General features: G+C 46.2%; 2 protein-coding genes across 2 annotated transcripts; both read left to right on the top strand.

Moving 5' to 3' along the window:
• Positions 1-46,840: 46,840 nt before the first annotated feature.
• LOC103652725 (uncharacterized) lies at positions 46,841-50,294 on the top strand. Its single transcript, XM_008679685.3, has 2 exons — positions 46,841-47,504; positions 47,849-50,294. The coding sequence occupies exon 2, from the start codon at positions 49,372-49,374 to the stop codon at positions 50,290-50,292; it is 921 nt and encodes a 306-aa protein (XP_008677907.1). The 5' UTR covers positions 46,841-47,504; positions 47,849-49,371; the 3' UTR covers positions 50,293-50,294.
• Positions 50,295-50,927: 633 nt separating this feature from the next.
• On the top strand, positions 50,928-52,925 carry LOC100382554 (Cytochrome P450 71C1). Its single transcript, NM_001294304.1, has 2 exons — positions 50,928-52,071; positions 52,149-52,925. Exons 1-2 carry the CDS (start codon positions 51,106-51,108, stop codon positions 52,773-52,775), a joined length of 1,593 nt encoding a protein of 530 aa, NP_001281233.1. The 5' UTR covers positions 50,928-51,105; the 3' UTR covers positions 52,776-52,925.
• The last annotated feature ends 19,164 nt before the right edge of the window (positions 52,926-72,089 follow it).

Raw genomic sequence — 72,089 nt, 5'->3', positions numbered from 1 at the left:
AATTTCTTTCAAATCTTAAATTCCCATTTGGGTATTAATATATTGCTTTTTCACATTATTATATGTTGTCACAAAATGCACACAGAATAAAATCGAGCATGATGCATAATTTGGTAGTATATATTTTTATTAATTGTTTTTGGGCATGATGTTCACATAAGATGATGCATAAAGATCAAACTCACATAAAGAGAAATTGTTTATCTATTGGTATTATTTCTAGCAAATTACAAAGTGGGTGTTACAGGGCGACCAGGTCCCCCACCGAGTAACTCCATGAGGCGGAGCGGACGACCACGTTTGCCACTGAGCAACTCCGTGAAGCGGGGTGGGCGATTAATTCGCGTGTAAATCGTGTCGACGTAGGGGGAAGGGCCAATCCAATGATGTTACCCCACGTCAGTAGGACAAGACACGTCATCACCAAGCCATGTCTTAGCCTCGGGTACGATGAAGAAAGGTCCCTATCAAGCGCCAATGACACATCATCACACACTATCTTAGGCAAGCACTTGCCGACGTGTGGGACCAGTCTACCCACATACCCGTAGGGATGCGATAGATACACCATACCAGGTGTATGCCTACTCACACCGGCGGGTGACGCTGGCTCGTGACGAGAAGAGCCACATCACGCACGACCGCACCGTGGGTCTGACCCACAGGACCCACCATGCACTGTTACAGAGACATCAGGAATGGACTAGCTACATGAGACCGTGGGCCAAGCGGGTAAGACGGTACGCCATACCAAGGTTACAGCTACGCACGATCCTATGGGGGACTACACGACGATCGTGTGTAGTTGATCTCTCTCTTTGGTAGGAAACCAATCACCACTGTAAGGTTTAGCCCTTGAACTATAAAAGGGCATGCCCTCTTTCTTCTCAACACACAAGCACACCAGTTGTAACACTTCTCATCACAATACTATGATCAGCACTACACTGGACTAGGGCTCTGGCCAGAACTAGTACAAACATCGTTTCTCTAGTTTACCGTTTAAGTCCCCGCGATTCACCATTCGAAGTGAGTCCGCGCTAGCCTCACCCACCGAACACAAATCTTGATGCCCCTGATTTCCGGAACCACAGCACCAGTCTTCCAAAATGTGCCACAAAATCCCACCGCCTGGGGTAGAGCGCCGAGGGGACGCGCCACAAAATGTGCGCAAATAACGGGCAGGGCATTTGGCCAGTGTCACACCCGGATTTAAAGGGTAAAGTCGGGTGTGTCTCATATGTGCGCCAAAGTATAACACCACATATAATGACAAAGTGAATAGAGATAAATGTCACAAATATTAAAATGCCATTATTACATAGCGGAAGTCTTACAAAAATAAATGATAATAATAAAGCAACTAAGTATTATTCCTTGGCGCCATCAAGCTGACTAGGAGACGCCACCTAGATCAACTCAAATTCTTCATTGTAGGGCATCTCCTCTTGGACCACCTGCTCATCACCTGTGGGGGGTTATATATCGCAAGAGTGAGCTCATAAAAGATCATAGCTCAACAAGTTGTGGGGAATAATGTGCATGAACTCACCAAAGGTGGGAGTTCATGTGAAGTGTAAGGCTGATCAACAATAGTGGTTAAAGCTAAGCATTGCTTTTAATAAGTTGGTCAAATTTTATTAGCAGTTACTAAATGTAAGTAAATATCAAACCAGAGTAATAGTAGATCAAAAATAATAATAAATCTCAATGCGATGCAAATGACAATTTGAATTTAATTCCATAAATTAATCATGTGAGTGTCTGAGCCGCTCAAGACCGTGAGCACGGCTAGTATACCAGTTTTACACTCTGCAGAGGTTGCACATCTTTACCCACAAGTCATGTTACCCATCTGCTAAGGGATCATGACTCCCATACACCTCTACCAAGGAAGCGAGGCAGGGTAACACTACGAGGCCTTTACAAAGTTTCACTAGCTTCAGAAAACCCGCTACAGTTTCTAGGAAGCTCCAATGCAGGGATCCCTCGTCTGACCACCATCACAGCAAAATCAACCCAAGGACCTCCCCGCACTGACCACTCCCCTACTGCCCTTGCCCCTATCGGGTAAGGTAGTCCTCCACTAGCTTTCCTAGTTAGTCAGCCAAGGGCGTCCCATACCACCCTTGTGGTAGCACTGTTTTCCCGAGTGGTTCTCCATGTTCCAATTAACATAATGATCTTATCATGAACAATAAATAACAAACTGATAATAAAAGTGTGATCATGAATAAAGTATATCTCCATACCCAAAACCACATAAAGCAATAGCATGTACTACCCAAAAATTCAGTGGTAAACAAGTTATAAAGATATTCAAACTAGGGTAACCTATTGGGTCCTATCAAAATTAACATATGCAGATCATTATGATTAATAAGAACATGATTGAGTAAAAATAAGTGATCAAGGACATAACTTGCCTTCAACGAGGTCCTGCTCAGCAGTCTCCACCCTGCTGAACCCCTGGTTCCTCTGTGGCTTGGTCGTCTACTCGCATCAATACAAACAAACATGGTATAGCAGAAATTAACATCACACCAAACAACGGATCATAATGCATGATAATATTCTACGCGTTGTAACGAGATCGTAGGAAGAAGAATCACTAAATTCTGAGTTACCCTTATTTAGTTATGAATTTCTGAAGTTATTTAGTGCTTAGTGTGCAATAACTCAAGTGACCATTTTTAATCTAAGTTTCATGGATAAATAGAGTTACTAAGTGATAGACATTATTAAAACGAAATTAATGCCACTGGAATCAATCAGTTTGGAGCTAGAATGAATTAAATATGAATTTCACAAGTTTCTAGAATTATTTGTGTACTAAAAATCAATTTCTATATTTAAATATCAGATTTATCTATTCCCTGGTTGCGTGCATCAATACTAGAAAGACTAGGGGCTAACTCGAAAGATTCTACAGACTGTAGCTACACCCGCACTAGATGGTGGGTTGGTTTCTGGAAAGTGTAAGGGTTCTTTTGCAATTTTCCAAACCGAAACGGTATGGGGCGAGATCGACCATGGAATCAAAGATGCACATCTCATATTAGAACATAGCCTGCCCGATTCTCAATCGCACGATCCAGAACATGCGGTTCAGATTTAAAATCGTCGAGATTCGTCTGATCTGACCGATTAAGATCCGAGGGTTGGGATCTAAATGGGTCGACATGTCCTAATCTCACCCGTCCCGTGGCCATCTAACGGCTGAGCGGACGCCATCCCAATCCAGCGCTCGACCAAGCCCGGCGGTCGTCCGCCCGCGGCGGCGACCACGCCGGAGAATCCCATCCCGACGCATAAATCACTACTCCATAGTCGTGTGGCGTTGAAGTGATGCGGAATCGAGGGTTATACATGGCAGAGAGCCTTACCCGCAGTGTTTTGGTAGAAGTCGCCGACCCTTGCCCAGATTGCACCGCGGCAGCGCAAGGAGTGCAGCAAGCAATTCCTACCGCACCAAGCGTCCGCAACCCAATTACTCCCGATTTACACCTCCGTCAACTCGCCGGAGGACACCCCGTGGCACTCGGGCTATGCGGCTACAAGGATTCACGACGGCGCGCGGCGGGCAGCGGAGCGAGAGCTAGGTGAGGGCTGCGCGATGGGGAAACTAAGGGCAGGGCGGCCACGAAGTCTGTCTTTATGCCCCACCCCCTTTCTTGCGACCCACAACAACTTCCCCGTGAATCGCCCATCATTATCGCGCGCACAACTGTGCGGTACCAGGGAGAAGGTGGCGCGCCCGACGGCGAAGCTCCCCCGCACCTCACGGTTGAGACTGGCACCATTGACCCACGCACCAGCGGCAAGGGGCAAGCGGTCCACACGCTAGTGACTTGCGGTGCGGAGAGTGACGCGAACAAGCGGTCGCCGACACTGTGGTCCCACCAGTCGCATAGTGTTTCGATGGCTACAGTGTAACACCCGGTTTTAAGGAACAAAGCCGGGTGCATCTCATACATGCGCCAAGAAGACAACATATACAATAACAGAGTGTATAGAGATAAATGTCATAAAACATCAGAGTACTTATTACATAGCGGAAGACTTAATACAAAGTAAAAGAATAAATATAAAACGAACTAAGGATCGTTGGCGCCAATGTCAACTGAGAAACGCCACCTAGATCAGATCGAACTCCTCAGTGTTAGGCGGCTCCTCTTCGACCACCTGTTCTTCTCCTGTGGGGGGTGTGAGACAGCAAGAGTGAGCTCACATACGTTCATCGCTCAACAAGTCATGGGGAATAATGTGGCATGAACTCACCAAAGGTGGGAGTTCATGTAGTGTAAGGCTGATCAATGAAATAAAGGCTGAAGCTGAGCATTGCTTTTATAAGTTGGTCAAAATTTTATTAGCAGTTACTAAGTGAAAGTAAATACCGAACCTTAGAAATAATAAATAAAAGTAATAGTAAAATAATCCCAAATGTGACGCAAATGTCCAATTAAATTTAAGTTCCATAAATTAATCATGTGAGGGTCCGAGCCGCTCATGACCGTGAGCACGGCTAGTATACCAGTTTTACACTCTGCAGAGGTTGCGCATCTTTACCCACAAGTCATGTTACCCATCTACCAAGAGATGGCCAATCCCATACACCTCTACCGAGGAGGCGAGGCAGGGTAACACTACGAGGTCTTTACAAAGTTCCACTAGCTTCAGAAATCCCGCTACAGTTTATAGGAAGCTCCAATGCAGGGTTCTTGCCTGACCGCCATCGCAGCAAAATCAACCCAAGGACCTCCCTACACTGACCACTCCCCTACTGCCCTTGCCCCTTTCGGGTAAGGAAGACCTCCACTAGCTTTCCTAGTTAATCAGCCAAGGGCGTCCCATTATACCCTTGTGGTAGCACTGTTTTCCCGGGTGGTCGCTCCATGTTCCCATTAACATAATGATCTTAACATGAACAGTAATAATAAAAGAGAATAAAAGAGTAATTATGAATAAAGTATCTTCATAACCAAATCCACATAAAGCAATAGCAGGTACTACCCAAAGAAATATTTCAGTGGTGAACAAGGTATAAAGATAGCCAAAACTAGGGTAACCTATTGGGTCCCATCAAAATTATCCTATGCAGATCATTATAATTAATAAGAACATGGCTGGGAAAAGTAAGTGATCAAGGGCACAACTTGCCTTCAATGAGCTCCTGCTCAGCTATCTCTACTTGTTGAACCTCAGTTTCCACAGTGGCTTGCTCGTCTATTCGCATCAACACAATACATACATAGTATAGCCAAAATCAACATCACACCAAACATGTAAATAAAATATACAGTAAAAATCTACACAATAAAATGAAATCATCGGAACTGGAATCACTAAATTTGGAGTTATAGTATTCAAGTTATGAATTTCCTAAGGTTTAATGTGATTAAAATAGGATTAAATGATAAATAAATTTTCTAACAGAGTTCATGTCAAAACAGTGACTCTAAGTGTTAGAGAATAATATTACAAAATTTTAGAAACTGGAATGGCTCAATTTGGAATAAAAATGGATTTTCTATGAATTTTACAAGTTTCTAGATTTGTTTTTGTATTAAAATGAATTTCTAATATTATTTCTCTGTTTTTAAACATGTCTGGACTGGGCCTCAATTTCTGGAGAAGTCAGGGGCTAAACTAAAAAGATCCCCGAGACTCAGAGGGTTGTAGCATGGGACGGCGAGTTGATTCTTAAGTCTTCTAGGGTCTCTTCTGCAAAATCGCCACAGCGAAAGGGTATCCATGAATTCTGGCCGTTGGATTAGATCCAAACGGTCCAGATTTAATGCACCGAAGCGGTACACCGCTTCTAATCCTAGCCATCCATCTCCGCATCAACGGCCCAGGATTTTATACGGGCGCGGTCGATCGGATCCGCTCGATCAACATCCAACGGCCACGAGTAACTCCGCGAAGCGGTACGCGAAGATCTAATCAGGGCCGTTCCTTGGACATCGGACGGTCGCGCGCCTTCTTCCCAAATGCTACCGACGGCGGCGGCGCAGAACCCACGCACGGCGGCGAGCACATCGGCGAGCTCTGACCGCCGATTCATAGGCCCGCAAGCCAACCCGAGACCACCAGCCCAACCCAAACGACATAGCGAACACCGGGGTCGGGATCATACCGTGATTCGCGGCGCGGAAGACCCTGGCCACGGCAGAGGGGTGGCTTGGCGGCGGGGAAGCGCTCCGGTGAGCAATTAAGGAACGCCCGGTCGACGATTCCACCCGCAACCACCACGGACAGCTTCGCAGACGCACAGCGCAGCTCCCCGAGCCTTCAAACAACACCAGGCGGCGATTGAATGGATAGTTGGGCGCGGCAGTGGAGTTTTCCCCCGACGAGATTTGGTAGGCTATGGAGGCACACGGCTTGGGTTCGTGTGATGGGTCAAGGCCCCGAGCGGCGCGCTACTTATGCACCCAATCCCATCCGCGAAGGTCGGCGCACGCTGCAACCACCCCAACGGCGGCGCCCGCCATGACCGAGCACGCGCGATTCGCGCGGCGAAGGAAGGGGAAGGTGGTTCCGCGGCTGACCAAGGGGTCCCACGCGTCAGCGGAGGGGAAGAGAGCGAGCGCGAGCGGCGACTGGCCGGTGGGGCCCGCAGACTGATTCCTGGTTCCCGTGCGCGCGCATGCGTGTGACTTCCAGGTGGGCCCGCATGGTCGGCACCGATTTGGTGGTTTGGGCCGCGCGCGTGGTTTCTGGCTGCTGGGCCGAAAGTGGGGCAGTCGGCCCAAGTACTCTTTTATTCTTTTTCTTTTATTTTTCTTTCCTCTCCTTTTTCAAATTCAATTTGAATTCCAATTTTAAGTTCAAAGTGTGTGGTGAATTCATCTTCACATTTTTTTTGTTCAATTACACATAGTATGGTAACTATTATTTATGTATAATTTTTATTTTGTTTTGTATAGTATTTCCCTCTTTCTATACTATTTCCAATATTCCCTAATTTGCACTTTTGGGGTTAAATCCAAATTCTCAACTCATTATTGTCTTATTTTTATTCGTATTATTATTGTTTTAAATGCACAAACAAAAATCCAATATGATGCATTTTCTCTTTATTTTAATATCATTGGTTTTAAATAAATCAATCTCAATTATATGTGTGCTCTTTTTATGATGCAAATATGGCACATGACATGAGGAGACCTCTCCATATCCTTTGTTTACAAAATTGAGTATTACAAATCCTACCCCCCTTAAAAATAATCTCGTCCTCGAGATTTAGGAAGGTCTAGGGAAAAGATGGGGAAAATCTATGCGAAGTTCTTCTTCTCTTTCCCAAGTTGCTTCATCTTCACCGTGGTGGCTCCATTGAACTTTGCACATCTTTATAACCTTATTTCTCGTAACTCGAGTCAAAGTGTCCAAAATCTTGATAGGGTACTCAGTATAAGTTAGATCCTCTTGAACACTAAGGTCCTCCATTGGTAACTGTTCTTCGGGTACCCTGAGACATTTCTTCAGCTGAGATACATGAAAAACATTATGAACATCCGCAAGATGATCCGGTAACTCCAATTGATATGCAACTTCTCCCACTCGCTTTAAGATTAAGAAGGGTCCAATAAAGCGAGGGGACAACTTTCCTTTGACTTTGAATCTTCTCATACCCCGGAGTGGTGACACCTTCAAATAGACATAATCTCCCTCCTTAAACTCAAGCAGTCTTCTCCGGTATCAGCATAGCTTTTCTGCCTGGACTGTGCAGTTCTCAAATTCTCTCTTATTTGCTGAACTTGTTCCTCTGCTTCCTGTATAATCTCAGGCCCAAACAACTGCCTTTCACCAGTTTGATCCCAATACAATGGAGTCCTGCACTTTCTACCATACAAAGCCTCAAACGGTGACATCTTCAAACTGGCCTGATAGCTATTATTATAAGAGAACTCCGCATACGGCAAACTCTTATCCCAACTTCCACCATGTTTAAGGGCACAAGCTCTTAACATATCTTCTAGCACCTGGTTAGTCCTCTCAATCTGCCCATCAGTCTGGGGATGATAAGCCGAACTAAAATTCAATCTTGTATCCAAGGACTCGTGCAACTTCTTCCAATATCGAGAGGTAAACTGTGATCCTCGATCAGACACGATCTTCTTTGGCACACCATGTAGGCAGACAATCCGTGCCATGTACAACTCTGCTAACTTGGCTTCTGAATACGTGGTCTTCACTGGAATAAAGTGGGCTACTTTAGTTAGCCTATCCACAATCACCCATATAGAATCATATCCAGCAGACGTGTGGGGTAATCCAACAATGAAGTCCATTCCAATCTCTTCCCATTTCCACTCAGGTATCTTCAGTGGATGCAGTAGTCCGGCTGGCCTCTGGTGTTCAGCCTTAACTCTTTGGCACACATCGCACATAGCCACATGTGCAGCCACATCTCTCTTCAATCCATACCACCAATATTTTTGCTTCAAATCCTGATACATCTTAGTACTCCCAAGATGAATAGAATAAACTGAATCATGAGCCTCCTTCAGTATGGTTTTCCGAAGACTATCAATATCAGGAACACAAATTCGATTCTTGAACCATATCGTGCCTTGTTCATCCCCCGTGAACTCTGGGCCTCTACCCTCTGTTATCAGATCCTTGATCTCCTGGATTTTAGCATCACCAACCTGACCTTTACGAATTTCTTGCTCCAAGGTAGGTTCCAATTCAATAGTAACTCCTTCCGTATGTGTAACAATTCCCAGGTTGAGCCTCTCAAAATCTTTTGCTAATTCATCAGGTAGCTGGACAACGAAAGCAAAGTGAACATGTTCCTTCCGACTCAAGGCATCTGCAACCAAATTTGCCTTGCCTGGGTGATAGTGAATCTCCAAATCATAATCCTTAATAAGCTCCAACCAACGGCGTTGCCTAAGGTTGAGATCCTTCTGAGTAAATATGTACTTCAAGCTCTTATGGTCCGTGTATACTTGGCACTTAGTTCCCATGATGTAGTGCCTCCAAATCTTAAGTGCATGCACAACGACAGCCAGTTCCAAGTCATGAGTGGGGTAGTTCAGTTCATGCTTCCGCAACTGACGAGATGCATAGGCAATCACATGTCCTTCTTGCATGAGCACACATCCAAGTCCTTGGCCACATGCATCACAATAAATGTCAAATCCCTTCTGTAGGTCTGGCATAATCAATACTGGTGGCGACATTAGTCTCTCCTTCAATTGATCAAAGCTTTCTTGGCACTTCTCATCCCACTTGAATTCTCTTCCTTTTTCCAAAAGCGATGTCATAGGCTTAGCAATCTTAGAAAATCCTTCAATAAACCTCCGATAATATCCAGCAAGTCCCAAGAAACTCCGAATCTCAGTAACTGTAGTGGGCACTCTCCACTCCATTATCTCCTTCACTTTAGCAGGATCCACTGCTATTCCTCCATTAGAAATAATATGACCAAGGAATGGTACCTTGTCAATCCAAAACTCACACTTGCTAAACTTGGCATAAAGTTGATTATCTCGTAGCTTCTGTAGCACCAACCTTAGATGTTGTTCATGGTCACTTTCATTCCTAGAATAGATCAGAATATCGTCGATAAACACCACGACGAATCTGTCCAAATACTCCATAAACACTTTGTTCATCAAATTCATGAAATAAGTCGGTGCATTGGTTAATCCAAATGACATAACAGTAAACTCGTATAATCCATATCGGGTTGAGAAAGCCGTATTAGAAATATCTGATGGTCTAATCTTCATCTGATGGTATCCCGATCGGAGATCAATCTTCGAGAATACCCTGGCTCCTCTCATCTGATCAAACAAATCCTCAATACGGGGTAATGGATATTTGTTCTTCACAGTGACATCATTAAGTGATCTATAGTCCACGCACATTCGTTGGGATCCATCCTTCTTCTGTACGAATAACACCGGTGCTCCCTAAGGTGAGGAACTCGGACGAATATACCCTGCTTCTTGTAACTCCTTCAGTTCTTATACAGCCATCCTGTATGGTCGCTTAGAAATAGGGGCGGTTCCAGGTAAGAGATCAATAACAAACTCAATTCTCTATCCGGTGGCATCCCTGGTAACTCCTCTGGAAAGACATCCGGAAAATCTCTAACCACCCGGATGTTGTCACCAACAAACTCCTCAGGCATAAAGAACATTGCACGCATGGATGAGGAGGTTACTGCAATTTCAACTTCAAATCTTTCTTCTTTGGAACTGGTGAGTTCTACGGTTCCCTTAGCACGGTGTATAAACTGTCTTTGCCTTTCTTAACCATGACATACCAAGGGTCACGTCTATAGTGCTCTCTTCTAACACTATAGGGGTAGCAAATTTGGGTTAGGAATATCTCTACTACCTATTAAGACGGTAAGGGGTAGGCTGCCCCATTCCGTGTTCTGCCATTCCCATTCCGTCCTCACTGCAAAGCTCATTCCCATTCCTAGCTGTCTGAGAACCTAGCTGTCTGTCTTTCTCATTCCCCCGCCTAGCTAAAATTAAATTAAAAAACAGGCTCCAAGGGGATTCGAACCCGTGACCTCTCAAGTAAATGTGTTTGTAGCTACCACTACAACACATGTGTGTTTATGTCTATATCTATTATAGTAAAAACATATACTACATCTCTCCCGAAGCCCACCTGCTACCCTTGCACAATGTGTAGTAGTAGATAAGTATCACCGAGATTATTAAATTATATTTTTGGATTGAGGGAGTAGTATTTAAAGAAGAGCCTTGCATGCAATTTCTTTTGTTTGAATAATGTTTTCAACTTAAATACTTTTTTTTGCATGTGTAACATTTATTCTCCGTAATATTTTTTCATGGATCTAACTTATAAATCATTTTCATAAACCAATGCCAAAGATAAATCCATGTTTCTTACTTGGAAACCCCGAACAAACATCACTAGCACGAGGCGCTCGCGTTGGCGTTGCTCACCGACGACAAGAAGAAACTTGGCGACTGCCAGTTCGACCTCTGGAAGCAGCCCCCATGGCCCATGCGCCGCTGTGTACGGCAAGCTCCGGCGCAGCCGCCGCTTGGACGCGGTCCAGAGTGGCTGCACCGCGCTGTCCATCGTCAAACATGAGGACCTCATGTGTGTTTATGTCTACATCTATTATAGTAAAAACATATACTACATTTCTCCCGAAGCCCAACTGCTACCCTTGCACAATGTGTAGTAGTAGATAAGTATCACCGAGATTATTAAATTATATTTTTGGATTGAGTGAGTAGTATTTAAAGAAGAGCCTTGCATGCAATTTCTTTTGTTTGAATAATGTTTTCAACTTAAATACTTTTTTTGCATGTGTAACATTTATTCTCCGTAATATTTTTCCATGGATCTAACTTATAAATCATTTTCATAAACCAATGCCAAAGATGAATCCATGTTTCTTACTTGGAAACCCCGAACAAACACCACTAGCACGAGGCGCTCGCGTTGGCGTCGCTCACCGACAACGAGAAGAAACTTGGCGACTGCCAGTTCGACCTCTGGAAGCAGTCATACATGGCCCATGCGCCGCTGTGTACGGCAAGCTCCGGCGCAGCCACCGCTTGGACGCGGTCCAGAGTGGCTGCACCGCGCTGTCCATCATCAAACATGGGGACCTCATGGTCGTCGCCAATGTCGACGACTCTCGGGTTGTTCTGGGCACCGCAACCTACGACGACGCCATCACGCCGTCTAGCTCATCATCCACCTGAAGCTTAACCTGCCACGTAAGTCGCTACTGACCGGTCATGAATTCTTGTGCGCTGGAATGACGACTATTGTTGTTGTTGTGTGAGTGTCCTTGAACAAGATGTATGTAGAGGAGTAGCACATCCGGTGGTGCAACGACCAGGTGTACTACCTCACTGATGAGCTCGGGGTGCACTTCATTTGGCAGCCTAGCCAAGAGTGATCGGTACTCACCATATCGCGCGCGTTCGACGACTATTATATCAAGGATTGTGGCGTCATCTCGACACCGGAGGTGAGCAGAGGTGGTCCGACAACAATGACCACTCGCCATCGTCGGGGTAGCTTTTGTGCCGGTCTGCCTTTAATTCTCTTCGCAAACACACACTTACATTTTTTGTTTAAGCAAGCGTGTATGGTGGTGCGTGCCTGATGACTAACGATGTACGACGGAACTTCTACCGGCAGGTGTGGCACGTGCTTTCCAATGATGAGACCATGCAAATCATGACATATATCGAAGTCTGCATGATACTGATGGTTGCAATGTAGTAGTGAAACAACTAAATTAAAATAACAAAATTTATGTATGGCTAAGATCACAAATGAATTATAAAATATTTTCTTATAACAATATAAGACACATTTTGTATATAAGTTATCATGGTATTATATGTTCCCGTTGCAACGCACGGGTACTGACCTAGTAGGGTAAGAAGGAAGAATTGTAGACAAGACAGTGATTACGAGGAATGTTACTACGGGGGATTTATTAGCTAAGCAGATTAATATTTTACCCACCATAGCTAATTTATTACCTTATGCTGGCACATGCTAAGATGTCCATATGTAATATTTCAATCAATCAAAGAAGCAAATCAGACATTTTTCATCAGAACAATCAAACAACATTTTTAAATATAAAAAATAGTTTTAATTTTGTCTTAGGTGCCCTATATCTTAAAAGTTCATAAGTGTAGGATTCCAAGGTGTGAAATCCATCTTGTCTTAGAGTAGAAAAGATAAGAGTAATCAGAGTAGAAAAGCAGAAGGTGAGACGAGACCAAGATGAGATAAGTATAGAATGAATCGGAATAAGGTAAGTAGTGAAGGGTTTGTCCATTTCCATCTAGGTTTCGTCCTACAGTCAACATTTCCTCTGATACCACTTCTGTAACACCCGGTTTTAAGGGACAAAGCCGGGTGCATCTCATACATGCGCCAAGAAGACAACATATACAATAACAGAGTGTATAGAGATAAATGTCATAAAACATCAGAGTACTTATTACATAGCGGAAGACTTAATACAAAGTAAAAGAATAAATATAAAACGAACTAAGGATCGTTGGCGCCAATGTCAACTGAGAAACGCCACCTAGATCAGATCGAACTCCTCAGTGTTAGGCGGCTCCTCTTCGACCACCTGTTCTTCTCCTGTGGGGGGGGTGTGAGACAGCAAGAGTGAGCTCACATACGTTCATCGCTCAACAAGTCGTGGGGAATAATGTGGCATGAACTCACCAAAGGTGGGAGTTCATGTAGTGTAAGGCTGATCAATGAAATAAAGGCTGAAGCTGAGCATTGCTTTTATAAGTTGGTCAAAATTTTATTAGCAGTTACTAAGTGAAAGTAAATACCGAACCTTAGAAATAATAAATAAAAGTAATAGTAAAATAATCCCAAATGCGATGCAAATGTCCAATTAAATTTAAGTTCCATAAATTAATCATGTGAGGGTCCGAGCCGCTCATGACCGTGAGCACGGCTAGTATACCAGTTTTACACTCTGCAGAGGTTGCGCATCTTTACCCACAAGTCATGTTACCCATCTGCCAAGAGATGGCCAATCCCATACACCTCTACCGAGGAGGCGAGGCAGGGTAACACTACGAGGTCTTTACAAAGTTCCACTAGCTTCAGAAATCCCGCTACAGTTTATAGGAAGCTCCAATGCAGGGTTCTTGCCTGACCGCCATCGCAGCAAAATCAACCCAAGGACCTCCCTACACTGACCACTCCCCTACTGCCCTTGCCCCTTTCGGGTAAGGAAGACCTCCACTAGCTTTCCTAGTTAATCAGCCAAGGGCGTCCCATTATACCCTTGTGGTAGCACTGTTTTCCCTGGTGGTCCCTCCATGTTCCCATTAACATAATGATCTTAACATGAACAGTAATAATAAAAGAGAATAAAAGAGTAATTATGAATAAAGTATCTTCATACCCAAATCCACATAAAGCAATAGCAGGTACTACCCAAAGAAATATTTCAGTGGTGAACAAGGTATAAAGATAGCCAAAACTAGGGTAACCTATTGGGTCCCATCAAAATTATCCTATGCAGATCATTATAATTAATAAGAACATGGCTGGGAAAAGTAAGTGATCAAGGGCACAACTTGCCTTCAATGAGCTCCTATTCAGCTATCTCTACTTGTTGAACCTCAGTTTCCACAGTGGCTTGCTCGTCTATTCGCATCAACACAATACATACATAGTATAGCCAAAATCAACATCACACCAAACATGTAAATAAAATATACAGTAAAAATCTACACAATAAAATGAAATCATCGGAACTGGAATCACTAAATTTGGAGTTATAGTATTCAAGTTATGAATTTCCTAAGGTTTAATGTGATTAAAATAGGATTAAATGATAAATAAATTTTCTAACAGAGTTCATGTCAAAACAGTGACTCTAAGTGTTAGAGAATAATATTACAAAATTTTAGAAACTGGAATGGCTCAATTTGGAATAAAAATGGATTTTCTATGAATTTTACAAGTTTCTAGATTTGTTTTTGTATTAAAAATGAATTTCTAATATTATTTCTCTGTTTTTAAACATGTCTGGACTGGGCCTCAATTTCTGGAGAAGTCAGGGGCTAAACTAAAAAGATCCCCGAGACTCAGAGGGCTGTAGCATGGGACGGCGGGTTGATTCTTAAGTCTTCTAGGGTCTCTTCTGCAAAATCGCCACAGCGAAAGGGTATCCATGAATTCTGGCCGTTGGATTAGATCCGAACGGTCCAGATTTAATGCACCGAAGCGGTACACCGCTTCTAATCCTAGCCATCCATCTCCGCATCAACGGCCCAGGATTTTATACGGGCGCGGTCAATCGGATCCGCTCGATCAACATCCAACGGCCACGAGTAACTCCGCGAAGCGGTACGCGAAGATCTAATCAGGGCCGTTCCTTGGACATCGGACGGTCGCGCGCCTTCTTCCCAAATGCTACCGACGGCGGCGGCGCAGAACCCACGCACGGCGGCGAGCACATCGGCGAGCTCTGACCGCCGATTCATAGGCCCGCAAGCCAACCCGAGACCACCAGCCCAACCCAAACGACATAGCGAACACCGGGGTCGGGATCATACCGTGATTCGCGGCGCGGAAGACCCTGGCCACGGCAGAGGGGTGGCTTGGCGGCGGGGAAGCGCTCCGGTGAGCAATTAAGGAACGCCCGGTCGACGATTCCGCCCGCAACCACCACGGACAGCTTCGCAGACGCACAGCGCAGCTCCCCGAGCCTTCAAACAACACCAGGCGGCGATTGAATGGATAGTTGGGCGCGGCAGTGGAGTTTTCTCCCGACGAGATTTGGTAGGCTATGGAGGCACACGGCTTGGGTTCGTGTGATGGGTCAAGGCCCCAAGCGGCGCGCTACTTATGCACCCAATCCCATCCGCGAAGGTCGGCGCACGCTGCAACCACCCCAACGGCGGCGCCCGCCATGACCGAGCACGCGCGATTCGCGCGGCGAAGGAAGGGGAAGGTGGTTCCGCGGCTGACCAAGGGGTCCCACGCGTCAGCGGAGGGGAAGAGAGCGAGCGCGAGCGGCGACTGGCCGGTGGGGCCCGCAGACTGATTCCTGGTTCCCGTGCGCGCGCATGCGTGTGACTTCCAGGTGGGCCCGCATGGTCGGCGCCGGTTTGGTGGTTTGGGCCGCGCGCGTGGTTTCTGGCTGCTGGGCCGAAAGTGGGGCAGTCGGCCCAAGTACTCTTTTATTCTTTTTCTTTTATTTTTCTTTCCTCTCCTTTTTCAAATTCAATTTGAATTCCAATTTTAAGTTCAAAGTGTGTGGTGAATTCATCTTCACATTTTTTTGTTCAATTACACATAGTATGGTAACTATTATTTATGTATAATTTTTATTTTGTTTTGTATAGTATTTCCCTCTTTCTATACTATTTCCAATATTCCCTAATTTGCACTTTTGGGGTTAAATCCAAATTCTCAACTCATTATTGTCTTATTTTTATTCGTATTATTATTGCTTTAAATGCACAAACAAAAATCCAATATGATGCATTTTCTCTTTATTTTAATATCATTGGTTTTAAATAAATCAATCTCAATTATATGTGTGCTCTTTTTATGATGCAAATATGGCACATGACATGAGGAGACCTCTCCATATCCTTTGTTTACAAAATTGAGTATTACATACAGCGTACACGAGTTGGGCTGGCAGCAGTGAAGATGGGTATGGGCCGGCCGAGGGAATCAAGAACGGCCCATGTGCGTTGTAGAATTTTTCTCTTTTTCTTTTTTTCTGTCCATTTCTGTTTTCTTTTCTTCTATTTCCAGTTTTCAATTCCAATCTCAAATATAGGTTTTAATTCATATTCTCAATATATTATTATATCTCTACTGATATTATTGTTATCATTATTTAAATACACAAGCAATCAAAAACTCCAAAATGATGCATAGCTTATTGATGTGCCTTATTTAATCCTTTAAATGTGGTTATTCCCATGAAATGATGAGTGTTTGGCAAAAACATGTAATGAGATCTACTCTCTTCAGATTTTTTACAAACTGGGTATTACGGCCAGAACGACATGCCACCAGGGCACGATATGGCAAACAGATTGTTTCACGTCCCGTCGGGCCGTCCACGTCGAGAGAAGTCATGATGGTCGCCCCGCCTTACCACAATGCTATAGTAATTGCCAAGCACTGATCAGGTAAAAATCGAAAAGCAATTCGGCTCAAAGTGCAGAGTGAGGGGTGGACCGAGCAAGCTCCCAGCGAGTCGCATGCTAGGTGGTCGACTCATTGGTCATTTGCTCAGCACCACATCCAAGGTCGCATCTCAAACTCTCCCGTGGAACCCGGTTGATGAGGTGGCCACGGGGCCCCCTTTGATTTGCCACGCCGACCAAAGGGCCAAAACAGGATCGATAAGGAAGGACTCAATGAGATGCCCCAGCGGGTCGAGCACCCCTAGTGGGATCGCTCGCCGAGACCAAACCCTACCGGAGGGTGGTCAGATCTCACTTGGACAACCCGCTTGTAGCTCGATGGCCTCCTTCCCCACGCCGACTAGGTCGGAGAAGGGAGGCCCTCTCCGAGAGGTAAGGCTTCGGAGAGAAGCGCCTATGGGGGAGAGGCACGTACAAAACAAAATCAAGTAGCGCGTGGAACACCCAGCATGACGACCACCACAGAAAGGGTCAGCTCCTACATCTACAGAACCAACCCAGTAAACCCCTGAGCAATTCGTACAAATTACTCGGCGGCTACATCTAGTAGATGCCCGTGTGCGCATCAGGAAAAACCATTTTCAGGAAAAAGCCTCTACGCACTCTAAGGAGTCGCGCAAAGGCTCGGGGCTGCTATTGGGTATCTAAGAACAGGGTACCTACAGCAAGGCCATAAACCCCTTCTTTCGTCCTTTGTCGTGCAACTCCACGAGGTGGAGTGGGCGACCAAGTCCCCCATCGAGCAACTCCGTGGGGCGGAGCGGGCGACCAAGTCCTCCGCCGAGCAACCCCTTAAGGCGGAGCAGGCAATCAAGTCCCTCGCCGAGCAACTCCACAGGGTGGAGGGGGCAACCAAAGCCTCCCACCGAGCAAGTTTCCGAGGTAGAGCGGGCGACCAAGTCCCCCGTGAGCAACTCCGCGAGGCGGACGACTAGGTACGATCCACCATCGAGCAACTCTATGAAGCGGGGCAGATGACTAATTCACGCGTCAATCGTGCTGGTGCAGGGGAAGGGCCAATCCAATGATGTTACCCCATGTCAGCAGGACAAGACTCGTCATCATCAAGCCACGTTTGGGCCTCGGGTACGATGATGAAAGGTCCCCATCAAGCGCCAATGACACATCATCACACACTACCTAAGGCAAGCACCTGTCGGCATGTGGGACCAGTCAACCCCGGTTTTGGGGGCACCGACGTCGGAGTCTCAGTAGTGACCCACATACTCGAAGGGATACAACAGATATGCCATATCTGGTGTATGCCTACGCACACCGGTGGGTGATGCAGTCTCGTGACTAGAAGCGAAGCCACGCCACACACGACCGCATCGTGGGGCTAACCCACGGGACCCACCACACACTGTTTCCAAGGAATCGACGATGGACTACTAAAGACCGTGGGACGAGCAGGTAAGACAGTATGCCATACCAAGGGTACATCTATGTACGATCCTACGAAAGGACTACACGATGACCGAGAGTAGTTGATCTCTCTCACTCTCTTTGGTAGGAAACCAATCACCACTGTAAGGTTTAGCCCTTGATCTATAAAAGGGCATGCTCTCTTTTTTCTCAACACATAAGCGCACCAGTTGTAAAACTTCTCATCACAATACTATGATCAACACTACACTGGACTAGGGCTCCGATTTGAACCAGTATAAACCCTTTGTCTCTAGTTCGCCGTTCGAGTCCACCGCGATTTATCATTCGAAGCGAGTCCGCGCTAGCGTCCCCACCGAACACAAATCTTACGTCCCCTGGTTTCCGGAACCATGACACTAGTCTTCCAGGGGAATGCAAACCAGGTTTCTCTCATGCATGTAGCATTGCATATTTCAGGCTGGATTGGTTCGATGACTCTAAAGAAGTAGTTTGATTCCAGAGACGCCAGTAGTTAGGAGGTTTCGTAAAAAAAAGGGAGAAGTGGTCTAACCAAACTCACATCCTAAATGTATAGTACTACAAAATACACCATTGAAATCGAACATGCCCTGGATTGAATCCAGGCCACAACTAAACAAGCCTAAGGCCCCGTTCGGCTGTCTGGGGTATTCCACGCCGGAAACAGTTCTAGACCAGGAAACAGTGGCCCACTCATTCCAGCCTAGGAACCAATCCGGAGGACACGAGACTGGGTTTCGTACCGGGCCGTGAACAACGGACAATCTCCAAACCTGGTGGCTTCTGTTTTTGATCCAAGTTCAAACGAACGGTTGCTTCAATCCGGGCTGAATTCCAATCCAGATTATTTCTTTCCACCTGGAAGGAGGCTAACCAGCCGAAACGAACGGAGCCTAAGGTGTTTTGTAGCCTAAATTAGGTCCCTATGTGATACCATATCATCTACTCTAGGAATGGTCCAAGGCCGCACCCCCAGTGTCTCTTACTGTAGCAGCAATGAGGAGCATGCTGCCTTGCATAGGAAAAGAGTTCGATGGTGGTACAAGCAGATAGATTTACACAAAAGTTGGAGCGTCATAATACCCCGCGTACTATGCATGTTGGTGGATTTTATGTCCACTTTGCCAAGAAGGACAAGGTTGATGAGCTATTGCATTTTCTTTGATATGGGATCGATAATGGAAGGATTCCTTCCCATGCAATTCTGCTGGTGGGTGAGATTTAGCCTTATATATTATATATATTACTCGATCGACCTCATCGTCTCAGATCTGCAGGGAGTGGAAGGAATTTGCCGCGCGCCTTACCATTGGCTGAGCCTGGATTTGACACACGCTCATCTTATCTGAGAATAATCACTAGCTAGATTCCAGGCATGTATGGGAACGATAAACAAATCCAGCTTTCATTGCCATGCGAATGCAGTGCCAAAATTATGCCATCACTCATCATGGAACGGTTATACGCATATCATACTGCTCTGCCCTATCTTTCAATAATAATAATTATTATTATTATATATACATACCATGTGCCACGCTGTAATACTAATCAAAGTTTGGGGACCCGAGTCCGAGTGATACAGCATATCAAGTTCATGCACTTTACTCATATTAAATCACTAGCCAGTTATCCTTGCTTTGCTACGATTGTTACAGTATATATCATATAAATATATATTAAGATATTTATTTAAATATAATGATTGTTTATTTCTAAACACTAAGATACATATGGTCTGGTGGTTAGCCCCAAATTTCTAAAGCAGGGGGAGTGGGCTTTAGTGCTTGATCTGCAATATTTTTTTTACGCGGTGTGGTAGCTGCGCGGGTGGTGTCGGGTTCTAGGCAGACACAACAACGGGCTGCACGGTTGCTAGGGGTTCACAGGACAGTAATTGAGAGAGCGTTGCACGGATGCTGGGCGTGGGACCCTAGGGCATGGCGCCGAGGCGGGACACGTGAGGCGGGAGAACCAGTTAGGACGCGTGGTGCGGATCGGACCCAGAGTGTCCACATGGAGGGTAAAGTCATGGTAGCAGCAAGTGTCCACATTTGGTTCTTAATAGAGTAGTATAGATATATGTAGATGCAGTGGTGAACGAAATACTTGTTTAATGGATCGATCTAGTTTTTTTGTTTAGCAGAAGTGGCTGTTTCACGGAACAGTTCTTTCTCTTCTATCACAGCTTTCGTATCTTCAAAACTGTCGTAGGCATATGAGACGGATTTTGAGAGCAAATAATTACACGGTGGACGCTAGCTCAAGCGCACTAATATATACAGTATGAGCTTTTTATCGTTGCTCCCAGAGATGAGAGATCGCACTGTTGTTCTCAAAAGGTGCACGTCTTGTGGCTCTAAAACAAAGGCGACGTCTCTCTCTCTCTTTCTACCCGCATGATGTCATCTTCGAATCTCGTCTCTGTTGCACCCTTAGTGTCTGATGCTTGCGTGCTGCTCATCCAGAACCACACGTCGTCTGGGACCGCGCGCGTCGTCGTCGTCGAGTGCACCACCGCTGCCCTGCGCGTCATGCACATAGATTTTTTTATCAACCAGACAGCAGACACTACTTACCAGTATAACGATGCTTAGCACATTAGTAATGAGGTAAAACTTTCAGTAATTTTTTTTGAATTTGGTAATTTTTGGATCATCGACACTATTCATTATTTCATTAATTGCAGTGCTACTTCCTCCCTTCTAGTCTATGTGGTCCAGGTGCCGTAGCTGACAGTGAAGTTTCCTGTGTCTAGCATTAAGGCTTTGTTCGGTTATTCCTATTATACATGGATTGGATGAGATTATAAAAAATTTAAAAGAACTTTGACTTGCTTCGGATTTAAACATACCAATCCCACTCAATCCACATAGATTGAGAGCTGACCGAGCCCTAATAGTTATGGATAGTTGTTGGCTTTCCGATCCTTTTTGTGGTGATTGTTAATTCATGTATCGAACTCGTTTGTCTACTTTTTAATAAAATACAGGGCTATGTCCCTTCGTCATAAAAAAAACTTTCTTCTAAATTGTAAGACGTTCGCTATGTTTTAAAGATATATGCTTCCTACATATGTACATAATATATATATCCATATAAATAGCAAAAAGATATTGATATATCTAGAAAAAGTTAAAACGTCTTATAATTTATAATTAAGAAACAATATATTCTCAATGTGGCAAGGAGAGATGCTAAAAGATTGATCGTTATGCTCCTATCTTACCTAACCCTAAATAGGTTGTCTACTACCAATCATTTATACCTTTTACATGAATCAAGCTAAAGGGTCAACTTCATATCAAAATGGTGGAGTTCTGCAGTGATATGATAACTTATGTCCATCATCATGCATGCTGTTGAATTATTTTCGTTTGTTTGCTTCGCTAGTCTCCGTCCAAGTTAATTAGTTTGCTGTGTATGCTGACGGGTGCACTAGTTTGTGCACTGAGGCAGACGGCCGCCGTGATGCTTGTCACCGGTAGCCCGTCGCCATGAGTGCATGGTGTATGAAGGTGAACTAAGGTGTTGTTTAGTTCACAAAATATAACGTAAATGCTAATATAATGGTAATGATTCACACTCGATTACCATATACCCGTGATAATAATTTTGAATAGGACGATATCAAATTCTAGTGTGATATCCAATTACGGTTGGACTTAATTAACCAAACATGTTGTTTAACGTTATCGGTTATCATTCACGTTACAAATATGTCAACCAAACAACACCTAAGCATATATAGTTCAACTAGTTAGCTTCCTTATAGTTGAACCCGCCCACCTAAGTTTTAAGTTCTCGACTTGATGCAGGTTCTTATATTGTGGTAGTGGTAGATTTATTCTAGGATTTAATCCAAATACTCTCATCTCTGAATAAATTAATTCCTAGTGTTAACTTAAGTCGATTTTTTTAATCTCACTAAATATGTAGATACATATTGTCGGGAACCATAATTAGGGGTACCCTCAAGACTCCTAAATCTCAGCTGGTAACCCCCATCAGCACAAAACTGCAAAGGCCTGATGGGTGCGACTAAGTCAGGGATCGGTCCATTCGAGGGACGCGATCACGCCTCGCCCGAGCCCAGCCTCGGGCAAGGGCAGCCGACCCCGGAGGATCTACGTCTCGCCCGAGGACCCCCTCCAGCAACGGACACACCTTCGGCTCGCCCGAGGCCCAGTCTTCACCAAGAAGCAACCTTGGCCAAATCGCCACGCCAACCGACCAAATCGCAGGGGCATTTAATGCAAAGGTGGCCTGACACCTTTATCCTGACGCGCGCCCTCCAGTTGATATAGAGCCGAAGTGACCGTAGTCACTTCGCCGCTGCACTGACCGGCCTGACAAGAGGACAGCGCCGCCTACGCCGCTCTGACTGCTGTGCCACTCGACAGAGTGAGGTTAACAGCAGCCAAGTCCGGCCCTAGGCGCCATGGAAAACTCCGCTTCGCCCGACACCAGGGCTCGGACTCGGGCTCAGCCCCGGAAGACGACGAACTCCGCTTCGCCCGACCCCAGGGCTCGGACTCGGGCTCAGCCCCGGAAGACGACGAACTCCGCTTCGCCCGACCCCAGGGCTCGGACTCGGGCTCGGCCCCGGAAGACGACGAACTCCGCTTCGCCCGACCCCAGGGCTCGGACTCGGGCTCGGCCCCGGAAGACGACGAACTCCGCTTCGCCCGACCCCAGGGCTCGGACTCGGGCTCGGCCCTGGAAGACGACGAACTCCGCTTCGCCCGACCCCAGGGCTCGGACTTGGGCTCGGCCCTGGAAGACGACGAACTCCGCTTCGCCCGACCCCAGGGCTCGGACTTGGGCTCGGCCCCGGAAGACGACGAACTCCGCTTCGCCCGACCCCAGGGCTCGGACTCGGGCTCAGCCCCGGAAGACGACGAACTCCGCTTCGCCCGACCCTAGGGCTCGGACTCAGCCCTGGCATCAGCCGACGGTCTCCGCCTCGCCCGACCCAGGGCCTCGGATTCGACCTCGGCCTTGGAAGACAGACTCGACCTCGACCTCGGAGGAGCCTCCACCTCGCCCAACCCAGGGCACGGACTGACCACGTCAACAGCAGGCGCCATCATTACCCTGCCCCAAGCTGACTCAGGCTACGAGGAACAAGACCGACGTCCCATCTGGCTCGCTCCACTATACGAGTAATGATGGTGCCCCGCACGCTCTATGACGACGGCGGCTCTCAGCCCCCTTACGGAAGCAAGAGGACGTCAGGAAGGACTCGACAGCCCCGACAGCTGTCCTTCCGCCAAGCTCCGGCGCTCCTCCGACGGCCACGACATCACACGAACCGGGTGCCAAAACCTCTCCAGCTGCCACGATGGCATGTACTTAGGGCGCTAGCTCTCCTCCGCTAGACACGTTAGCACACTGCTACACCCCCATTGTACACCTGGATCCTTTCCTTATGCCTATAAAAGGAAGATCCAGGGCCCTCTTACGAGGGTTGGCCGCGCGGGGAAGGACGGGACGGCGCTAGCGTGAGGCTGCTCGCTCCCTCCCGCGTGGACGCTTGTAACCCCCTACTGCAAGCGCACCCGACATGGGCGCGGGACAAACACGAAGGCCGCGGGATTTCACCTCTCACGCCTGTCTCCCTCCGGCTTCTTCCCCCCTTCGCGCTCCGTCTCGCGCCGACCCATCTGGGCTGGGGCACGCGGCGATAATTTACTCGTCGGTCCAGGGACCCCTCGGGTTCGAAACGCCGACAGTTGGCGCGCCAGGTAGGGGCCTGCTGCGTGTTGACGAACAGCTTCCTGTCAAGCTCCAGATGGGCAGTCTTCAGCAACCTTTCCAGCCCGGGACGGTACTCTGTTTCGGGAGTCTTGAGTTCATGTCCCTCGACGACAGCTACGACATGATACTCCTTCCCCCGCCGCGCGACAGCGACAATGGCGGCCGACAGCCCGCCCGCCGGCGGCGGAATCGACGACGTCTTCCCCGCGTGGTGGAAGAACAACATTCGAGCTCGCCCCGTCCCCTCCCCCGCCGACGGAGGAGGAGGCGGGGCAACCAAGGCCAAGCAGGAGGCGGCACCTCATCGGCTGTCGAGCGAGTCGACGGCGCCGGCGCCCCAACGGGGGCACGTCGGGCATCGACCTCGCGTCTGAGATGAAGACGAGCGCCATCTCCCCGCAACACGCCAATCCCAAGCAAACGGACGACGCCAGCACGCTCGCGAAGGACTTGCTGGGCGTCACCCTCGTACCTGAGACGACGGTGCAGTCAGCTCCTGACGTGACTTCGTCACCGCCCGTCGACCAAGAGGTACCAACCGATTCCCATTTCACGCCTTTTGGATTCAGCCTCGACCCACCAAGCGACTTCACTTTGGTGGACGCTCTCGTAGAGGCGAGTCCAAACCCTCTGGGGTATCGTATGCGGTCACCCTGGGACCGGCTGACGGCCGTCTCGACCTACGGGCCCTCGGGGTCCGAGGAAGAAGACGAGCCCGACTTCTGTTGGGATTTATCCGGACTTGGTAACCCCAGTGCCATGCGGGGCTTTATGACCGCGTGTGACTACTGCCTTTCCGACTGTTCCGACGGTAGCCGCAGCCTCGCCGACGAGGACTGCGGCCCAAGTCGTGAATGTTTCCACGTCGATCTAGGGGGTCCCAACGAAGGCAACCATCTTGGTATGCCGGAGAACGGAGATCTCCCTAGGCCTGTGCCTCGCGTTGACATCCTTCGGGAGCTAGCTGTGGTCCCCGTCCCGGCGGGGGGTCATGACCCACAGCTCGAGCAAATCCGCGAGATGCAGGCCAGGCTCGACGAGGGAGCAGGAACACTTGAGCCGATCCGCCGGGACATCGGGCAGGAATGGGCGGGTCAACCTCCGGCCGGAGAAGTGCGTCATCTACCCCAGGGTATCCAGCACCACATCGCCGATGATGTCAGGGTAAGGCCGCCACCGGTTTCCAGTGGGTCAGCCAGAACCTGGCTGCAGCGGCAATGCTTCTCCGCGCGATGCCGGAGCCATCAACCACCGAGGGGCGGCGTATCCAGGGAGAGCTCAAGAATCTCCTGGAGGACGCCGCGGTTCGATGGGCCGAAAGCTCCGCCTCCCGAAGGCAGGGGTACCCCTCGGAACATCGCGCTGCGACTTCCCGATTCATGCGGGAAGCCTCGGTCCACACCGGGCGCACGCGCAACACAGCGCCTGCAGCCCCGGGTCGCCTCGGCAACGAGCACCATCACCGCGACCGTTAGGCCCACCTCGACGAGAGGGTGCGCCGAGGCTACCACCCCAGGCGTGGGGGACGCTACGACAGCGGGGAGGATCGGAGCCCCTCGCCCGAACCACCCGGTCCGCAGGCTTTCAGCCGCGCCATACGACGGGCGCCGTTCCCGACCCGGTTCCGAACCCCAACTACTATCACAAAGTACTCGGGGGAGACGAGACCGAAAATGTGGCTCGCGGACTACCGTCTGGCCTGCCAACTGGGTGGAACGGACGATGACAACCTCATCATCCGCAACCTCCCCCTGTTCCTCTCCGATACCGCTCGGGCTTGGTTGGAGCACCTGCCTCCGGGGCAGATCTCCAACTGGGACGACCTGGTCCAAGCCTTCGCCGGCAATTTCCAGGGCACGTATGTGCGCCCTGGAAACTCCTGGGATCTCCGAAGCTGCCGCCAGTAGCCGGGAGAGTCTCTCCGGGACTACATCCGACGATTCTCGAAGCAGCGCACCGAGCTGCCCAACATCACCGATTCGGATGTCATCGGTGCGTTCCTCGCCGGCACCACCTGCCGCGACCTAGTGAGCAAGCTAGGTCGCAAGACCCCCACCAGGGCGAGCGAGCTGATGGACATCGCCACCAAGTTCGCCTCTGGCCAGGAGGCGGTTGAGGCTATCTTCCGGAAGGACAAGCAGCCCCAGGGCCGCCCACCGGAAGATGTCCCCGAGGCGTCAACTCAGCGTGGCGCCAAGAAGAAAGGCAAGAAGAAGTCGCAAGCGAAACGCGATGCCGCCGACGCGGACCTTATCGCCGCTGCCAAGTACAAGAACCCTCGGAAACCTCCCGGAGGTGCCAACCTCTTCGACAAGATGCTCAAGGAGCCGTGCCCCTATCATCAGGGGCCCGTCGAGCACACCCTTGAGGAGTGCGCCATGCTTCGACGCCACTTTCACAAGGCCGAGCCACCCGCGGAGGGTGGCAGGGCTCGCGACGACGATAAGAAGGAAGATCACCAGGCAGGAGAGTTCCCCGAGGTCCGCGACTGCTTCATGATCTACGGTGGGCAAGTGGCGAACGCCTCGGCTCGGCACCGCAAGCAAGAGCGTCGGGAGGTCTGTTCGGTAAAGGTGGCGGCGCCAGTCTACCTAGACTGGTCCGACAAGCCTATCACCTTCGACCAAGCCGACCACCCCGACCGCGTGCCGAGCCCGGGAAAATACCCGCTCGTTGTCGACCCCGTCATCGGCGATGTCAGGCTCACCAAGGTCCTCATGGACGGAGGCAGCAGCCTCAACATCATCTACGCCGAAACCATCGGGCTCCTGCGTGTTGATCTGTCCTCGGTCCAGGCAGGCGGTGCGCCTTTCCACGGGATCATCCCCGGGAAGCGCGTCCAGCCCCTCGGACAACTCGATCTTCCCGTCTGCTTTGGGACGCCCTCCAACTTCCGAAGGGAGACCCTCACGATCGAGGTGGTCGGGTTCCGAGGAACCTACCACGCAGTACTGGGGAGGCCATGCTACACAAAGTTCATGGCCGTCCCCAACTACACCTACCTCAAGCTCAAGATGCCGGGCCCCAACGGGGTCATCACCGTTGGCCCCACGTACCGACACGCGTACGAATGCGACGTGGAGTGCGTGGAGTACGCTGAGGCCCTCGCCGAATCCGAGGCCCTCATCGCCGACCTGGAGAGCCTCTCTAAGGAGGTGCCAGACGTGAAACGCCACGCCGGCAACTTCGAGCCAGCGGAGACGGTTAAATCCGTCCCCCTCGACCCCAACAGCGACGCCTCCAAGCAGATCCGGATCGGCTCCGAGCTCGATCCCAAATAGGAAGCAGTGCTCGTTAACTTTCTCCGCGCAAACGCCGACATTTTCGCGTGAAGTCCCTCGGACATGCCCGGCATACCGAGGGATGTCGCCGAGCACTCGCTGGATATCCGAGCTGGAGCCCGACCTGTGAAGCAGCCTCTGCGCCGATTCGACGAAGAAAAGCGCAGAGCCATAGGCGAGGAGATCCACAAGATAATGGCGGCAGGGTTCATCAAAGAGGTATTCCATCCTGAATGGCTTGCCAACCCTGTGCTTGTGAGAAAGAAAGGAGGGAAATGGCGGATGTGTGTACACTACACTGGTCTAAACAAAGCATGTCCGAAAGTTTCCTACCCTCTGCCTCGCATCGACCAAATCGTGGATTCCACTGCTGGGTGCGAAACCCTGTCTTTCCTCGATGCCTACTCAGGGTATCATCAAATTAGGATGAAAGAGTCCGACCAGCTCGCGACTTCTTTCATCACACCCTTCGGCATGTACTGCTACGTCACCATGCCGTTTGGTTTGAGGAATGTGGGTGCGACGTACCAACGGTGCATGAACCATGTGTTCGGCGAACACATTGGCCAAACGGTCGAGGCTTACGTCGATGACATCGTAATCAAGACGAGGAAAGCCTCCGACCTCCTTTCCGACCTTGAAGTGACATTCCGATGTCTCAAGGCGAAAGGCGTGAAGCTCAATCCCGAGAAGTGTGTCTTCGGGGTTCCCCGAGGCATGCTCTTGGGGTTCATCGTCTCCGAGTGGGGCATCGAGGCCAACCCGGAGAAGATCACGACCATCACCAGCATGGGGCCCATCAAGGACTTGAAAGGCGTACAGAGAGTCACGGGATGCCTTGCGGCTCTGAGCCGTTTCATCTCGCGCCTCGGCGAAAGAGGCCTGCCTCTGTACCGCCTCTTAAGGAAGGCCGAGTGCTTCACTTGGACCCTTGAGGCCGAGGAAGCCCTCGGGAACCTGAAGGCGCTCCTCACAAACACGCCCATCTTGGTGCCCCCCGCTGCCGGAGAAGCCCTCTTAATCTACGTCGCCGCGATCACTCAGGTGGTTAGCGCCACGATCATAGTTGAGAGACGAGAAGAGGGGCATGCATTGCCCGTCCAAAGGCCAGTCTACTTCATCAGCGAGGTACTGTCCGAGACCAAGATCCGCTACCCACAAATTTAGAAGCTGCTGTACGCGGTGATCCTAACGCGGCGGAAGTTGCGACACTACTTCGAGTCTCATCCGGTAACTGTGGTGTCATCCTTCCCCCTGGGGAGATCATCCAGTGCCGAGAGGCCTCGGGTAGAATTGCAAAGTGGGCGGTGGAAATCATGGGTGAAACGATCTCGTTCGCCCCTCGGAAGGCCATCAAGTCCCAGGTCTTGGCGGACTTCATGGCTGAATGGGTCGACACCCAGCTCCCAACAACTCCGATCCAACCGGAACTCTGGACCATGTTTTTCGACGGGTCGCTGATGAAGACAGGAGCAGGCGCAGGCCTGCTCTTCATCTCACCCCTCAGGAAGCACCTACGCTACGTGCTACGCCTCCACTTCCCGGCGTCCAACAATGTGGCTGAGTACGAGGCTCTGGTCAACGGGTTGCGCATCGCCATCGAGCTGGGAGTCCGATGCCTCGACGCTCGCGGTGACTCACAGCTCGTCATCAACCAAGTCATGAAGAACTCCCACTGCCGCGACCCGAAGATGGAAGCATACTGCGATGAGATTCGGCGCCTGGAAGACAAGTTCTACGAGCTCGAGCTCAACCACATCACCTGACGCTACAACGAGACTGCGGACGAGCTGGCTAAAATAGCCTCGGGGCGAACAACGGTTCCCCCGGACGTCTTCTCCCGAGACCTGCATCAACCCTCCGTCAAGACCAACGACACGCCCAAGCCCGAGGCACCCTCGGCTCGGCCCGAGGCACCCTCGGCTCGGCCCGAGGCACCCTCGGCTCGGCCCGAGGCACCCTCGGCTCGGCCCGAGGCACTCTCGGCTCAGCCTGAGGTACCCTCGGCCTCCGAGGGTGAGGCACTGCGCATCGAGGAGGAGCGGAGCGGGGTCACGCATAATCGAAACTGGCAGACCCCGTACCTGCAATATCTCCACCGAGGAGAGCTACCCCTCGACCAGGCCAAAGCTCGGCGGTTGGCGCGGCGCGCCAAGTCGTTCATCTTGCTGGGAGACGGGAAGGAGCTCTACCACCATAGCCCCTCGGGCATCCTCCAGCGATGCATTTCCATCGCCGAAGGTCAGGAGCTCCTACAAGAGATACACTCGGGGGCTTGCGGCCATCACGCAGCACCTCGAACCCTTGTTGGAAACGCCTTCCGACAAGGTTTCTACTGGCCGACGGCGGTGGCCGGCACCACTAGAATTGTCCGCACCTGTGAAGGGTGTCAGTTCTACGCAAGGCAGACCCACCTGCCCGCTCAGGCCCTGCAGACCATACCCATCACCTGGCCGTTTGCTGTGTGGGGTCTGGACCTAGTCGGCCCCTTGCAGAAGGCACCCGGGGGCTACACGCACCTGTTGGTCGCCATCGACAAATTCTCCAAGTGGATCGAGGTCCGACCCCTAAACAGCATCAGGTCCGAACAGGCGGTGGCATTCTTCACCAACATCATCCATCGCTTTGGGGTCCCGAACTCCATCATCACCAACAACGGCACCCAGTTCACCGGCAGGAAGTTCCTGGACTTCTGCGAGGATCACCACATCCGGGTGGACTGGGCCGCCGTGGCCCACCCCATGACGAATGGGCAGGTAGAACGTGCCAACGACATGATTCTACAAGGACTCAAGCCTCGGATCTACAACGACCTCAACAAATTCGGCAAGCGGTGGATGAAGGAACTCCCCTCGGTGGTCTGGAGTCTGAGGACAACGTCGAGCCGAGCCACGGGCTTCACACCGTTCTTTCTAGTCTATGGGGCCGAGGCCATCTTGCCCACAGACTTAGAATACGGTTCCCCGAGGACGAGGGCCTACGCCGACCAAAGCAATCAAGCTAATCGAGAAGACTCACTAGACCAGCTAGAAGAGGCTCAGGACATGGCCTTACTACACTCGGCGTGGTACCAGCAGTCCCTGCGACGCTACCACGCCCGAGGGGTTCGGTCCCGAGACCTCCAGGTGGGCGACCTGGTGCTTCGGCTGCGACAAGACGCCCGAGGGCGGCACAAGCTCACGCCTCCCTGGGAGGGGCCGTTCGTCGTCGCCAAAGTTCTGAAGCCCGGAACGTACAAGCTGGCCAAAAGTCAGGGCGAGGTCTACAGCAACGCTTGGAACATCCAACAGCTACGTCGCTTCTACCCTTAAGATGCTTTCAAGTTGTTCGCATGCCTCGTTCCCACGCAAAGTTTAGTCATCAAGGAAGGGTCAGCCTTGCCTCGGCAAAGCCCGACCCTCCCTCGGGGGCTAAAAGGGGGGAACCCCCTCCGTGTCAAAATTTTCCTCGGAAAAAGATCTTTTCTGCCAGAATGTCTTTCGTGCTTTCCGACTATTTCGAAAGTGGATCCTGAAAACGACGGAGTACACGTAAGCAGCCAAGGCTGACCGAGCCGAGGGATTCCTACGCCTCCGGGATACGGATACCTCACTCATCACCTTCTGCGATAAGTAACTCGCGCTCGGATAGGTGATTCCGCGGACCGAACAAGTCTTCACGCTCGAAAGCTCCTCTGCCGAAACGATTCTTCGGGCCTTCTCGACTGCGTCAGTGACAGAACCCTATGGACGAGTAAGAGTGCGCGTAAGCGGCAAGGCCGACCGAGCCGAGGGATTCCTACGCCTCCGGGATACGGATACCTCACTCATCACCTTCCATGAAAAGTAACTCTCGCTCGCACAAACAATTCGGTTACCGACAAATAAGTCCAGATACTCGAAACAAGGGGAAAAGAAACGCACCTTTACAACACGACGATGGTGTGTTTGGGCCTCGACGGCCGCAGAAAACACACACTACAAGATAATCTGATCCTGCAGGCTCGGATCTTGACAATTGAAGGGAGCAGCAGCACCCTCGGCGTCAACTACACCTTCGGCGAGGTCCGACCTAGCCTCGAACGGCGACGCGGTCGGAGGATCTCCACCCCGAAGGACGACATCAGCACCACGCCCGGGCCATCGCCGCCAGGGTCTTCTCCAGGAATCCGGCTCGAGCAGATGGCTCGACCGGTCACCTCAAAGCCTCAGTCAGCTGTCCCCCGAGGACATCGGCTCGGTTTGTGGCCTCGACAATTCAACTCCGGCGTCGGTCCCGCCAGTGGACGACCCGGCCAGGCTCTGGCCGACCAAGTCTTCTTTTCGAGCCAACTCAGCCTCTGTCCGTGCTCACACCGCTACCTTCGGCTTCGGCTCATCGAAGAGCAGCCGAGGGTTCATTTGACTAAGCAAGAGAAGCCTCGGACAGCAAGGTCGACCGAGCCGAGGGACTCCTACGCCTCCAGGATACGGATACCTCACTCGTCACCTTTGCACGAGGCAACTCACGCTTGGTGAAGCGGTTCAGATAGCCGACAAGCGAGTCTTAGTGCTCGAAATGAGGAAAAAACACGGCTCCGCGCCAAAAATACATACATGTTCAGGCTCCGACAGCCGCAATGAACAAGACACCGGCACTCAAGGTGCCATTACAAACGGAACTCCGGTTCCACCTCCGCAGGTACGAACAACCCCACATGATTGGGGGGGCCTGCGGAGCAACAGAAGGCCGACGGATGGCTCGCCGTCGCCCGCTCCAACAGCAGCGACGCCGACGACTTCTGCTCCGGGGGGCCGAACAGCAGCAGCGATGACCTCAGGGCGGATGCTGCTGCCATGAGGCCCTCGCCCATGCCCTCACTCGAGAGGCAAGGACGGGCAGAAGGCCGTAGAGTTGGAGGTCAGTCCGTGGGCGGCACCGGCTATCTCGTTGGCGGAGAAACCTCTTCCGGCTGCCGTGGCGGAAGGCGGCGCTGGGAGCGGCTCCGAAGCCACTCGGGTCAGAGAGCCAGGCACGCGGCAGCTGCCAGCGCCACGAACGGCGAACGCCCTCCCCCCCGATCACTGAGGGAAGGAGCGGGCCGCCGCCCGCGCAGGGACCGACCCCAACTCGGCGCACTCCCCTCCCCAGCACTGATTATGAAAATCCTTGAAGCTGAGGGAGGGGTAGAGGCCGCAGCCCGGCTTGCTTTTCCCCGCCATCGAACTGGAGGTCACCGTCTTGGGTGACCACCGGCGAGGGGGTGCAGCCGGGCTGCCTGATGAAAATCCTTGAAGCCGAACGATGGCTGAAAGGTACCAACTTCCACGAAGTTGCGTTCCTCCAACGACAAGGCGGAAGGATTGCGAGTGTTCCCCATCCGGGGGCTCAGAAGGTGGAAAGACACGATGCATAAGGGAGCGCGAAGACATGGTCGCCTTTCAAGGGGGTCACCCTCCTTTTAAAGGCAACTCTCCCTACTTGTGTCCCCAGCCATCGCGGGCTGAGTCTTCTCCAACACGCTCCAAGGTCCTCCCCCTACGGCGCGGGGGCTGGGTCCCACGCGTCATCAGGCTGGCCTAGAGCAGAAGAAGCCAAACCGCCGCGCGCGGTGCATGCAACTGCCCAGCGGTTACGAGCATTCCTCCACTTTCGCCCAGACCGGCGGGAGAAAGGGCGGACAGCCATGCAGTCGGCATGCAACCGTGCCAAGTGGGCGCACCCCTTCGACTCCAACGCGCCCAGCATGGAGGCCCAGGCCCACACTTCACGCAACCGGCACGCCAGTTGCTACGTGCGAACAGCCGCGCCGCCCCTTGCGCCACTACCGCGCCTCCTCGACTGCGGAACCAGTACCGTGACTCGAGGCAACCCTGCGTATGACCCAATAGTGCCAGCCAGGCGCATCGATCACGGGCCAGTCAGCCGCGGGAGAAGGCGCGACGGTCGATGCGGCCAAAAATGGGCCGGCAGTAATGGCGGTGGTAGGCGGGCAGAAGCAGCGGTCACGTCGTCAGCCAAGCTCACGTCACCTCGTGGGACAGCGAGAGAACCCTCTCTCACGGCGTGAATACGATGCGCCCGTGTTCCGTTCCTCAAACGGCCCGCGCACGCGCAACGGCTGCCCCGCGAACCACTTGCCCCGTCGCATTAACTCCGCGGCGGGACAGGCGGCGCCTCTGGCAGGAGAAGCGAGCGACGCTTCGCCTTCGCCATAATGACCGCGTCAAAAAAGGTACGCCACGTCATTCGATTTCGTATCCTTTTCTTTTTCCTCTTTCTCTCTCTTACAACAGGGACCGGGAAAGGGGGATACCCCGAAAAGGATCCTTCTCTATGAAGGAAACAGGCCCCGAGCCTCCCTACTGATCAGAGGTTCAAAGGCTGGCCCCTCGGAGGGGTTTAATAGCCGCCTCAGAGCGCTTTGGCTCCGCGCCCACTACTGGTCAGAGGTTCGAAGGCCGGCCCCTCAGAAGGGTTCAACGGCCGCCTCAGGCCACTCGGGCTCCGCGCCCACTACTGATCAGGGGTTCGTAGGCTGACCCTCAAAGGGTTCACAGCCGCCTCAGACACAGAGCGAGGGATGACCCTGGGTACGTTCGATACATAACCAAGGCTCGGGCTACGCTCCCGAGGTACCCTAGGACATTTCCTAGACCAGCGGGAACGATCTTGTAACGGAATCCCATCAGAGGGAGGCATCGAGCCCTCGGACCCCGTCAAAAGGGGACCGGGTCCGGCAGATCACCCGCAGGTACTTTTGGAGCGCGCCTCTGGGCCTCTAGCCGACCCCTAACAAATGGGGGCACGGGCGTCCACTCGGATTACCCGTCAGCAGCTCGCTGGAGACACCATGTTCGGCGCCCTCCAAGGGCAACATGACGCTTTCCCCCCCTCCTCCTTGCGGAAAGGCGACGCAGGGGCGTATGTAAAAAAGTCGAGTCTGTCCTTGACCGTCCTCTCGCCCTGTGCAGAGGCTCGGGGGCTGCTCTCGCAAACCCGGCTCCGGCCAAACCGTTGACAGCGTCAACATACCAGCCCGAGAACTTGGGACCTGACCGTGCACCCGGGCTACGGCCAACTCGCATGAGGGAACGACCAGACCGACCGAAACATTGCGAAATGCATTAAGACCTCGAAGGAGCCAAACCACTCCTCCGAGGCCTCGAGGGCTACACCCGGCGGGTGCGCTCGCGCGCACCCACCGGAACAAGACGCAACCGAGAAAGGCTGGTCCCCTTGCAAAAAAGTGCGACAAAAGCCTCCAAGCGAGTATTAACACTCCCTTCGAGGCTTGGGGCTACTGTCGGGGACCATAATTAGGGGTACCCTCAAGACTCCTAAATCTCAGCTGGTAACCCCCTATCAACACAAAGCTGCAAAGGCCTGATGAGTGCGACTAAGTCAGGGATCGGTCCATTCGAGGGACGCGATCACGCCTCGCCCGAGCCCAGCCTCGGGCAAGGGCAGCCGACCCCGGAGGATCTACGTCTCGCCCAAGGACCCCCTCCAGCAACGGACACACCTTCGGCTCGCCCGAGGCCCAGTCTTCACCAAGAAGCAACCTTGGCCAAATCGCCACGCCAACCGACCAAATCGCAGGGGCATTTAATGCAAAGGTGGCCTGACACCTTTATCCTGATGCGCGCCCTCCAGTTGACAGAGCCGATGTGACCGTAGTCACTTCATCGCTCCACTGACCGGCCTGACAAGAGGACAGCGCCGCCTGCGCCGCTCTGACTGCTGTGCCACTCGACAGAGTGAGGCTGACACCAGCCAAGTCCGGCCCTAGGCGCCATGGGAAACTCCGCTTCGCCCGACCCCCAGGGCTCGGACTCGGGCTCAGCCCCGGAAGACGACGAACTCCGCTTCGCCCGACCCCAGGGCTCGGACTCGGGCTCAGCCCCGGAAGACGACGAACTCCGCTTCGCCCGACCCCAGGGCTCGGACTCGGGCTCAGCCCCGGAAGACGACGAACTCCGCTTCGCCCGACCCCAGGGCTCGGACTCGGGCTCGGCCCCGGAAGACGACGAACTCCGCTTCGCCCGACCCCAGGGCTCGGACTCGGGCTCAGCCCCGGAAGACGACGAACTCCGCTTCGCCCGACCCCAGGGCTCGGACTCGGGCTCAGCCCCGGAAGACGACGAACTCCGCTTCGCCCGACCCCAGGGCTCGGACTCGGGCTCAGCCCCGAAAGACGACGAACTCCGCTTCGCCCGACCCCAGGGCTCGGACTCGGGCTTAGCCCCGGAAGACGACGAACTCCGCTTCGCCCGACCCCAGGGCTCGGACTCAGCCCTAGCATCAGCCGACGGTCTCCGCCTCGCCCGACCCTGGGGCTCGGATTCGACCTCGGCCTTGGAAGACAGACTCGACCTCGACCTCGGAGGAGCCTCCACCTCGCCCAACCCAGGGCACGGACCGGCCACGTCAACAGGAGGCGCCATCATTACCCTGCCCCAAGCTGACTCAGGCTACGGGGAACAAGACCGGCGTCCCATCTGGCTCGCTCCACTATACGAGTAATGATGGCGCCCTGCACGCTCTATGACGACGGTGACTCTCAGCCCCCTTACGGAAGCAAGAGGACGTCAGCAAGGACTCGACAGCCCCGACAACTGACCTTCCGCCAGGCTCCGGCGCTCCTCCGACGGCCATGACATCACACGAACCGGGTGCCAAAACCTCTCCGGCTGCCACGATGGCATGTACTTAGGGCGCTAGCTCTCCTCCGCTAGACACGTTAGCACACTGCTACACCCCATTGTACACCTGGATCCTTTCCTTACGCCTATAAAAGGAAGATCCAGGGCTCTCTTACGAGGGTTGGCCGCGCGGGGAAGGATGGGACGGCGCTCGCGTGAGGCCGCTCGCTCCCTCCCGCGTGGACGCTTGTAACCCCCTACTGCAAGCGCACCCGACCTGGGCGCGGGACAAACACGAAGGCCGCGGGATTTCACCTCTCACTCCTGTCTCCCTCCGACTTCTTCCCCCCTTCACGCTCCGTCTCGCGCCGACCCATCTGGGCTGGGGCACGCAACAATAATTTACTCGTCGGTCCAGGGACCCCCCGGGTTCGAAACGCCGACACATATATTATAGCCAGACAAAGACTTGATAAGAAAGCTAATAGTTTTTTTTTGCAACGTGTGCATATATCCCTCTATTGAAGTGTATTAGTGGATTACTCAGCTTCTCTCAACATTTGGAGTTTTTTGGTTCAGTTGGTTCGTGGATTCACTCTAACATGGTATCAGAGTTAGACATCTCGAATTTGAATCCTCATAGGAACTTTATTTATGCCTCGGTCTCTTTATTCTTCATGTTTGTGTCCTTCTCTCTGGTTGCGTGTGAGTGGGGCATGTTGAAGTGTATAAGAACATCTCCAAGAATAAATTATAAATAGAGTCCTAAATTTTTAAAATAGAACCGTATTTAAAATGTTTAGGGCCTCAAATTTTTTTACTCCAACAGTTAGGTCTTAAATAATGCTATTTAAAAAATAAATAATATTATTAGAAAATAAATGATTCAAGATTAAGATAAAACGCAAATATTGCTCCAATATATGGGGTACTATATTTAGGACCCAAGAGATCAAGTCCTATATCGTTTGATGAAAGTTTATAAAATAAAGCTGCTGTTAGAAGGGTATTTTATGGTTCTGAGCCCTATATTAAAAATAGGGCCACATTTAGAGTCTCTCTTGGAGATGCTCTAAGTGGATGGACTACCTTCTCCTAACAACTTGACTTTTGAGTTGAATTGATTACTGCGTTCACTTTAACATGATATTCATAACACATCGTATAAACATATTTAAACCTTGGCAGATGCTTCATTTATGCTCCCGCATGAGTGGTCGGTAAGTTAGTCTGATCACTAGAAATTGGTATTCATAACACATCTTATAAACAAAAATATTTTTTCAAAAAAAATCCAAAACACAAACGTAGAACAACTTACCCATTTTTCTTAGGGGTGTTTGGTTTTTATGGGCTAATTTTTACCCATCCAATTTGTTCTATTTTAGTCTCTAAATTGACAAATTTAGAAACTAAATCTCTGATTCAGTAATATATTTAGTAATATATGGACTAAAATGGTATAAAATGAAGTGACTAAAAAATTATCTCTATAAACTAAACACCTCATTATACTTGAAAATGATTAGCCGGAAGAAAACAAATGTAGCCAACTGGCACAAGAATCATGCAATGTGAAACCACCCTTATACCGTTTCAGCACTGAAAAACCCCACATTTATTTCTTCGTCCAAATGGAACTCGATAAATTTGAGGGTTTACATGTACAATGATATTATATAGAGGCTCTTAAGGTGTCTAAAGGGGCATTTACAAAAAAATCGTGGAACCGTCTCTCCGTAAAGAGACGCCTCTAGCTTGTAACCCAAGTAGCAACAGATGCTTCACTTCCCATTGTACGAATTCGTTGTTTGTTCTATCGATCCGATTCTGTACAAACACATTTACGTCTGTATTTATTAATAGACTACATTTATAGACACTCCATTATATAATAGAGTCTTTTAATTGTCTCTTCACTATACATGTCCTAAATTTTAATATCACGTTTAGTGTCTCTCCATTATACATACCCTAAATTTTACTATTGCATCACCATTTCCATCCCCGCTTTATAAAAAATAAGATAAAATTTTGCACAAATAGAAATTAAAATCTTAGTTGTTAACTGAAAGGGAAATAGGCTTTAACCTTTTCCTAAATGATTTTGGTGGTAGAAATGCCCAACACAAATAATTGGACTAACTAGTTTGCTCTAGATTATATATTCTACTGGTGCCAAAGGTTCAACACAAACCAATAAAAAGATCAAAGTTAGGGTTCAAAAGATAGGAGCAAAAGAAACCGAAGAGAACCCTGGTCTGGCGCACCGGACTGTCAGGTATGCCACGGGACAGTGTCCGGTGCACCACCGGACTGTGTCCGGTGCCCAGGGCCGTACTCCGTCAAAATTGCCACCTTTGGGTTTTTGGGGAGCCACTACGCTATAATTCACCTGGCTGTCCGGTGTGCCAATGGAGCAACGGCTAGCGAGCGCAACGGTCGACTCCAACGGTCGCCTGCAACGTGAATAGTGCGCGGACAGTTCGTGCAGAGTCAGAGCAGCGCCAGAAGGCGCACCGGATAGTGAACAGGACTTGTCCGATGCGGCACCGGACTGTCTGGTGCCCCAAGATGACAGATCTCCAACGGTCAAAATCGTCAGAAACCTAATGGTTGGGTGACGTGGGTGGTGCACCGGACAGTGCCCGGTGGCGCACCGGACTGTCCGGTGCGCCCATCGACAAACAGCCTCCCCAACGGTTGAATTGGTGGTTGGGGCTATAAATACCCCCCAACCACCACCACTCCAAGCATCCAAGTTTTTCAGACATCTCATTCAATACAAGAGTTAGTGCAATCAATACAAGACACAATTCAAAAAAATCAAAGCCTCTCCAAGTCCCAAATACACTCCAAACACTTAGTGACTAGAGAGAGAGTTTTGTTCGTGTTCTTTGAGCTCTTGTTCTTGGATCGCTTTCTTCTTCCTCATTCTTGTTCTTCAATGCACTTGTAATCAAAGCAAGAGACACCAATTGTGTGGTGGTCCTTGTGGGGTCTAAGTGACCCGTTTGATTAAGGAGAAAGCTCACTCGGTCTAGGTGACCGTTTGAGAGAGGGAAAGGGTTGAAAGAGACCCGGTCTTTATGACCACCTCAACGGGGACTAGGTTCTTTGGAACCGAACCTCGGTAAAACAAATCACCGTGTCATCCGCTCAATTTCTTTGGATGATTTGTTTTCCCACTCTCTTTCGGACTCGGATTTATTTCTAACGCTAACCTCGGCTTGTAGTTGTGTTTAAAGTTATAAATTTTAGTTTCAGCCTATCCATTCCCCTCTAGGCGACTTTCAATTGGTATCGGAGCCCGGTACTTCATTAGAGTCTAACCACTCGAAGTGATGTCGGGAGATCACGCCAAGAGGGCCGGCGATCGTGACTAGCAGTGACAAGTCCGCAAGTTTGGAAAAAACTCATTCGAGGGAGTCCAGCAACAAGCACAAGGAGGAATCCTCTTCCTCCATCAACTCACAACGGAGAGGTGACAAGAAGAAGAAGATGAAGAAAGTGGTCTACTATGAGACCGACTCTTCATCACCCTCCACCTCCGGCTCCGAATCGTCGTCCGTCACTTCTAAGCGCCATGAGCGCAAGAAGTATAGTAAGATGCCCCTACGCTATCCTCGCATTTCCAAACGCACTCAATTACTTTCCATTCCCCTAGGCAAACCACCATTTCTTGATGGTGAGGATTATTGTATGTGGAGTGATAAAATGAGGCATCACCTAACCTCACTCCACAAAAGCATATGGGATATTGTTGAGTATGGAGCGCAGGTACCGAAGGTAGGGACAAGGACTACGATTCGGACGAGGCCGACCAAATTTGACACTTTAACTCCCAAGCCACAACTATACTCCTCGCCTCCCTGTGTCGAGAGGAATATAATAAGGTGCAAGGGTTAAAGACGGCCAAAGAAATTTGGGACATCCTCAAGACAGCGCATGAAGGAGATGAGGTGACCAAGATCACCAAGCGAGAGACGTCGAGGGGGAGCTCGGTCGATTCATCCTCAACCAAGGAGAAGAGCCTCAAGCCATGTACAACTGGCTTAAGACCTTGGTGAATCAAGTGCGCAACCTCGGTAGCACCAAATGGGATGACCATGAAATGGTCAAGGTTATTTTAAGATCACTTGTTTTTCGTAATCCTACACAAGTTCAATTAATTCGTGGTGATCCTACATATAAGCTAATGTCTCCCGAGGAGGTAATAGGGAAGTTTGTGAGCTTTGAGTTGATGATCAAAGGCTCCAAACATATTGTCAACTTGGAGCAATGCGGCACCTCCACACCCGAGGTGCAACCCGTCGCATTCAAGGCGACGGAAGAAGAAAAGAAGGAACCTACGCCAAGTAGGATTCCCATCGACGCCTCCAAGCTCGACAACGAGGAGATGACGCTCATCATCAAGAGTTTTCGCCAAATCCTCAAGCAAAGGAGGGGGAAAGATTACAAACCCCACTCCAAGAAGGTGTGCTACAAGTGTGGTAAGACCGGTCATTTTATTGCAAAATTTCCTATGTCTATTGATAGTGACAGGGGCGACGACAAGAGGGGAAAGAAGAAGGAGAAGAAGAGGTACTACAAGAAGAAGGGCGGCGATGCCCACATGTGTCGGGAATGAGACTCTGACGAGAGCTCCACCGACTCCTCCTCCGACGAGGATGCCGCCAACATCGCCGTCAACAAGGGTCTTCTCTTCCCCAACGTCGGCCACAAGTGTCTCATGGCAAAGGACGGCAAAAGGAAGAAGGTAAAATCTATTGCCTCCACTAAGTATACAACATCTAGTGATGAGGGTAGCTCTAGTGAAGATGAGGAAAATTTGCTTATCCTTTTTGCCAACCTTAACATGCAACAGAAAGAAAAATTAAATGAATTGATAGGTGCTATTCATGAGAAGGATGAACTCTTGGTAGCCAAGAGGAATTCCTTATTAAGGAAAACAAGAAACATGTTAAGGTAAAGAATGCTTATGCTCAGGAGCTAGAGAAAAATGAAAATTTGACTAGGGAGCTTAGCATTTGCCATGACACTGTCTCCAACCTTAGAATTGAGAATGCTAATTTAATTGCTAAGCTTGAGAAGTTAAATGTTTGTGATGAATCAATTGACAATCTTAAAAATGATAATGCTAGTTTGATTGCTAAGATTGATAAATTGAATGAATCACTGTCTAGCCTTAAAATTGAAAATGACAAATTAATTTTTAAGGCTAAAGATTTAAATGTTTGCAATGTTTCTATTTCCAATCTTAGAAATGAGAACACCATTTTACATGCTAAGATTGATGAATTAAATGCCTGCAAACCCTCTACATCTAGTGTTGATCATGTTTCTATTTATACTAGATGTAGAGATATTAATGTTGATGCTATTCATGATTACCTAGCTTTAATTAAACAACAAAATGATCACATAGCTCAACTAACTGCTAAAATCAATGAGCATGAGATAGAAAATGAAAATTTTAAATTTGCTAGAAGCGTGCTCTATAATGGGAGACGCCCTGGCATTAAAGATGGCATTGGTTTCCAACAGGGAAGCAATGTCAAAATTAATGCCCCCAAAAGATTGTCTAATTTTGTTAAGGGCAAGGCTCCCATGGCTTAGGATAATGAGGGTTACATTTTATATCATGCTGGTTATCCTTAGCACAAGATTAGGAGAATTCATGCTAGGAAGTCTCATTCTGTTTCCCATCATGCTTTTATGTACAAGAATGAGGCATCTAGCTCTAGGCAATCAACCCATGTTAAATTGCCTAAAAAGAAAACTCCTACTGCATCAAATGAACCTAATGTTTCATTTAAAACTTTTGATGATCTTATGTGCTTACTAACAAATCAGGCAAAGTAGTTGCCAAATATGTTGGGGGCAAACACAAGGGCTCCAAGACTTATGTTTGGGTACCCAAGGTGCTTGTTTCTAATGTGAAAGGACCCAAGACCGTTTGTGTACCTAAGAACAAGGCCTAAACTTGTTTTGTAGGTTTATGCATCCGGGGGCTCAAGTTGGATGATTGATAGCGGATGCGCAAACCAAATGACAGGGGAGAAAAGGATGTTCTCCTCCTACGAGAAAAACGATGATCCCCAACGAGCTATCACATTCGAGGATGGAAATCAAAGTTTGGTCAAAGGACTTGGTAAAATTGCTATATCTCCTGACCATTCTATTTCCAATGTTTTTCTTGTAGATTCTTTAGATTATAACTTGCTTTCAGTTTCTCAATTATGTAAAATGGGCTACAACTGTCTTTTTACAGATTTAGGTGTTACTGTCTTTAGAAGGAGTGATGATTCAGTAGAATTTAAGGGAGTATTAGAGGGTCAGCTATACTTAGTTGATTTCAATAGAGCTGAACTCGATACTTGCTTAATTGCTAAGACTAATATGGGTTGGCTCTGGCATCGCCGACTAGCCCATGTTGGAATGAAGAATCTTCACAAGCTTCTAAAGGGAGAACACATTTTGGGACTAACCAATGTTCACTTTGAGAAAGACAAGATTTGTAGCGCATGTCAAGCAGGAAAGCAAATTGGTACTCATCATCCACACAAGAACATCATGACGACCGACAGGCCGCTTGAGCTACTCCACATGGATTTATTCGGCCTGATCGCTTACATAAGCATCGACGGGAGTAAGTATTGTCTTGTAATTGTGGATGATTATTCTCGCTTCACTTGGGTATTCTTTTTACAGGAAAAATCTCAAACCCAAGATACTTTAAAGGGATTCTTGAGACGGGCTCAAAATGAGTTCGGATTGAGGATCAAGAAAATAAGAAGCGACAACGGGATGGAGTTCAAGAACTCTCAAATTGAAGGCTTTCTTGAGGATGAGGACATCAAGCATGAGTTCTCTTCTCCCTACACACCTCAACAAAATGGTGTAGTGGAGAGTAAGAATAGAACTCTACTGGACATGGCGAGGACCATGCTTGATGAGTACAAGACTCCGGACCGGTTTTGGGCTGAGGCGGTTAACACCGCCTGCTACTCCATCAACCGACTCGACCTTCATCGAATCCTCAAGAAGACATCATACGAACTCCTTACCGGTAAAAAGCCCAATATTTCATATTTTAGAGTCTTTGGTAGCAAATGTTTTATTCTTGTTAAAAGAGGTAGAAAATCTAAATTTGCTCCTAAGGCTGTAGAAGGCTTTTTACTTGGTTATGACTCAAACACAAGGGCATATAGAGTCTTCAACAAATCCACTAGATTAGTTGAAGTTTCTTGTGACATTGTGTTTGATGAGACTAATGGCTCCCAAGTGGAGCAAGTTGATCTTGATGAACTAGATGATGAAGAGGCTCCATGCGTCGCGCTAAGGAACATGTCCATTGGGGATATGTATCCTAAGGGATTCGAAGAGCCTCCACAAGCACAAGATCAACCGTAATCTTCCATACAAGGATCTCCACCAACTCAAGATGAGGAACAGACTCAAGATGATGATGAAGATCAAGAGGATGAGCCACCTCAAGAGGAGGACAATGATCAAGGAGGAGATCAAGTCAATAAGGACAAGGAAGATGATCAAGAGATATAGGCTCAAAGACCGCCACACCCAAGAGTCCACCAAGCGATTCAAAGAGATCACCCCGTGAACTCCATCCTTGGCGATATTCATAAGGGGGTAACCACTCGATCTCGAGTCGCTCATTTTTGTGAACACTACTCTTTTGTGTCCTCTATTGAGCCATATAGGGTGCAGGATGCACTAAGAGATTCAGATTGAGTGCTGGCAATGCAAGAGGAACTCAACAACTTCACGAGGAATGAGATATGACATTTAGTTCCACGTCCTAACCAAAATGTTGTAGGAACCAAGTGGGTTTTCCGCAACAAGCAAGATGAGCATGGTGTGGTGACAAGGAACAAAGCCCGACTTGTGGCCAAGGGTTATTCACAAGTCGAAGATTTGAATTTTGGTGAAACCTATGCACCCGTAGGTAGGCTTGAGTCAATTCGCATATTACTTGCATATGCTACTTACCATGGCTTTAAGCTTTACCAAATGGACGTGAAAAATGCCTTCCTCAATGGACCAATCAAGGAAGTGTTGAGCAACCTCCCGGCTTTGAAGATAGTGAGTACCCTAACTATGTTTACAAACTCTCAAAGGCGCTTTATGGGCTCAAGCAAGCCCCAAGAGCATGGTATGAATGCCTGAGAGATTTTCTTATCACTAATAGCTTCAAAGTCGGTAAAGCCGATCCTACATCTTTACTAAAACAATTGCAAATGATTTGTTCGTATGCCAAATTTATGTTGATGATATCATATTTGGGTCTACTAACAAATTTATATGTGAAGAGTTTAGTAGGATTATGATTCAAAAATTCGAGATGTCTATGATGGGGGAGTTGAAATATTTCCTAGGATTTCAAGTGAAGCAACTCCAAGATGGCACCTTCATCAGCCAAACCAAGTACATTCAAGATATACTTACCAAGTTTGGAATGAAGTATGCCAAGCCCATCAAGACACCCATGGGAACTAATGGGCATCTCGACCTCGACACGGGAGGTAAATCCGTAGATCAAAAGGTATACCGGTCGATGATAGGATCTTTACTCTATTTATGTGCATCTCGACCGGATATTATGCTTTCCGTATGCATGTATGCAAGGTTCCAAGCCTATCCTAAGGAAGTTCACCTTAGGGCCATGAAAAGAATCATGCGATATTTAGTTTATACACCTAAATTTGGTCTTTGGTACCCCAAGCGATCCACTTTTGATTTAATAGGATACTCAGATGCTGATTGGGCAGGGTGTAAAATTGATAGGAAGAGCACAAAGGGACTTGTCAGTTTTTGGGAAGATCCCTGGTGTCTTGGGCTTCAAAGAAACAAAATTCAGTAGCTCTTTCTACCACCGAAGGTGAGTATATTGCCGTAGGCCATTGTTGTGCGCAATTACTTTGGATGAGGCAAACCCTCAGGGACTATGGCTACAAATTGACCAAAGTCCCTCTCCTATGTGATAATGAGAGTGCAATCCGCATGGCGGATAATCCCGTTAAACACAGCCGCACTAAGCACATAGCCACTCGGTATCACTTTTTGAGGGATCACCAACAAAAGGGGGATATCGAGATTGCTTATGTTAGCACCAAAGAATAATTAGCAGATATCTTTACCAAACCATTAGATGAGAAAACCTTTACCAAACTTAGGAATGAGCTAAACATTCTTGATTCTCGGAATTTTGATTAACACTTTGCACACATAGCTAATTTATATACCTTTGATCATATCTCTTTTATGTCTACGACTAATGTGTTTTCAAGTATATTCCTAGGCTAAGTCGTAGATTGAAAGGGAAATGGAGTCTTCGGCGAAGACAAAGCTTCCACTCTACTCTATCGGTATTATTTACCCTTCGCCGTCACTCCGCTTCACTCTCCACTTTGGTATAATCTTCACTCATATTTATGTGTACCAATGGGGAGAAAGTAAAAGGGCTCACAAAGTCTCCGTTTTGGCGATTAATGCCAAAGGGGGGAGAGAGTATTAGCCCAAAGCAAAAGGACCGCACCACCCAATTTTCGAAAATAACGATTTATATTTGTATCTTCAATTGGTATCTTATAATGAAGATTTCTAATTGACATATTTCTAAATTGGTATGTTTTTATTTGGTTATGAATTTTCAAATTTGTATCTAAAATATTTGATCTTCTTTCAATTGGTAAAACCCTCTTGAACACTAAGAGGAGAATTTCATCCAGGGGGAGTTTTGTTTAAGTCAAAGAAAAGCATTTGAAATAGGGGGAGAAAATTTCAAATCTTGAAAATGCTTCTCGAAATCTTATTCATATACCTTTGACTATTTGCAAAAAGACTTTGAAAAGATTTTCCAAAAGAATTTGCATAAACAAAACAAGTGGTGCAAGCGTGGTCCAAAATGTTAAAAGAAAGAAAGCAATCCATGCATATATAGTGAAAGTATAAATTGGTTTAATTCCAAGCAACCCATGCACTTACATTATGCAAACTAGTTCAATTCTGAACTTATATATTTGCTTTGGTTTGTGTTGGCATCAATCACCAAAAAGGGGGAGATTGAAAGGGAAATATGGTTTAACCTTTTCCTAAATGATTTTGGTGGTTGAAATGCCCAACACAAATAATTGGACTAACTAGTTTGCTCTAGATTATATATTCTACAGGTGCCAAAGGTTCAACACAAACTAATAAAAAGATCAAAGTTAGGGTTCAAAAGATAGGAGCAAAAGAAACCGAAGAGAACCCTGGTCTGGGGCACCGGACTGTCCGGTGTGCCACGGGACAGTGTCTGGTGCACCACCAGACTGTGTCCGGTGCCCAGAGCCGTACTCCATCAAACTTGCCACCTTCGGGTTTCTGGGGAGCCGCTCCGCTATAATTCACCGGACTGTCCGGTGTGCCAACGGAGCAACGGCTAGCGAGTGCAACGGTCGACTCCAACGGTCGCCTGCAACGTGAACAGTGCGTGAACAGTTCGCGCAGAGTCAGAGCAGCGCCAGAAGGCGCACCGGACAGTGAACAGGACCTGTCTAGTGCGGCACTAGACTATCCGGTGCCCCAAGATGATAGAGCTCCAACGGTCGAAACCTCAGAACCCTAACGCTTGGGTGACGTGGCTGGCGCACCGGACAGTGCTCGGTGGCGCACCGGACTGTCCGGTGCGCCCATCGACAGACAGCCTCCCCAACGGTTGAATTGGTGGTTGGGGCTATAAATACCCCCCAACCACCACCACTCCAAGCATCCAAGTTTTTCAGACATCTCATTCAATACAAGAGCTAGTGCAATCAATATAAGACACAATTCAAAAGAATCAAAGCCTCTCCAAGTCCCAAATACACTCCAAACACTTAGTGACTAGAGAGAGAGTTTTGTTCATGTTCTTTAAGCTCTTGTTCTTGGATTGCTTTCTTCTTCCTCATTCTTGTTCTCCAATGCACTTGTAATCAAAGCAAGAGACACCAATTGTGTGGTGGTCCTTGTGTGGTCTAAGTGACCCGTTTGCTTAAGGAGAAAGCTCACTCGGTCTAGGTGACCATTTGAGAGAGGGAAAGGGTTGAAAGAGACCCAGTCTTTGTGACCACCTCAACGGGGACTAGGTTCTTTGGAACCGAACCTCGGTAAAACAAATCACGGGGACTAGATTCATTGATTTCTCTTTTTTTAATGTAATGACAGTAGTTTTGCCTTTTAATTAAAAAGAAAAATAAAATTGATCCAGTTTTAAAGAAAATCTAGCCAAAAACCTACACAAAGTGCACAACAGAGAAAACTGGCGAAAGGCCCCATAAACGACCCAGACAACCGCAACTCGACACACAAAGCTTATTTAGAGTCATCGTTGTCGAGCTCAACACAATGGATATGCAACTCCGACCATGGGCGGACCCACAGGGGAGTCCGGGTGGGCCCTGGCACACCCTAAGCCAGGCCCACCGGGGACCCCACCCGGCCATCCGGCATCGGCCGTTCCAACTTCCCAACTTCTACGGATGTTCTGATCGCTTCTGGCGGCTGGCTAGTCACAACAACTCAACAATACGGCTGTTCCTGTTCTTGCCTCTGCCTGGCTGCCTGGCAGCTATTCCTGGTGGGCGGTGAGCCGACAACTGGTTGTTCCTGCAGGCTGCAGCCTACGCCGCTGTTCCTAGCGCCCAGCGACTGGCTGCTTCCTGCTTGGCTACCCGTCTCCGAACTCCGGTGGCCGGCTGGCGGTGTACCGTGTATGACAGGTAATTTGCAATCCGATTTTTTGTATAGATATGGATGTTTATGTGTCAGTCGAAACATCAGGTCATGTATTGCCTTTGTATTTTTATGTTACATTCGGTTTGGATTGCGAAAAATCAGACCATTACTGTGAAGAAAAATCTAAATGTTTCGACATCAACAAATATATGGGACGCCATGTAATCTCTGAACGCACATTTTCACTACTGGTCGGCGATCGTTTTAGCCACAACTGCTGTGGCTTTTTATTTTAGTCTGCGGTGCTTTATAGTAGTCAGACTCTACCCACGGCCGCTGCTGTGACTTTGTCTTATTGATTGTTGATTCACTACCATTATTTTTGTAGTGACTAAAATATGAAGAAGCAGGGAGATATTGCCTCTCTTTTTCGCAATCATGCTACAAAGAAACATAAGTTTATTTCTTCTTCATTATCTCCGGATGTTACTCAAGCGTCGACACCTCAAGAACAAGAGGAAGAGAGGATAAATGAAGAAATTGTGAATCCAATGCCATCTGCACCGCCATCGCCAACACTTTATGATGTCAGTCGTCTTCCACATGATCCATGTGAAAGACAACCTATTGCAAGTTACCATGCTAATGATCACGATGCAATTCGAAGAGCATATATTCTTAGAGGTCCATTTCAACCATATGCACATGAATTCCCAAATAGGAAAATTGGAGATAGAGATTGCCGTTTTAATTTTGTGTGGTTTCAAAATTTTCCTTGGATTGAATATAGTGTCAAGAAAGATGCTGCATTTTGCTTTATGTGCTACTTATTCAAAAGTAAAGAAAATAAGGGCAAAGGGACTTCTTCATTTACTTCAGATGGTTGGAATAATTGGAATAAAGGGTCTGAAGCACTTCTAAAACATGTGGGTTCTATGTCACATAAGACAGCCGAAGAGAAATATCTTGGCTTTATAAATCCTAATGCAGCAATTGATAATAAAATTGAGAAGTGGAGTGATGATGATCGCAATGTATATAAGATAAGGTTGACATAAGTTTGAAGTTTCTTTTACATCAAGGATTGTCATTCCGTGGACATGATAAAAGTGAAGAGTCTAGCAACAGAGGAAACTTTATTGAAATCTTGAAATTTCTTGTTGTAAATAGTGAAGAGGTCAACAAGTATGTTCTTAACAACGCTCCAGGTAATTGCACTTTGACTAGCCCAAAGATACAAAAGCAGATTATTCAGTGTTGCGCTATAGAAACTAGAAAGAAAATAATTGAAGAGCTTGGGGAAGAGCCATTTGCAATTTTAGCGGATGAGTCTAGTGACATATCACACAAAGAACAACTTGATCTTTGCTTGCGTTATGTTGATGCATTAGGAAGACCATGTGAGCACTTCATTGGAGTTGTTCATGTAGATGATACTAGCTCTTTATCACTTAAGGATGCAATTGAAGCTTTACTTCTTAGTCATGGCTTGACTTTGACATGAATTCGTGGACAAGGTTATGATGGGGCTAGCAACATGAGAGGTGGTATTAAAGGATTGAAAACATTGATCATGCAAGAGTCACCTTCTGCTTATTATATCCATTGTTTTGCACACCAACTTCAACTAGTTCTTGTTGTTGTTGCCAAGGGAAATAATGATTGTGTGTGGTTTTTGATCAAGTAACTCTCTTATTGAATATCATTGGAGTTTCTTGTAAGCGCCACGGTATGCTTCGAGATGCTAGACTTGAGAATCTCATGAAATCACTTGAATGTGGTGAACTTGAAACTGGGAGAGGATTGAATCAAGAGATGGGGTTGCGTAGGCCTGGTGAGACTCGATGGGGCTCTTCTTACAAAACTATATGCAACATAATTACTATGTATCCTGTAATCTGAGATGTTCTCATGATTCTTGGAGAGGATACTACAATTAGAAGTGATTGGACAAGGATACATTCTATGCTTGGAGCATTTGAGTCATTTGACTTTGTTTTTGATGCACACTTAATGTTTGTTATTCTTGGATATACAAATGATTTATCAGTGTGTTTGCAAAGAAGGGAGCAAGATATTATTGATGCAATTTCACTTGTTAATGTGGCAAAGAGAAGAATGCAACAGTTAATGCTTGATGGTTGGGATCAATTCCTTCAAAGAATCACTTCATTTTGCAACAAATATGATATCCAAGTTCCTGCTATGGATGGAAATTATAAGCCTTATGGAAGATCATCACGATTTGTTCATAACCAAACTAATGATGACCACTTCAGAAGAGAAGTATATATTGTGGTCATTGATCAAATTAGCCTAGAGCTTGATAGTCGGTTTAGTGAGGCTAATATGGAGCTGCTTTCTTGTATGTCAGCCTTGGATCCTTCCAACTCTTTTGCTTCTTTTGATGCACACAAGGTACGAAAGCTAGCTGATTTCTATCCTAATGACATGTCAAGCACTGACTTGTTAAAACTTGACTTGCAACTTGACAATTATATTGATGGCATAAGAGAAGATGATATATTCAAAGACATAACTAATCTTGTGGACCTCTCAGTTAAGCTTGTTGAAACAAAGAGACATGAGGTGTTTGATATGGTTTATTTGATTCTCAAATTGGTATTGCTTTTGCCTGTGGCGACAGCAAGTGTTGAAAGGGCATTTTCTGCAATGAGTTTGGTGAAGACTAAATTGAGAAACAAGATGTGTGATAGTCTTTTGGATGATTGTCTTGTTACATACATCGAGAGGGATATTTTCTTCGAAGTGAATGAAGAAAATATAATTGAAACTTTTATGGCCTTGAGGAAGCGCAGGCCAGATAAGTAGTATTATTGCAATCTTTATGTTTAATATATGCAATTTTCATGCTTATTTGTTGAGTGTCAAACTTTATATCTATATATCAAATTATTTACCAAATTTACTATGAAATTATATGTAAATTAGATATAATTCTACATGAAAATTTTGTTGTGGCACACCCTATGTAAAAATCCTAGGTCCGCCACTGACTCCGACTCCCAAGACAGGCCGCACATGGCCACAGGAACTCGATGATGCCTACACCCAAACACCCAACACACAAAGAGGAAGACCACGGTACGCTGTCGTTGCCAAGTCTCAACATACTCCACGCGAGGCTGCTCCGATTCTTCACCATCCAGTCTTGATGCTTCGCCCCCTCCAGCTTTTGCCCAACCTCCCAAACAATCGAGTCCACGAAGAAGGAAGTTTAATTTTGCCTCATGTTATCATTGCCGAGCCATAACATCATCTTACGTAGCAGCTTCGACTTTACGATACACGACCCAATCTCCACCCACATACTGGGCGCCGAGAAATAAAAGCATCAACCAAAGGCAACGTCGTGGCTGAGACCAACTTCAGCACAGCAGAGACTGGAGGGAGCGACGTTTTATAACCACGAATAAATTTTAATATTAGCAATCCACCGTGTTCAGCTGATGATGAATAATTACATCTCTAGTTGGCCTGATATGGGATTGTAGCCGGACGCGCCTTCATATAGCGGCCGTCAGGAACCCCAGCAAGCAACCCAGCCGCCCATTGCCGGCATTGCTCGCAGCGCTAGCTTCTTGCGCTCATCAGTCGTCTCCGACCAAGATCAGCAAGGACGGCATGGCTCTCGAAGCAGCGTACGACTACCTGCACGTCGCCGTCGTCCAGTGCACGCCCACACAAGCAGCAGCAGTCCTCGGCGTCCTCCTCCTCCTCGCCATCCGGCTAGCCGCGGCGGCGAGGAGCTCGTCCGCGACGTCCCCCAAATGGAAGCAGCACAGGCTGCCGCCGACGCCTCCGGGGAAGCTCCCCATCATCGGGCACCTCCACCTCATCGGCTCCCACCCGCACGTCTCCTTCCGCGACCTCCACGCCAAGTACGGCCACAACGGGCTGATGCTGGTGCAGGTCGGCGCCGTGCCCACCATCGTGGTGTCCACGCCGCAGGCCGCCGAGGCCGTGCTCCGCACGCACGACCACGTGCTGGCGTCCCGCCCGCGGAACCCCGTCGCCGACATCATCCGCTACAACTCGACGGACGTGGCCTTCGCGCCGTACGGCGAGTACTGGCGCACGGCGCGGAAGGTGGTCAACACGCACCTGCTCAGCGCCAAGATGGTCTTCTCCAAGCGGCGGGAGCGGGAGGAGGAGGTGCGCCTGGTGGTGGCCCGGATCCGCGACGCCGCCGAGGCGTCCCCGGGGACGGCGCTCGACATGACGGAGCTGCTGGGCGGCTACGCCAGCGACTTCGTGTGCCGCGCCGTGCTCGGCGAGTCCCACCGGAAGCAGGGCCGGAACAAGCTGTTCCGGGAGCTGACGGAGACCAGCGCCGCCCTCCTGGGCGGGTTCAACGTGGAGGACTACTTCCCGAAGCTGGCGGACGTGGACCTGTTCCTCCGGATCATCTGCGCCAAGGCCAAGGGCGTCAGCAAGCGGTGGGACAGCCTCTTCAACGAGCTGCTGTCCGAGTACGCGCTCTCCGGCGGCAAGCAGGGCGACCACAACTCTGAAGACTTCGTGCACCTCTTGCTGTCGCTGCAGAAAGACTACGGTCTCACCACGGATAACATCAAGGGCATACTTGTGGTAATATATGCTACTACTAGCTGTCATGTCTGTCTGTCTGTCTCTCTTCTCTCTTCTCAGTGTCTTTGGTTTTACAGAACATGTTCGAAGCAGCCATCGAGACATCATTCCTGGTGCTGGAGTACTCCATGAGCGAGCTGATGAACAACCGCCACGTCCTGGCCAAGCTCCAGAAGGAGGTGAGGACGGCGACGCCCGACGGCCGCATGGTGATGGAGGAGGACCTGAGCCGGATGCCATACCTGAAGGCCACCATCAAGGAGTCCATGCGCATCCACCCGCCGGCGCCGTTCCTCCTGCCGCACTTCTCCACCCACGACTGCGAGATCAACGGCTACACCATCCCCGCCGGCACGCGCGTCATCGTCAACGCGTGGGCGCTCGCCAGGGACCCGACGTGCTGGGACAAGGCCGAGGAGTTCTTCCCGGAGCGCTTCCTGGAACAAGGCCGCGACGCCGAGGTCGACATGTACGGCAAGGACATCCGGTTCGTGCCGTTCGGGGCTGGGCGCAGGATCTGCGCGGGGGCCACGTTCGCCATCGCCACCGTCGAGATCATGCTCGCGAACCTCATCTACCATTTCGACTGGGAGATGCCCGCCGAGATGGAGCGCACCGGGGCCAAGGTGGACATGTCCGATCAGTTCGGGATGACGCTTCGCCGGACGCAGAAACTTTACCTTGTTCCTAGAATTCCCAAATGAGTGTCGTCGTCGTCGTACAAATGGCATGCATCTTATTGTAAGTTTTGGAGTTTGTTGTTGCACACGCAACGATGGACCGCCTGTGATATCTTTAATAAATGTAACCGCAGATAATAATGAAATAAAAAGAACGCATGGCTATTGTATTATTATTCCCATGAGTTAGATGGAATCAGTAGATGTGTTACTTACTAGTCTTTGGCTTGCTTATGGGGGCTCCTTAATCAAATTATGTTAGGTTCAATTGTAGATTTCTAAAACTCTTATTTTTGGCTATGCGAGGAAGCTGTTGTGACCTGACGGTTGTGAGATAGTTGAAAGTTGTGTGGCAACATAGCGGGACGGATGCCGTCCGAGACTCTCGGATGAGCCAATTCATACATAGCGCCCTATACGAGAGGTGTGTATGGCGGTGTCAGCACATAAAACAATAGGTGATGCGCCATCGTCCTCGTCCTCCATGAGGATGGGCCCTCCTAGTTTCAAACATCAAAGTGGAGGTTGGAGAGTGCTGAGAAACATGATACTCCGTATGTGGTTGAGCAACGTGGATGTTGGGCGATGAGAAGCACTAAAGGGTCGATGAGGAAGAGATACGATAGTTTAGGGATGACTAAGTCATGTCACCGACCTCTAGAGTCGGACACAGAGAGGCGAAAGGCAAATCTAGTCACCGCTAGAAGGTGTCATCAGGTAGAGGGCCTCCGAATAAAAATAAAACGATTTGATCCTGTAAACAATGGCAATTGGCTAATATTATGAAAATGTTGGATCACAAGAATCTGAAAATCTAAGGTAAGAGAAGATTCTAGACTGGAATATGTAGATTTTCAAGAATCTATTCAGTTCATGTAGCCCTTTAGTTGAGATTCTAGATTTTTTGACTGTGAATCTAGCTTAGAAAAGCGAACTAAACATACCCTCACTAGATGTTGCTTGTTGTTCTGGTAGCTGAGATCCGTAGTAATGTATCTGGAGATAAGGACGTTAGATCTGAGATGGATGGTCACGATTTAATATGTGCAGCAAAGGCTCATGTACTCCTCATATTCCCCATAAATAAATGGCAGATGTTTTGATGTATTACTCTTCCGCTTCCTTGAATGTCGGTTCATTATGGTTGATTTTTTAGCGAAAGGTCACCAAGGGAGATATAATAGTTTTCTACTCATACCAAGATTAAGCAAGTGCAAAACACCGAATACAAAGTGGAGAGACGAGGATTATAAAACTAATAAAACAATAACATGGTGTAGATATAGGTTCAACCTACTATCTAGAGCTAGTGTGAGCACTAGGTTCTAGATTTGTGCCACCACTAATGACAAGCTCTAGAGATCACTAATCCACGAGCAGTTGTTAGGAATTGAGTCAGATATGGCAAATGGTGAACATGAAGTTGTAAGGCATCGAGTCAGAATAAACAAGTGATACGCATGAGTTGCATCGTCTATGAGTAGTATATATCTAGGGACCAAGTGACAGCCACCCACACCATTTGGGGGCAAGAAGCCTCAAAGAAGGGAGGACTGATACATAGCATATGATAAGGCGAAGTAATTAAGTGACCTAGTGGATGATAGAGCAAGCAATTAAGGGTGAGCACCTACTAGCATGTATCATGTGCAAAAACAAAGCAATAGGAGGGTAGTAGGACCAACAACAAGATGTACGGGGAGGGAAATGAACCACATAGAGCTCAAGGACGTGCTCAATCATAGATGGATACATGTGCACTTGTATTTATGCCTTCAAGAAGGGAAGTGACGTGCGTGAATGCCAACTTCAGCGACCGTAACAACAATCTCTATATGAATTTTGCCCTTAAGACCTACTTAGTGGATATCAATAAGAATGGAAGGGCTTACATGATAGTAGGAACCAGAATGTTCAATGACACCTCCAAGGATAGATATGGAACCACTTGCATCATCATTGCTAGCTTGGAGCAATAACTAGGCTTGGTATTCACTTAGATTACCTACATCTATGAAAGCAATCCTAAAATGTATGACACAACAAGCCAAAGTTTCTAACGGTAGTACATAGATCCCACAACACGATAACAACAATGAGCCATCCTAGTTGCATGGTAGCCATACCAAGCGTGAAAGCTACCACCACCATTTAGTAGCGCCCAGTGTTGGGATTTATTATGCTCAAGTAGAGAACTTTTCAAGCATACTGAATATACCATCATAGTAGTTCACCCAAGAGTATTCCAATGTATCATCATTTATGTTATCACAAGTGAAAATGGTAGATATGAGTTTTAATAAATGAGAGATCTTAATGTTCTCTTGGTACCATATAGTGTAGAGAGGAGATCGAAGATTGGATAATAAGAGTGCTTGAACAAGTGCAAGGTAGTTCAAAGACAAGTTAGTAAGGTATAGCTAGGCAGGAGAACAACGAGAGAGTGTAAGGTTCTATCTCTACTTCTATGGTTTCCCTTAATTACATAATTGCAATAGACAGATCGAGTCCACACAATAGGTACATTAAGTGGTAGGTGAGATAGTAAGAGATGTAACTCCTGCCAAAGCAAACACAGTTGATGCTTGCATTACCATTTAACAACTTATTCTAAATACATCGTGGAATACAAATACTATAAAATGGTGTTACCATTTGCTTGCAACTATAGACAATATATTCAACAAGTGGTAACCAAAATCAACACAAAATATAAGGACCACACTTATACCTTCTCCCACTACTGCAATTATATATAATCAAATCATTAGAAATCCTAATAAAAGGTGATGAGGGAATATAAGTGTGGTTCATGGATCATCAATCTAGTATGTAACAACCATATGCTATGATATACCACAAGGACAATATAGCTAGTACATTGTTGCACAAAGTAAATACAAAGTAGAGGAAGGATAATATATTAAATAAATTAAAAGAATTACAAAAAGGAAAGTGGTACAGGAGATATACAAGACCAAAAGTCTAGCTTTGGGAACCTAAGCAAAGCATAATTCAACTTCTAATTCTAGACATTTCTACTACTAAAATAAAATGGAAGAATTTAACATTGAGATCTTGCTTTGCTTCCTTCTTTGCTTTCATGAGTGGGGAGTGGTTGTACTCCTCTACTTATACTAGTTTAAGTGGGACCAAGATCCATGTGTTCATCATCTTGAGCCATAGGATCAAACCAACTTGAAATGGATGATTGAGATGTTGCATGAGTGTGCTTTCATGCATGGAGTCATGCTACACGACAGTGGATCTTAGTGGGACCACTAGGGTGATCGGTAGATCTAGAGGGTTACTTACCCCCTCACTTCCATGTGGGCTCCCAGACTCATGGGTCCTCTTGAATGTGTCCTGAGTGGGCAAGTGTCGTCCAAAATAGCTTGGCACGTCGATTTGCTTGAATGTGGGCCCATCAATCCTTATGATTAGATTGTGAGCCATTGAGAGGAAACACATGTTGATTCTAGGGTTGAAGGCTAGTTTGGTTTGCTCCTATGAGTGCTTGGATTATGGCATTTTAGAAGGCTAGTGGGCCCCCTAAGTCTAGTCAACCAATTCCTCGATCCTATTATGGGCCCACAATCCGATTGAGCTTCTTCTTAATATAATACCATGGGGCGCGCTTTCCCCTATCGACCGAGTTTTATTATGGGCCCACAAGCTGTTATTCTTCCATTTATCTTGAATCTTCATAGGAATATTCAAGGTACATGTAAAACCTGTTATTTGATAAAATATGCTTATGATATGCTTATATTCCATTTATTTTGAAGATGTTGATGGTGTTTTTAGTATATGAAAGTATGAAATGTTCACAATCAACACTTAGTCATGGTCATGAGCACACCTTGTGTTGCTACATCTTGTAGCACTCGTTTGAGATCGTAAGGAGCGACCTACACAATTATTGGAGGCTGGCCTAATGGACCTAAGTTTGCACAGATGTACCACGCGTGGAAGCCGTCTCATCTTCCATCTTTAGCTCCTTGAGATTCTACTATCACCACATCTGCTCACATTGAATGTGTCCTAAGTGGGTAAGTGTCGTCCAAAATAGCTTGGCATGTCGATTTGCTTGAATGTGGGCCCATCAATCCTTATGCTTTGATTGTGAGCCATTGAGAGGAAACACATGCTGATTCTAGGGTTGAAGGCTAGTTTGCCACCAAATGACACACAAGACTCACTATAGTTGCCAAATGGCTACATTCAAATCCATTGAAATTCAACCATTAGGGCATCTGGTGATGTATAGTGTGCCACCGGGATTGTCTAATGTTTCTACTATAGCTGCTTCGAAGGACTAATAGTTGGATTGTTTTATTACAAATATGTGGCGTGGGTGGCCTAGGAGAGCCGATATAGTCGGATTAGCTTCTGCACACCTTTGGATAGATGAGAAACACACTCCAGCTACTTACAACCTTGCAAATCAAATTCGGAGATTGGAGAGGCTCTAGTGTATTTGCATCATTATTTTTGCATTTTGTGGCACTAGTTAGCATGTGAACCATCTTTTGGTGACTCATCACAATGAGAATGTAGGTTGCATGCAAGCAATCAAACCTCATGGATAAATCTTGTATCAATCACTTGTCCTCGTTGGTGTGCATATTGTACCATTACTCTTTATATTCATACCTTATGCTTGCTTCTGTCGTTGTTGCTGGTATATCTCACTTGAGTAGAGTAGCTTAGTTTAGTACCTATTTCTATAAGTAGCTTGCTTAGTGTTGTGCTCTGATTTACAAACCAAACCTACGAAAATTAAGTAGGCACTTGCATTTGGTGAAAATAGAGCTATTGCAAAGTAGTGTCTATTCTGGATTGTTTTTGTTCTAACGAAGCTTGCACTAGTGTTGGGTGTTTGTAGAAATTTTGTATAGGCTTTTCAACCCTCTCTACCTATCGACATCCTTTCAAGTGCAATAAATCGAAGTCACTTTTAATTTGAAGCTTAACTACATTGTAATGATGGCTACAAATCATGTTGGTAAGACCACACGTTGGTGAGACAAATTATGGTTATTTGGAAGAAAGGATGTGCCTCCCTCTTAAGAATATGAGTATAAATATATGGGAAATTATGGAGGACCTATTTGTGGTGATGGACGTGGAAGACACAATCTCAAGAGAAGATCACAACATGCAATTCAATGATCAAGATCTCAACGTGATCTTTCATGCTCTTGATCCTAAGGTCTTCAAGTCCATCAAGGACTTCAAGTTTGCAAATGACATGTGGAAGATGTTTGAGGAATCATATGAGGGCACATCAACGATCAGAGAGGCCAAGCTCTATATCATAATGGAAATGTATGCAAAGTTCAAGATGTTGGAGAGATGACAACATGCTAGATAGGCTCCATAGTTCCATAGGCTCAATGTGATTGTGAATGTGATTAGGAACTTGGGGCACAAGGTTAATGGTGAGGATTTCTCCCACTAGTTCCTAAGGTGCTTGCCTCCCTAATCATTGTGAGAGGTGGTTTGAAGGGAGTTACCCCCACCCAAGAACTAGGTGACCTAACTAGTCACACAAAATACAAGCTTGCAGAAAAGGTAAGGGGTAGATAAGGAAGATGAGAAGGAAAATAAGAATGTGATATTCATGGACACCACATGATCGAAGGGCAAGAGAAATAAAAATTAAAAGGTGTTAGAGCTATATCATACCAGAAGACTAGAGTTTGGAACCTAAGCAATGCTCAACTCTATTTCTAACGCCCACACTACTATCCCACTACAAAGATAAAGTGAAGCTAATTTAAGCTTGAGAGCTTATTTTATTTCTTAATTTGTTTAATGAATATGGAGGGAAGTATACCCCTCTATTTATACTACTTCAAGTGGGGCCATGGATCCATGTGATCATCATCTTGAGCCGTTGGATGAAACCACCATGGCTGGAATGGTGGAGATGCACCAAGGGTATGTTTCCTTACATATGAACACGCTGGAGGTAGTGGAGTTGAGTGGGCCCACTAGGGTGTTCGACCGACCAAGGGGGGTCGATTGACCCTCTCACTTCCTTTTATGGTATCCCCTTGGTGTGGGGCCTATCAAAGCCTTCCTTGTTTAGTATGTGTTATGATTCCCTTGTTTGGTTACTTCATTTTTTTCACCCTTGAGAAGAAACACAACTTTGGTCCACGGACGGTGAAGGGTCACTTTGGAGTGATTCACATGGATCATGGCAAACTAACATACTGATGGGCCCATATGGGTGGTTGGCCAACCCCCTATAGTGGTCGCACCAACTAATTTATGTTCATTTCATATAGTTATGCTTAGTTTTACTCAAGGTACATTTGTAACTTGGTATTTGATAAATTATGTTCAAGATATGCTTATCTTTCTTTTATTTTGAGGCTATGGATGGTGTTATGAGCATGTGAATGTATGAAATTCTTACTATGAACACACAGTGAACATTCTAGCTTTAGACAATGTTCCTTGAATGATAGTGTAGCAGAACTGCAAAAATAACATCAATTCCAATGCTATTACTACTTCCGTTAATGACATCTAACATGATATGCACCTGAATTTGGATAGCGCATTAGGTGTCCTCGAGCGATGGTCTGATCCCATTCACATCATCATTCATGAGTAGAATATTAACATGAGATGCTCTATCATCAAAGACCATATCGTTTTTACATAAATATTATTTTTATGCTAATTGGGGAGGAGATATCGTTAGAAGCAGTGCTCATAAAGTAGTGCATGATAAATTTCACACTATGAGGCTTAGTAAACTATGAAGTCTGCATCAAAAAAGGATATGACAACATGAAGACGAGGGGCGAATTAGGATTTAAAAAACTTGTCGAAACTATGGTCTCTAATTTCCACCTAGTTAAAACCTATACAAAAAAGTAATATATCTAAATGTGCAGCTAAGATCTTGCTAGGTGTGTTGTTATCTCTACCATAGAAAAAGTAATGCAACCTAGCTAGATTCATGTCCCATCATAATCCAAGAAAGCTAGACTCGGAATGTAAAGCACATAACCTAAATACATAAATGTAAATGTGGAAGATAAAGGATAGAAAATAAAAGCTTTCACTAATAACTCTAGTATTTTTACTGTGGTATCAAAAAGCTTCTCACTTTCTCCTAATCCTCATTGGAGCCTTTCACAAGTGCCAAGGTCCTATTCGGGAGTGCAGATCCCTAGGGATTTCCTCATGTGCAAGTGAGTCTAAGATGGCTTCTCCTAGATTGCTCTGAACTATCTTCATTGTCGAGCTTTCAGACAAAGCAGCATAGGACTCATCCCCTCCATTATATGGTGACAGCCACATGAAAAATCAGTTGGTATGGCCTTGTAAGACTTTAAGCTCCTCTAATGTAGAAAACAAATGGTAATCGCAAGCACCGAGTATTAGAGGTATGAAAACCCTCAGTAAATACTAGGTCAAAAAAATCTAGAGCAAGTGCATAAGTGATGGTCTAACTCTCTGAAGCACCTAGCAAATTAAAGCATTGCACTAGTCACCTAAACTTTTCTTAGTCACTTATGTGGCTATCGAGCAATTAGGATAGTGTCTCAACAGTAATATCCATTGTGAACATAGTTTCTGTACATAATATCTACATAAATTAATAAACATATAAACTACACGTAATTCAACATTAGGACTGCACTTACCTAGTGCTCCTTACAGTAAATTAAACCTGTATATGTACACTCCGCATCAAAAGTTATGTAATCATTGTTTTGGGCAATTGGGAAAAAAGTAGAAAAACCTATCGATGCTTGGCTGTCACTCTTGTTTACAGTAAGAGTTAGGTAGTATGTCTAGTTAGTAGCCAATTATTCTGCGTGGAGCCACAATAATGCATCAAAGCATATGGTACAAATATGGATAAAAGATGGCACCAGTCTTTTAAGACCCTGTTTGATTTGAGGGACTAAAGATTAATCTCTCTATTTTAGTCACATTTAGTCTAAATTACCAAACGGTGGGACTAAATTGTTTGTAGTGATCTCTAGTCTTTAAAGCAGTGACTAAAAGAGACTAAATCATATTAATTTCATTTTTTGTCCATATTTTATTTCAATTGCACTAATGACAGGAGAATGCTAAGGGTATTTTAGTCTTCTTATGATTTATTTAATGTGTTATGAATACTTTTAGTCCCTAAAATCAAACGTATGATAGAGACTAAACTTTAGTCTTTTAACTAAACTCTAGTCCCTAGACTAAAGGAATCAAATGACCTCTAAATGTCCGATGATTTTTTAAGACGGTCGATGTATTTAGAGTCAGTCTAAAAATTACAATGTCGGTAAACAACATTTATAGTACTATATTTCTAATAGCTAGAGACCATATTCGATAAAGATGATCAACGTGCCTGCCTGCCTGCAAAAGAAAAGAAAAAACGCAATCACCCTCTGAAAATTACATCGTGCCCTGATTGATTTACCAGCAGCGTGGAGATGATGAGAACTATACAATCCACAAGATGGGCATATTTTGTCGTATTTTTATAAATGGGCCCAGCGCGCATCTATCTTCTAGGATCCCGTGAATCGTGATCTGCATGTGTGGCAAAGAATACGGCGTCGTCTGCACTCCCACGTGATCCCGGCCGGCCGGGATGGTTTGGTCGTGACCATAACCTTTTTCATGCCACATTTTACTCGTGACATGGTTTTTTATCAAACCGTTTGATTTCTTGTCACGTTTGTCACGGTGCAGGATGTGAGATTCGAACCCATGGCCTGATGGTAGAAGGGCGGGAGACACCGATGAAACTATCTAAACAGTAGAACATCATGCTTAGGTGTTTTTAATATTGAATATAAATTGTATATACATGTATATACGTTTTTTATAAGATAAAAAATATAATCGTGTCGGTCCGGGCCGGGCCAATACTACGGGCTGAGGCTACAGCCCAAACACGACACGACGTTCTTGGCTTTTGCAAGCATTATATCGTTTCTGATACCACATTGGTGCAATGAACTCTATGGTGTTTGAGGTTCCTGAATTGGATGGAGACACAATGATTTGTCATACCAACAGTAAAATGAAAGGTTGTTTGTTGGTTTTAAACGTTAGTAATTGCTACAAAGTAGCATAATTTATATAGAGCGCATCCAATTTTTATTGATGCCCGACTTTAGCAACCACTTCATATTTTGATCTATCTTTTTATAAGTTTGAGTTCATGTGACTTATTTTAGAAACTTGAGCTCAGAAACTTTCTTTTATTTGGTCTTTGTACGGTGAAATTATGTCATTCTATAATCTATGTTTCGTTCAGTCAGTCGTTGTGAACTCTCTTTTAATCGCCCACTTCATTGGTCGTGTTGTACCAAGATATATTGGATGTAGTAAACAATAATATCAGTTAGCCAAATCAAAAAATATTATACGGAGAGCATAGATGATCAATAAAAAATCTTATGATTTTTTTGGTGGATAGTTTACGTGGGTATTAATTGTCGTAGTATATATATAATTTGCTCAAGGTTTGAAGTTGTAAATTACCGCACCAATGCAATTATGCAAACAAGAAGCAGGAGATGACGTACGGCCGGTCTCAGCTCTCCGGTAATAGTGAAGTGTGGTCACAACACCATGCTGCTGCTATAGATCTAGTAGATCTTTGTGCACTGTATTTGGATGACGCTTCACTACCGCACACACTACATGCCTCCTTAGCTTGAGTAGCTTTCTAGGGCAGTTGGGCCAGCTCCACCCCAACACTGCACGTTTGTCTTGTCTCCACAAATATATAAACGATTTTCACGGGGGTACCAAATTTAAATACAAAACTTAATTGTCAATTACAGAGCTGTATAGACTTTTGAGATATATAACTTTGGTTTGGCCAGTTTTTTCTTTTATTTGATGTCGTTTAAAAAAAGATCGAATTTTTAGATGTGAGAAAAAAGAAAATATAATCCTTTTTTAGAGATAGATGATTTTGAATAATAAAAAGGTGTCAACTTATACAGAGTTATATAATTTCGTGGAATCTATATATAACCCCTTTGCTGCAACGTCACATGTCAATCATCGTCGTCGTCGTCGTAGTAGTAGATCTTAGTGCACAGTGGCGGCAATGCAATGATCATCATCTTCAATTATTCTAATCCACAGTCGTTACTATTTATTTGCTTTTGTCGACTGTAAAATGAAAGCTAGGTGGTGGTGAGGTCAGGTCATATTTGAATGATCACAAAAGGACATATAGCATACTCCATAATTGGTGATCATATACGACCATACAGACAAAGATGGATCGATCAGTGTTGTCTTTTTCATGACGCACTGGCATTACGGGTCACGTTCATTACTTTCTGGACATGCCCCTAGTATAGTAGCTAGTGTATATAGCCAATCCCTCATGTGTGGCTGGTGCATCTAGCAGCTCATGTCCCATCCTCCTCGAGGCTAGCTAGGGGACCCAGCCATTCACCGGGGCAGCAGGCGGTCACGTCGTAGATACGAATCTTTGTGGGACAAAAGATTGTTCAGATATTTTTATTTCCACGTGGATTAGGTGTGATTAAGATATATTTTAACTTGTTATAAATTTAAATCTGATCAATACCATTTAATCTACATAGAATCATATCTAAACAAATAAGCCCTTATATAGAACAATTAAAGTTATTGCACGAGTTCGTTTTGGATTTCGAAACGTCTACCTCTACGTCATGCATACGTACGTACGTTAATATGGTTTATAATTACTCACAGATTTTATGTGTGTTCCCTATTATACCATTAAACTAAACAACGCCCAGTCATATTCTAAACTAGGCTATTCTCAGCGAAAGTTTCATAACGCTCTTTCCAAAGCTTCCACACCATCGAGAGAGTGACATGAAGAATTGTACTTCACTATTTCATAGACCAACCGTACCAATTAAAATGATGCAACCGAATGACCAATACAAGTTAGTAAAATATGTGAAGATGGAATAAATCGTTCTCAGTGAAGGTTTCACACGATTTATTCTAAGACATTGGAAACGAGTGTTGATATGGTTTCGTCCCCCCATAAAACTAATTTCATCCCACGAAACTCGTTCCACTTAAATGCTTTGCCATGTCATCTAAAATTATGGCGTGACACGCTATTAAATGTGCATGAAAGCGCCATAAAACTAACATTGAGAATAATAGCCTTATGGGTCATTTCAACTTTTCTAGGTGCACGACTTTTACTATTTATCCAGATATAATTTATATTCAGGTACACTATTATGTACTCCCTCTGTCCCAAAATAAAATTTGTTTTAGGGATTTATTGGATTCACACCACACTACTATGGACTAACATTTTATCATATGAGCATAAGCACATGTGTTTGAAAGGCAAATTGAGAAATATAAGAAAAGGGCATTTTGGAGCATATTGCAAATCATATTGGATCGAAGGAACAAGGGTATGATTCTAGCACTTACTAAATTGTTTTAGTTGCTAATTGTGTTCATCTAAGTGCTAGGAAACTTCTCAAGTCGAACCAATTTGGAGAAATAGTGTTTGCCTAAGTTTGGACAAACATGTTCCAGTCTGGGGGAGCACCAGACTGTCCGGTGCCTAGGCCGTTAGAGCAACTCCAATAGTTATGTAAATTTTAGCTCTCTAAATCACAGATTTAAGAAGTTGCTAAATAGCTTTTGGAGTAAAAAAATGTGAGTTCTCCAATAGTTCTCTAAATATAGATTGTAATTTTGTTTTGTATTTATCCACATAAAAAATAAGTCACAAAAACTATATAATGCAATCAACATTTTTGTTTAGGGAGTTGTTAAATGGTTGCCAAATGTAGAGAGAAAATGAGGTTAGATGACAAGTTGTTAAATTTAGAAAGTTCATTTAGAGAACTGTTGGAGAATAGTTTTCATATTAACTATCTAAATTATTGATTTAGGAAGTCTTTTAGAGAACTACTGGAGTTGCTCTTAGCCGATGAACAAGCCGCTCTCGGGGTTTTGCCGAGGTGTCGTGGCTATAAATCACTGGACTATCCAGTGTGCACCAGATTGTCTGGTGTGCCAGCCACACGCCTAAGCCAACGGTCGGCCGCGCGATCAGCACCGACCACGTCAGCTTGGCAACGGTCACTAGGCTGCACCGCACTGTCCGGTGTGTCGAGTGACCAACGGCTAGCAACGGCCGGCTCGGCTGAATAAGGAAGGAGATCGACTACTGTACAATGTCCGGTGTGCACCGGACAGTCCGGTGCACCCTCGGACATAAGGCAATAAGGGCCTTCCAAATGAAGATCAAACGACTGTTAGGTCCCTTGGGGCTATAAAGGACCCCCTAGGCGCATGGAATTGTTACCCAAGCACTCTTTGAGCACACTACAACTCCGAATCTTTGTAACCACACTATTGTTTTGTTAGAGAGAGATTTGAACGCGTTTGTGAGCTGTAACTCTATCGTTGTGTTTCGTGCGCTCTCTCTTTTCACTTGTGAGTGTTGTTGATGTGTTGTGCTCTTGTGTGCATTTCTACTCCCATACTTACTCCGATTTTGTTTGTAATCAATTGTGTAAGGCATGAGAGACTCCAATTTGTGGAGATTCCTCACAACGGGATTTTGGTATAAGGAAGATATCTGTGGCACTCAAGTTTGATCTTTGGATCACTTGAAAGGGGTTGAGTGCAACCCTTGACCAAAGGAGGTCGCCACAACATGGAGTAGACATTGGCAGAACCACGATAAAAATCATTGTGTCACTTTGTCCATTTACTTTTTGCGATTACTGTCTTCTTGAGTTCTCTACTCTCTTGCTGTATTGCTCCTAAGTTTAATACTCATATTAAAGGAGCAATCAAGAGAAGAGTTCTCTCTCCATCTCTTGTCTCATCCTAACTTGGTTTTAGTTCTCACTAACACTTATTATAAATCAAGTTTGTGTTGTTTAGAGTTGACTTTTGCAGGATCACCTATTCACCCCCTCTAGGTGCTCTCAAATACATGATGTATGTGTTTTGTATATGTGTCTAGGTTCATCTTCATCCGTTTGAATATAGACATAAAAATTAAGAGCTAAAACGACTACTATTTTGGAACGGAGGGAGTATTATACATAATTTATATAGGTTTTTGAAATGAACTCTCTAACTCCCAATTTCTAAGTCTTTCTACCTCCAGGGACTATTATGTGATTCTACACAATTTTGAAATGAACTATTATGTACTTTAATTTATATATATTTTTATCCGGGAGATTTGTATCCAATGACCCTTGTCGCATCGCCTTGCCACCCTCCACTGCTCGGCTGTCCCTACTCGCCCCTGTCGGCCCTGGTCGATCCCATTCGCATCCATTTTCTTCACACGTCTAGTGTCATCAGCATCTTAGCTTGCCCGGCCATCGCCTCCTGCCTGTTCGTCTCTATCCGTCAACGACAACCAGGTACGATTCGGTCTCATGAAGAATTATTTAATTATTTGAATATAACATCAATAGATTATTATTTCACTTTGATGTTAGTAGAGTAATGAAGCCCATGCGTCACCTGTTGTGGATCGATACTTATCATGTGTGTCACCCATCAAAAATTGATTGTTTTCTTAAAGTGGCAAGAACATATTTATATTAACAAATAAATTTGGCCCAGACAAATTTTGAGGGCCATGGTTAGTTTTGGCTCAATCTAAGGAAAACTCTATAAAGTGACATAATAATAATACTATATTGCTTGTTCAATGGGATAAGATTGCCCCTACTCCCTATAAAATAGGACACATAATCGATACTTTATATTTAATAGTCCTTTTCCTAACATTTTTCCAATGACTAAGAGTGTGTCCAAGGATCATCGTCCAACCTAGGGTAATCGGGCACCATAATTGCCTCGACGGGGTCCCTTTCAGGCGAGAGCTTTGTTAGATTCTTTGCTAGTTTGCTTGGAAACTAGTTGTTCTTTGTCATGTAAGTACACCTAGCTACGATTTAGTGGTTTTCCCATAAACCTAAGTGTTGGTTACCCACTATGTTCTTTGGTCCATGGTAACCTGAGAGATCTAGCACTTGCTGGTGTTGATCTAAGATCCATCTCAGCATGAAAATATGCATGTGGAGACTCACATATTAACTAGTAAAACATATAATGATATAATCGCATAGCTAGTTGTAACTCGACCATCCACATAGTTATGCACTTGGCCATATAGGAACATAGTCACTCAGGAACTCAGCAACTCACTTAGTGATTTGAACAGTTAGTCACACATACATTGCGACACTCTACCAGTATTCCACTAAGCCATTTAATTACTCAAGCACAAATCAAATGTTCAATTGTTCAATCATTTGATCACTTATATCATGCACCCAATTGGCACTTGGTGACTCATCCATGAAGTTGAGTAGTAGCGACCAACATAATGAGTGTTAGGCATCTTAGTTGAACAACTTAGCTAGGTGACAGTGCTAGCTATAAAGTTGCATGGTTTGTAGTTAGGGTAGTGGAAATAGACAACGACTAGAAACTCAGTACTTTGGTTAGTGAGATGATGTATGGACACTACTACAATCTTGAATTACCTTGAGGGACAATAATTTTATGGAGACATGAAATGATATTGATAAGAAAAGTTTAGCATTCTTGTCTTGGGATATATACCTCTAAGGTCCTGAGAAAAATCATATTTTAACTACTAAACTAAATTTCCATGTTAATTGCTAATTTTCATGATTGCTAGTCTAAAAACCACCATGGTAACTCCATGTTTCATTGAGCGTTGTTACAAACCACCAAGTTGAGTGTTCATTTCCTTTTGGTGCTATTCAAATCTGCCAAGGTAATTTATATTTCCTTGAGTGATATTTGAAACCGCCAAGGTAATTCAAATTTCCATGGGTGTGATTGGAAACCACCAAGGAAGTTCTCACAACTTTAAAGTTTATTTCTATTTTGAAAATTTGTAAATGGTCTCATATGGATATATGATGTAAACCAAAGTCATAGTACTTAATGAGATCTAAAACTTTTCAATTCAAACTTTTTATAAATCATTTAGGATTTCAATATTCATTAGAAGATTAATAAAGTGATTACAAAAGAAAAATAATAATTCACTAAGTCACAAATTGATATAGGGTTTGGTGGTATGTAGTGTGCTTTATGTCAAACCTAATGTCAATAGTTTGAATCCCTAGACCACATGATAAGGGTTTTTTTATTGAGTTGCTTTATTTGCTCTTTCTATTTTTCTACCTATATATAATTTACTTAATTGTTAGAACATTCTTTGTCTCTTTGGTGAATTGGTTGTGGTCCTAATTGTTTTTGGGAGTCAACCTCTGAGAAAATCATCCTTGAGTGTAAAACCACCAAGAAAAATAATTTCCCTTATCCTCTATCCTTGACTTAATTTATTTGATGGTTTACAGCCAAGGATAATTTTCTTGGCGGTAGAGGCACTTTTTTAAAAAAAAATTTGGCCGACAAGGTCATGAGGGATTGTGGTAGTACGGGGAATAGGACATATGGTCAAATAATGAATGGAGACAATAATGGTGGCGAAGGCGAGGTCCAACGAAGAATAGGAACTACTGGTATATATGTACAAGAATGGTGAATAGGTGCATTTGAGATACTTCTATTTGATTAAGAGTGGTTGATTTCAGTTTCTTTTTAAGTCATCATGTATATATAAAAATGATATAAGATTGGTGGAAAGAAGGGATGCACAAAGTGGTTTATAATGGTGTATTGAGGTGGTGCATTATGAATTTTATCCTATGATTTTTTGGGTGAACTTAACAAATTTTTTGTGCGTATACTAATTATTAGCTTGTGAAAAATAAAATGGCGATAGATTAAAGGGGTGTTTGGTTAGAGGGACTAAAGATTAGTCTCTAGTTTTTAGTCTCATTTAGTCCCTTTTTTGCCAAACACTAGGACTAAAATATGAACTAAAATGATTTAGTCTTTAGTCCTTCACATATGTGCTAAAAGGGACTAAACCATATTAATTCCACATTTACCCCTCATTTAGTTCAATAGTACTAATAACAGGAGAATGTTAAAGACCATTTGAGTCTTCTTACGAGTCATTTAGTATATTCTTACTATTTTTAGCCTCTACAACCAAACATGTTAGGGATTAAACTTTAGTCTCCTAACTAAACTTTAGTCCCTAGACTAAAGAAATCAAACATGGCCTAACCCGTTCATATCCAAAATGATGGCGGAGGAGTGATTTGGTTTCTTCTGTTTTTTTTTTTCATTGTTTTTTTAAAGTTGCAGAGATTTCCTGATACTGACTTGAGTACATGTCGAATCTCTATCTCAAACTCACTGAAGCGGTTTTTGCTGTTAAAATTTCACAGATCTTTTATCTGTACTACTTTAATTTGTATTCCACTTGGGCTCTATTGGTCTCAACATATTTGTTAGCAAATTAAACCGATTGAATTTTGAGCCGGCTCTAGGGCTAATTAGCACAGCCAAAAACGACCAATACTAATCGGTGAAATCCACTATAGCGGAGGGCCGGGGAAATCGCTTAATTGCTAATCAATTAACCGCTGCAACCATACTGACTATCAAGCAGATGATTTAGCGGTATTTAAACAAACACAAAAGAAAGGGAATAAAGGACTAACGGGCTGCCATTTGATTATTCATGGCCCGATTGAACCCTTCATCTTAACTTGATGAAGCCCACCACGAGCTCACCCACGGACCAAGACAGCCATCTTTTCTCCCATATCTATTCGGCGCCATAGAAATAACTAATGATAACTTTATGCTTAGTTTCAATGTTCAACATAACGTTTTCTTTCAAACAATATATAAATTATATTTTTCCATGAATACTTAGCTTATCTGCTACATGTGAAATATATAAAATGACTGACACAAAGTTCTGTGCAAATGACTGACACAAAGTTATCTATGCAGTACTTTCTTCCATATAGAAGTGCTAGCTGTCCAGGATTAGTCAACATTTAGTAAGGGCTTTTCTATGTAAGACATGGGAAGTAAACCATAAATTTCGCTGAACTACTAATAGTAATCTACAAGGTTTAACCTTCGGAAAATATATAGATCTTCATGTGTATTTTACTCATTGTGTTCTATTGACGTAGTATCATCTTTTCCAATGAACATCATTTAGAAGTAACAGTTGTTTATGCAATTGTGCGTGTGTCCGGTTTCCTTTTTAGCTCTATGCTCTTGTTGCAGAGGCCAGGAGTAACTTTTAAAGACTTGTATCATCTCGATGTAATGTATTTGAACGAATAAAATTCCTTTCTTTAAAAAGAATTGTACGTGGTGAGACTTGCTAAGGGGTTCAGAGGTAGTCATGTTGGCATAGGGGTGGATGGAGAGGACGACAGCTAGGGCATAGGACGGGGAGCCACAAATGGAGGAGAGGGAGACACAGCGAGATAGAGAGCGTGAGAGCTAGGAGGAGAGCAATACTATGCTTTTTAATTTGCTTAACAACATGTTCATTGCGGATTAAAATCAGCGGTTCCTACTGCTGTAGCTATAAATTATAGAGACAAAACACTGTAGAAGTAGTAAATGCAAACTATTGCATGATCCCCTTCTACAGGTATTAGATAGTGTCTTTGTAGATTTAGGTTCCCCATTTTCTTTTATTCGTCTAACTCTACCTTTAATTTCCCTCTAATCCAGAGTCCCCGGGTGGTAGTATACTTTGGTGCCATTTGCGTGCCATTATATTAGGATGCTTTTGGGAGTAGCTTACTGCTGCATGGTTGCTAGTGGAGTGTGCATAATTATGTCACATTCATGATAAATCATAAATGATTCAATCAGTTCCGAGTTTCTGATAATTCAATGTGCGCTTCTGATATATGCATATCTCAAAAAAAAGTTCACCAAGAATTGAGTGATTTCGGCCACTCAAGAACATCAATAAAGAAAGGTCCAAATAAATATATGAAAGAGATTGCGATTTGATGTCTCCAACTTAGAACAAGCCTTACATTTAACAACCATACTAGCTAGTTTCATTTTTTCAGCTACACTCTGATTTTGTCGAAAGCCATCCATAAAAAGATCTGCAACTTGAGTCAGGATCTGCATCCCTAGTTTTCATTCATCCAAGCATTCTTGATTCCTCAAAATGTTAGCAACATATCTCTGGCCGTGATTATCATATCTCTCTCAGTCTATCTTGCAAGCGACTCCATTCCTCCCCCTTGCAATTTTTATCCAAGGATTTGCTAAATTTGAATTGCCACTGATTGTCCCTATATACCTTGGCTGACACTATTTTAGGCTCTAAGACTATCTCGAGCAGTTTAAACATAGTCGACGTAAATAAATCCATCAGAGGGGGGAGGTCGCTAGTCTAATCCTCGAAATCGTCAAAGTCCTCGAACTCCTGGAGATCCGTCTCGACACCTTCTTCTTCTTCTTCTTCTTTAATTGAGCATAGGTTACACAAAAGGCAACCTGGTGTTTTGTGAAAACAAGAGTGAGTACACATCAACGTACTTAGCAAATATCTCGTTTGGCGGAGGTGGACTAGCTTTATGTGGAGTTAGGCTGAAAGCAGTTTGCTTTTGCTTTTTCAAGTTTTATTCAATTATATAGGCCAAGTTTTATCATCAATCCCAAGTTATTATCCCAAAGAGTACCTCCTCGTAGAGGAAATACCAAGATCCATAGTCAGAACCATCAATAATATAACCATCATCGTCATCCGTAACCATTATATCTCAAATCAACTGTAACTATAATAAAAAAGGACCCCAAGACCGCTCTTAACTGTGAGCATGGCTGATATATCAGTTCCATTCATCTGCAGTAGAGGTCGCACACTTTACCCATGAGACGTGATTTCCTTTTATGCCCGAGGAGCGCTACTCCCTATTGATCACTTCCTAGGTGATCTAGCAGTGTATCACTATGTAGCCTTTACAAAGATTCTCCTGGTGTATAGTCACCCGTTAGGTTTCGCAAGTCGTACAAGTACAATACTCCTCCCTAAGGAGGTGACTAACAAAACCAAATCGAATAAACCTCGGCATCCACCCTTAGCAGAGCAAGAATTATGCCCCAGCCCCCATTGACGGCACAACGGCAAAACAAACTACACCCCCAGATTCCTCCAATTAATCAGCTAAGGGTGTTCTATACCACCCTCATGGTTTCACTGTTTTCCCGGGTGGTCTCTCAACGAACAGATCCTTACGGAGAGATACTCGGGAAACAGCCCGAGCCCCCTTTAGTATCACAAGTTCATCATCATATCCAGAATAAAATCATCGTATCATAAATATATCTCATCATGTTTATTGATTAAAGTAGAACACTAGGATAAAGCTAACCATAATA

Source organism: Zea mays, chromosome 4 (assembly GCF_902167145.1).
Source record: "Zea mays cultivar B73 chromosome 4, Zm-B73-REFERENCE-NAM-5.0, whole genome shotgun sequence".
In the NCBI taxonomy this organism is placed as follows: Eukaryota; Viridiplantae; Streptophyta; class Magnoliopsida; order Poales; family Poaceae; genus Zea; species Zea mays.
The sequence above is the reverse complement of the archived record's forward strand: the minus strand, read 5'-3'. Positions and strand labels throughout refer to the sequence as shown.

Coding starts and splice junctions, on each gene's coding strand:
- LOC103652725 (XM_008679685.3), top strand. CDS start 49,372: ATGATTCTTGGAGAGGATACTACAATTAGAAGTGATTGGACAAGGATA.
- LOC100382554 (NM_001294304.1), top strand. CDS start 51,106: ATGGCTCTCGAAGCAGCGTACGACTACCTGCACGTCGCCGTCGTCCAG. Junction 52,072..52,148: donor ACATCAAGGGCATACTTGTG/GTAATATATGCT, acceptor TTGGTTTTACAG/AACATGTTCGAAGCAGCCAT.